At 42.7% G+C, this 72,089-nt stretch overlaps 1 pseudogene; it reads right to left on the reverse strand.

Moving 5' to 3' along the window:
- Positions 1-34,342: 34,342 nt before the first annotated feature.
- Positions 34,343-35,326, reverse strand: LOC130018386 (peptidyl-prolyl cis-trans isomerase A-like; annotated as a pseudogene).
- Positions 35,327-72,089: the final 36,763 nt, after the last annotated feature.

The raw sequence follows: 72,089 nt of genomic DNA on the forward strand, positions 1-72,089 counted from the left end.
CGACCCATCTTTTTCTTGGACATGGACTTTTAGGATTTTATAATTGCTCATCATATGCCAGTGTCTTGGAATGGCATCAAAGAATAAAACAGGTTTTATCCCTTCCTGGGGGTGCATATTGCCAGAGATATAACTCAGTGGTAGAGGACTGCTTTGCTTGTTTGAGGATCAGGGTTTCACTCCTGACACTGTAAAAACCAAGCAAGCAGGCACTAACCAACCAACCAACCAACCAACTCCCAGGTGGGATGGACAGCCCAGGAATGTGGTACACTCCCATTCTGCAAAGAAGCAATGCTTAGTGGGGTTGGGATCTGTGATTCGGGGTGAGGAGCAGGGGGAAGGTTTGTGTGCACAGGCTCTGACTTAGGGGGCACAGCCTGGCACAGCCACTTCTTGCTGTGTGACCTAAGCCAGAATTTAAAAGAAAATTTTTTTATTTTATAAAGTAGTTTACAATATTTTATTACATTTAATATTCAAACATCAATCCCACCACCATGACACCTTCCCACCACCATATTTTGGGTGTTTCCATCCCAAAGCCCAATCCCTGCCCCAAAGCAGAACCGAAATAACATATTTTGTATTGTCTGTTACGAAAAACCACTGAAAATGCTTCAAAAAAGTATCCTTAGAGGAAAGAGTGTGGAGGTTGTTGTATTTCACCCAGGGGCCATTACGCCCTTCTATAAGAGATCACTTACATGTTGTTAAAGGTTGAGCCTTGTGTGTTTTTTATATATGTATCTGTAAAAAAAGAAATCTATACTTTCCCTTTAAGATTGGTTGCATCCTACTTTGAACACCATCAAATTTGATGCCGTAATCTTGGATTATGGGTAGGGTGTGTGGTTTGAAGCATTCATGGCTGCCGTGGTCTAGGAATAGATTCACTCGTGGGTTAAGCTTGGCCTGAGCGTGTGAGGAGCGGCCGTGAGCATGGTGGCAGCTGGGTTCTGGAGGTTGTCGGCTTCTGGGGCTGGGTCTCTTGGGGTGGGGAGGGGTCCCACCCGCTCCCCTTTGGGGTGCCCCAGAGAAACAGCCTGTAAGCCAGCATTTTGTCTGCTTTGAGTTTCTATTTTTATATTTTAGAGTGTGGATTTAATTTCACAGAGTTATTGAAGACTGAAGTGAACTGACCTATGGGAATGTGGACTGGGTCTTTAGGCAACACCTTTGCGTAGATTTATGGTGCGGTTTACATAAAAATCCTCTTTTGTGGAGTTACTTTTGCTGACCACATAATTTGCTGCTTGGACATTTAGGTCAATGTGGGAAATCTTCCTTTGATTGTGGAAGATTTTAGGAAGGTGGATGGATGGGAAGAAACACTGACTATGGCATGAATAGATGCCCCAGCAGGAAACCCTACCTGCAGCCATGGTTGGTCAAACCACTGGCAACTGGCTTATGTGGGTTTTACTCTGCTAAGTACTATTCATGAATTTTTGAATACCTAAGTTGCTTCATTCGAGGCAAAATGCTGAAAGGAAAAGTGAAATCAAGAAGAACCCCGAGGCATCTAAATCTTAACTTGTGGCCATCTTCTGCCTTTCAAAACACCAGCTTGACTTTTACAAGAGCCTGTAGGATAATGTAACAGAAAATGGAAACCAACAGCACAGTCATCTCTTAAATATTTTATATTGCATTTGGATGTTCATTTTTCAAAGATCATTTCCTTGACATTTTCTGGGGGTATATTTCTCAAGAAATAAAATAAATATGTTTGGTTGGTGCTTATACCAATTTATTTAGAGCCATAAATAAGATAAAGATGCCTCCTGTCATTTGTACTAGAAAATTTAAGAATCAGAGACGTATCTAAGGAAGACAGGGCAGAGGATTAATGAGGTTGTTCAGATTATGCCAAGGCTGGCTGGTGCCTTAAGCCATTGTAGCTGATCCTCATGTGAGTCCCTGTTAGGAATGGATAAAAGAGGTTCCAGTGCCAAGCACAGGTCAGAGACACAATTCCCCACACCACCCACATCGAGAAACGGGTCTGGACTTGCTAGTGCTCAAGTCTATGTGCGGTAATTCTTTTTTTTTCTTTATGGGTCACACCCGGCCATGCACAGGGGTTATTCCTGGCTCTGCACTCAGGAATTACTCCTGGCAGTGCTCCGGGGACCAAATGGGATGCTGGGGATCGAACCTGGGTCGGTCACATGCAAGGCAAATGTCCTACCCGTTGTATTATAGCTCCAGCCCCTATGTGTGGTAATTCAATTTCTCCAACCCTCTGAAAAGATTATCTGGTAGCTAGATCATTCCAATTCCCAGAGACTGGGGATGAACCTTACCAGGTAAGAAATTCAGCCATTTTATTTGGAGTCTGTGATATGCATGCAATGCTCCAAGAAGGCCCAGGAGATGACTGATTTGCTGCAAACTCCCCATAGGGCATCTCCTCATGCCACGAATCATCCAGGCTGTGGGAAACAGATAGGACAGACCTGGGGTCCTTGGGGTGTGGTTGAGGAAGGATGTAAATGCAAGAACCATGGGACAAAGTAGGTTATGTAGGGCCAGTAGGGGCAGAAGTTGGAAGGCACTAGAAGTTTAGCGAAGAGATTCTTTATCTGTGTTGGACAGGGATGGCTGCTGGGAGGCACAGGGGCCAGACCAGAGGCCAAAAGGAAGGGAGTGGTTAGGAGGATGAGGTATCCATGGCAGCAGGAGAGCTTGCAGAGTCCTAGAAGGCTGGTTGGAAGAATGGAAGGATGGACAGTGGAAGAATGAGTGTCTCCTCGTGGGTGAAGAGCTGTTCCTGGGCAGGAAGGGTAGAGACGGCTCCAGGCTTTCCAGAATCATTCCCAGCTCCATGCAGACTCCATCCAGGCTACAGCAGCTGATCCTTCAGAGCTGAGGGTTGAAGGCACCAGGAAGCAGGAAGTGATTTGTAAAATTAATTGAATCAGATGTGACCCTCTCCGAGGAACGCAATCTTCTAATGAACTCTTGTAAGTGCTTTCAAAAACGGACAGAATCCTTTATCCTACAAAGGCTGTGTAAACAATACCTATCGGATTCAATTATCTTCCATGTTTAAGTTTTGTGCATGGCTCATTTTCCTGAATTAGGGGAAGTACAGCTTCATATCCTTTAGCTGATCACCAAAAATTACGTCATCCTAAAAGAAGGGGCGGGGGAAGTGGGCACAAGAGTTGAAATAAAGCAGCAGAAGTGCCAAATATTTTATCTTGAGTTTTGTCTCAGAATGGAAAGTGAGCCTATTATTTATTTATTAATTTTTTTAAGGACAGAATATGTGGGGTGTATCACTGTATCTCTGTATCACTGTCATCCTGTTGCTCGTCGATTTCCTCGATCAGGCACCAGTAACATCTCCATTCATCTTAGCCCTGAGATTTTAGCAAGTGCCACGCTGGAAGCTCTTTCAGGGTCAGGGGAATGAGACCCATCACTGTTACTGGGTTTTGGTATATCGAATAGGCCATGGAGAGCTTGTCAGACTCTGCTGTGCAGGCAGGTTACTCTCAGTAGCCTGCTGGGTTCTCCGAGAGCGAGACCTAGACATAAGAGGTCGTGAGGAGGTGAATGTGAGGTCCAGTCCCGATTTGAGCACAGCCATGTGCCAGCCACAGCCATGCTGAAGACCACTCTCCACATGCTTGGACGAGCCTCATGCATAAAGGAACTGGCAGAGGAACTCAGGTGTTCAGGACCCAGGGCTGAGATCTCCAAGCCTGTTCAGATCGGGACTGAGCCTCTTCCACCCAGACCCCCTCTTCCCTCCCCCCCCCCCGTCTTCCAGTAGCTGGGAGTTATACCCACCAACTGCCCTGGTGCCGTGTAATCCCATCAACTGCAAAGACCCAGAGACTATAAAACCAAGCTCCTGGAAGAGAACAACACAGAGTCTCCTGGCCCTGCACCTGGCTGTCCACACTGGGGTCCCTTGGAGGAGGGCAGGTTGAGTTTCCCTCTCCACCCCGAGCAGAGCCCCGGCAGTTGAAGACCTCTGAAATCCAGCCACAGCCATGCTTAAGACCACTCTTCACATGCTTGGATGAGCCTCATGCATGTTGAGTGTAAGTTACCATAAATGTCGAAATTTTATTTGGGGTCTGGGACTTGAGGAATGATTTTCCGGTTTCCACAGGTTTCTCGAGCCCTGCTTTCTTACTCAGTAGATTCTTCATCTTAAAATCGGAGCTCAGAATTAAGTTCAGACTCCTCCTTAACACAGTGCTCTCCAGCACTCATTCCCAATTGCATTTCCATGGTAGGAGGCACAAACTTGCCTCCTGACTTTGAGTGTGTGTGGTTCTCACTCTAGCACTTGCTCCAACAGAGAAATGGAGTCTCACTCTTTTTGATAGGATGGATATGGAACGAGACCTGCCTGGGCTTTGCTGCCCAATGGGTGCTGCCCAATGGGAAGAATGATTATCTTGGGTTCCAGAACCACTGTCAACAGATGGTAACTCACTTGAACCACCATCAACAGATGGTAATTCACCTGAACCCCTGTCAAGGGATGGTTGCTCACCTTTCCATTTTAATGGAAATTTGAGGACAAAGGGATCAACTTCTGACATTTCCTTACATTTTCCCTCACTTCTCAGTTCTGTTTGGTTCTTTCTCTGATCTCTTAATTAGAATTAGGATTAAAAAACTTTTGGCCTTCCAATAAGAAAATGTCACCCACATTTGTGGACAGTCCATGGACCATAGCACCTAAGCTAAAATATAAGTTAGTGTTTTAAAATTTAAAATGGCTTAGAGAGGTTTCAAATACAGAAAGTGTTGGCAGAACAAGTCAAAGGAAAAGCACATTCTGGAACATTATGCAAAATCTTGATTTTTACAACAGGCCATAAAAGGCTTCAATGGGCAAGTGGCTGGCTATTAACCTATGCAAGCCTGACCAGGAGAGATTGTCCTGGGGCTGTGGTAACCAAGACCCACAGACCAGGGGGGTTAACCATGAGACACTGGTGCTCTTGCGGCTCTGGAGACCACAGAGTTGAGAGCAGGTGTAGGCTGGTTCCTGAGGCTGTGAGAGGTCATCTGTGGGCCCTCCCAGAACTTTATGTATGAGTTTGTAATCCTTGATGCTCAACTCATTGGCATACCACCCTGTCCTCTGCCTTCATTTTACTTTTTAGTTTCAACTTTTCTGTACTTCCCTCAGCTTTATTGTGGTATAATTCACACATAAAATAGTGATATAGCAAGGTGTATTACATGATGATTTGTTGCACATATAAAAATAATAAAATAAAGGCCCTCTCGTTGTTCATTGATTTGCTCGAGCGGGCCCAGTAACGTCTCCATTGGAGATTTTGTTGTAACTGTGTTTGGCATATCGAATACATCATGGGTGGCTTGCCGGGCTCTGCCGTGCGGGTGAGATACTCTCGGTAGCTTGCTGGGCTCTCCGAGAGGGGCGGAGGAATCGAACTCGGGTCGGCCATGTTGGCTGCGTGCAAGGCAAACGCCCTACCGCTGTGCTATCTCTCCAGCCCTTTGCACATATATTTGATGTCTATTCTCTTCTTACATACACATTTCAATGATAGCATATAGTGTTATGAACTACAGTTGCGACGTTTGACATAGGTTCCTCAGACCTGCTGGGTCTCGGATCTCTAACCAAGCTCTCTTCTGTTTTATCTACATGTACTCCCACTGCTCCCTAGTCCTAGGAATCACTTGTACTCCCCACCCTATTAAAGCCCCATAGAGATAACAGTCAGTATTATCTCTGCCTTCATGGCCACAGGGGACTATTCCAATAGAACATCTGTGTTTAAATCCCCCCTTTCCATATGGAACCCAGTTCTAATGGATTAGGACCCTGTCCGAATGTGCCCTGCTTTGCTGCTTGTATAGAGATACCCTGTTTCCAAACAAGATCTCATTGTGAGACTCTAAAACTTCAACCTAAAATTTGGGGGACTGCCCTCCGTGTGGAATGCTGACCCTGAACTTAGCTGCGACTTGAATTGTCTGCAGCCCACCAGGCACTTTGGGGGGTTTTCAGGGGCTTCCAGAGAGCCACTCGGGGGACCCGCTGATCAACCAAGGGTGCCACAGTGGAGATCTTACTATTTGCAAAAGCGCCTCCCGGAGGGTCTGCCTTGTACTTTGGCTTCTCCTCTGAGATGATCGCATCTCAAACTGGAGGATGGATTTCTAAGCTCTGGGGAAGCATAGTTGCTCAAAATGGCAGAACCCTGTTGTAATTACTATTGTTCTATTATCCCCCATCTCCAAGGCCAAGGCTACCTCTTCCGACATGGGAGAGGTTGGTGTAGCATCTGCCAAATCAGCCTGCATGACCTCTGTCAGCAATGCCATGTGTGGAGGGGACTCTGAGGAGACTCTGAACAGCGGGCCTGCCAGCTGGTGCCATGTGCGTGTTGATCCGAGTGGCGCCAGCTTCGCTCATGTGGCGACTCTTTCCCTGTACCTGTCAAGAATATTACCTTGTTCATTAGAGTGTCACTAAAATTTAAAATGCCACCTTCCTGCTTCCTGGGTGATTATCTCTGACAGGTTTGAGACATGTTGTGAGAAGCAGGGACCTTGGTAGACAGGGATCTGCAGCATGATTCTTGAGCCTGTGCTTGGCCCAGAACTGTCTGTGTTCCTGGGTTACTCCTTGGCAGGCACAGAAATCTGCAGTGTGCAAGAAGCTAGACCATTCCTTTCTGTGGGACCTTTCCTTATTTTCTATGATTACTGAGTTTGAATTTCTAGGTACTCAAGTACATAGAAGCGTTTCCTCCATGAGCAATAATACTTGCTGGTCAGGGATGGGGCAATCATAATGCTTTGTTACTCTAGAAAGTTTTCTTTATTGCATTTATATTTCACACTTGTCCCATTTCTCTTTGTGCGTGTGTGTGTTGGGGGGGCGCAGTTAGTGGTGGTCTGCCCACTCTGAGCAACCACTAGGCCAAGAACTTCAAACCTCCACAACAGGGTCTTTGAGGTATGTGGGCTGAGATTCAGTAAGATATGGGCAGTTTCAAAAACTGGATTCTGGCTTTTGATTTTATCCCCTTTGCCAGACTGCTAGCTTCATTTGTCTTAATGGACTCTTCAGTCTCAAATGAGGATCTAGAAGAAATTGTATTATTAGACATCTACAGGGCCCTCCTTCACCCGAAAGCTGGTAAAGCATTCTATTCTAATGTACATGGAACATAGAGCACATACTGGGGCATAATATAAACATACATAAATTGACAAATATGGAAAAAGTACCTCCAGGGCAACAATATCATCAGAATGGAAATTAATCAAAAAAAAAAAAAAGAAGAGAACACGTCCAGCACTTGGAAACTGACCAAGTTACTGCTAAATAACAACTGAATCAAAGAAGAAATCAAGAAAGAAATACGATTTCTTGAAACTATTGAGCATGAAGGTACAAGTTATCAGAATCTATGGGATACAGTAGAAGCTGTGCTAAAGGGGAAATTCATAGAAACGCAGACCTGCATTAAGAAATTTAAGAAGCCCAAACCAAGGAAATACACATCTCGAAAATCTAGAGAAGAATCAACAAAAACAGAGTAGAAGAAAGTACAAGTAAAAAAACTGAAAAGAAATCAATAATATAGAAGCCAAGAAATCAAAACAAAGACTCAATGATTTTTTTGTTTTGTTTTCAGCCCACACTTGGCTGTGCTCAAGGTTTATTCCTGGCTCTGTGCTCAGTCATCACTCTAGGTGGTGCTCAGGGATTGGCCATGGGAAGTGCAAGCACCCTGTATATCTTACTACTGCTCTCACCCCACAAAAGATCAATAAAACCAGGAGCTGGTTCTTAAAAGGAATAAAAAAGACAGACAAACTTCTAGATTAATGAGGGAAAAAGAGAAAAGGTCCAAATGTCAGAGACAAAAGGGGAGAATTTACAGCATCCTTTCATAAATTCAGGACATTATGAGAGATTACTATAAATCAATTTTATGCTTAATCTGGAGAACCTAGAATAAATGGACAGATTCTTAGAATTATGTAATCTTCCAAAACTGAAAAAAGAGGAAGTAGAAAATCAGAACAGGGCAACCTCAAGTAAGGAAATCAAAACAGTAATTAAGAATCTCCCCAAAACAAAAGTCCTATTCTAGATGGGTTTACTGGTGACTTCTATCAAAACTTCAGAGCAGACTTATGGCCTTTACTCCTTAAGATCTTCCAAAATATTGAAGAAAAAGAAATCCTTCCTAGTACCTTTGACAAAGCCAACAGTATACTAATCCTCAAAGCAGATAGAAACACTTCTGGAAGGAAAGTTTCAGACCATTCTCCCCAATGAACATTGATGAAAACTCCTCAACAAAATCTTAGCGAACCAAATCAATAGCACACCAAAAAACCATACATTGAGGCCAAGTGGGATTCATTCAAGGGATACAAAGATGGTTCAGCATATACAGTCAATTACTATAATACACCAAATCAGTGAAAAGAAAGGATCATATTAATCAATGTATATAAAGCTTTTGACAAGATACAACATTTATTCATGATAAAAACCCTCAACAAAATAGAGGTAGAAGGAGTCTTCCTCAAGATAGTAAGGGCTATCTATGACAAGCCCTGTTGGCATTCTTAATGATGAAAACCAAAGCATTTCCTCTGAGATCATGTACAAGACAAGGATAACTACTCCCTACACTCAGATTCAATATTATATTAGAAGCTCTAGCAACAGTAATCAGGAAAGAGAAAGAAATCAAATTTCTTTCTTTTCAAATTGGAAAAGAAGAAGTCAATTAATTGCTATTTGGAGATGACATGAAAATATACATAGAAAACCCTAAAGAAGTTACCAAAGAAACTCCTAAGAAACAATAAACCAACACAGCAAAGTGGCTAGCTATAATACTTCCAAATCATCCACGTTCCTATATGTAAATAATGAATCATAGAAGAAAGAGGTCAAAGAGTCTATCCCACTCATAACTGTGTCCAAGAATATCAATCAATTTAACAAAACAGGTGGGAGAGCTACTCCATGAAAACTTGAAATCACTTAAGAAAGAGGTAGAAGACCTTAGGAAATGGAAAAATATTCCTTTATCATGGATTGGAGGATAAATATTGTCAAAATGCCAGCCTACCACAACTATTATATAGATTTAGTGCATTCCCACCCCAATTCACACGAAATTCTTCCAGGACTTAGAACAACCAGCAATAAAGTTTGTACATAATTGTAAAAGATCCGAATAGCCAAAGTCACACTGAAAAGTAAGAAATTGTGGGGTTTCTCATTACCTAACTTAAAACTATACTATAAAGCGATAGTGATTAAAACAGCATGCTATTGAAATAAGGATAGTCTCTATGAACAATGGGTCAGAATCAAATATTCAAGGATAAATACCCATATACATGGCTAACTATATTTTTTGGACAAAATTACTGAGAACATAAAAGGAGGTAAAGACAGCCTCTTCAACAAATGGTGCTGGGGAAACTGAATAACTATGTATAAAAAATTAAAGCTTGATCCATGTCTCACACTCAATTTTTTTCTTTTTAATTAATCAATTAATTAAAAAATTTTGACTTTTATAAAGCTATTCATGATTGGATTTCAGTCATACAGTATTCCAACACCCATCCCTCCACCAGTGTCCCCAGGTTCCCTTTCATAACCCCCCACCCTCACTCCCTGCCTGCCTCTATGGCAGGTGCTTTTCTCCTTTCTCTCTCTCTCTCTCTCTCTCTCTCTCTCTCTCTCTCTCTCTCTCTCTCTCTCTCTCCTTTCAGGCATTGTGGTTTGCAATATTGGTACTGAAAGGTTATCAAGAATGTCTCTTACCTACTTTTAACTCTCAGACCTTGTTCGGCATGATCATTCCCAGCTATTATTGTCATAGCGGTCTCCTCTCTATCTATGAATACCTTTGTAAATCATAATTTTTTAGTGTCACTGTCACTTTCCTCCCATTGTTCATCGATTTGCTCGAGCGGGCCCAGTAACATCTCCATTGTGACAATTGTTACTGTGTTTGGCATATCAAATACGTAACGGGTAGCTTGCCAGGCTTTGCTGTGTGGGTAAGATACTCTTGGTAGCTTGCCAGGCTCTCCGAGAGGGGCGGAGGAATCAAACTCAGGTTGGCCATGTTGGCTGCGTGCAAGGCAAATACCCTACCCACTGTGCTATCGCTCCAGCCCATTCTTTAATGTAATGAAAACAAATTGACTCTTCAAAAGAAATATATCTGATAAGAAGAATAAAAACACAGAAGACATTTATGGGATGACTTGGTAACTATGTATTGGCCAAACTCATTTATAAATCTTACTATATAATTTTTAAATGTTGAGGAAGGACTCTTGTTTCAGTCATGCAATCTAAAGAGTATAGAACAATTTTCCCAGAGACTCATACACAAACCCAATGTAGAATGAACTTAGACTTGACATTTTTTGGTGGGTCCACGGACAGATCCAGGATGCTCACATTCAGGTGCTCTAGTGACTGGTCACCTCACCTGTACTCACCTTGTGTGATGAAATGAATTAACTGTTTTTAGTTTTAGTCTACTATTGAACTTAGGACCTCACATAAGCAAGGCACATTTATACTGCTAGCCACGTCCCTGGTTTTGCCCTGCTGATTTCTATAAGAATTTGTAGAAATGTCCAAACGTGTGATAAAAGAGTTAAAGACAAACCAAATGAACCCCAGGCTACTTATTCTTTATTTCTACAATGAGGGAATTGGCAGAGAGAGACACAGAGGCAGGCAGAGGCGTGAATGAGCCTTAGAGTTGAAAAAGAGGCTAGGGGTGCTCTGTGGAGGGGTGTTGGTGTGGGATCTGAGGGGGACCAGGATGAAGGGACCAGCTGATGAAGTTGGTTTGGGGCTACACTTTGAATTTCTAGGATTGGCTCCAAATTTAGAGGGACCAGAATTAGGTAACAAATTAGCTATTAATCAAGTTATGGCTATTTTTGTTGATTCTTACAGAGTTGTTTGGCTCTCGGATTGTCACAGGAGAGAGAGGTTGGCTTTCTACAAGTTGGACAGAGATTCTGGAGATAAGAGGTTGGTTTCCTGGCCTGAGGGCTCAAGTTGTGAGCCTGAGAAAAAAAATCATTTCATCATCTGTTTATACATTCAGCCTCTCAAAGACAATCATTAACATCCATCATGTCAGGGACTTTGTTAAAATATAACCGAGTTCTGTTATTTTTCTTTCTTTTATTTAAAATAAATCTCTAGAGAAATTCATCTATGGTATATGAGCTTTAGCAGTGATTTTAATACTGTCCTTGGAACTGCACAGGCTAGAGGGACATATATCAACATAACTTAAAGTATAATTATTAACTCTTCAAAATAGTACTTTTTAAAGGGAAATATCTTAAATTACTAATATACAAATAATTGTGTAAAGAGTGCTCATAGATGGATTAACTGCACACTGGTTTTACTCCAAGCTAATCATTAAAATGCTATTAATGAAGCCTCAGTCTCGCTGGTCTTAAGAACAGGGACTCATCTGTATTGAAATATTTGGGTTTTTGTTATGGGACCCACAATAATAGGCAATAGGAAAGACCCCTCCCTCATTGACAGTAAATGTGCCTTTTTTTTTATGTCTTTCTTCTACTTATTTCTTCTTTGGGTGGGGGGGGGTGTCCTTCAGCTTTTGAATCTCACCTCAACAGCTTTATACTTCTCCACAGGTCCAGCAAATCTTGCCAGACATTGCATTTTATTTACTTCACCTAGGCTTACATTTCTTCTTTTTTTTTTTTAATTTTTTTTTATTAGTGAAACACCATGAGGTACAGTTGTAGATTTACAATTTTTTGTGCTTGGGTTTGATTATACAATGATTAGATCTAGGTTTACATTGCTGGCCAAAATGTACGTCCTCCCATGTTCTCATGGTTGTGATTCTGTCTCAGTCGCTTGCTGGGCAGCTGACTGATTATCCTTAGGTTAGATGGTCACATCTTTTTCTTTTTTAAATTTATTTTTATTATTTTTAAAAATTAAACCACATGAGATACATACACAGTTACAAAGTTGTTAGATGTTCACATCTTATCCAACAAGCTGTGAGGAGTTCCCATGGGAGGGGCTGCCTCTTTGGCAGAGTCGGAAAGCCCCATGAGCATCTTCCCAAGAGACCTGATCCTGGTTACTCAAGGTGCCAGGGTCTGAGAGGAAGCATTCTCATCCCCAACTTCCTCCTCTGAAGGGAGGAGATTCAGAGACTCATGCCAGCAGTTGTGATTAGTAAGGGCAGGGCATTGCCTCGGGCCAAAGAGCAAGAGCTCCAGGAAAGAGAGGAAATAAGGAAACCTTTCAAGCCAGGGAGGTAGAGATGCAGGATTCAGGCTCCCAGTCTGACCAGAGCTGTATGCTGGCAAAGGAAGAGAAGCTGGAGCTCTTCTGCAGCAGATTCCTGTTTGCTACAAGACATTCAAGGGACATAACCCAAGCAAAGAATTCTGGGTTACCATCAGGTCATCAGGCTGGCTAGAAGGGCATGCAGACTAACTGCAACTAGCAGCAAAGAACATTTACAAGGGAAATTCCCTGTCATTTCACTGTCCACTTAAGGGGCATTTGGAACTTGACGGGATGGAAATTAGGGTGGAGGGCATTTCTGCATTTTTTTTTAAGAGGCGCACAGGTCTTAGGTGTGCATTTGCTAGATTTTTGAGCAGAAGCTTTGTTTACGGAGAACGTTTTATGCATTCATAGTTGGTTTGTTTTTGAAACTATTTCTTCAGGGCAGAGCTTGTCCAGGTTCCTAGAGATCTGGCATCTTGTCATTCTGCAGTTCTAGTTCGTTTGTGGTGCCTTGTCATAGTTGCGATACGGCAAAATAGAATAGTGACACCTATTTTTTTTCCACCCCTGAAAACTCATTCATATTTAAATATTTTCCCCAAATTTTCATGGGCAGAAGCTTCTCTCTCTCTCTCTCTGGTCATTGTAACACACAATTTAAATTTAAGCACTAATGCTTTTTACCACTTCCTCTTGCTGTACTGTGAGCTCAGTAATTGGCAGGTGCTATCTTCTTACTGTTGGCAAATTAAGAGAGTCCTAAAGACTCAGCCACAGGTAAGCACAGAATTCCAGGTGGGCTTAATAAGCTGCTCTCCTCAACCGTGTTCCCCCCGCACCTTATTCCTTCCCCGTGTTTCAACTGTGCTGTTGGCGGCACCGGCATTGGCAACAGAAAGAAATATGATGTTCAGCTAATGGCTTGAGAAGGGGAGGGAAGGACTCAGGGGTCACCTGTGGCATATCCTATTTTGAGCTGAGCCAAAGGAGATTAATGCTGTCACTTGCTTGATTAGCACTGCCACTTGCCTGGCTCTCGACTTCGAAATGTATTAATTCCGGGAGAGCAGCTCACATCACAGAGTTGTCTTGTCCATTGATGGCAACTAACCTTGTAAAGTCCCACTGCAGTTGGCTGACTGGGGGGAAGATGAAGCCCGCAAAGGCCTTGCTTGTCTGTTTGCTTTTATGATGAGAGTTTTCAAAATAAGGCGAAATTGCCGGAGTCTTGCAAAGTAATTGGTGTTTTGTGTCTCGAGTTAAAGATCTTTTCAGCCAAGAGTTCTAGAGTGAGCATCCTTAAATCTATTCAGATGTGTACATGCATTTATTCATGCGAGTGTCAGGAAATTTCTTGTTAAGATAACCTTCCTAAGCACATCACTGTGCTGTGAATTGCTAATGTGCTCCTGGAGTGGAAAGTGGCCTGTGCTTGGGGTTTCAAATGCTCACTGCCCTTCTCACTCAACCAGGGACCCTCTAGTCCAGGAGTTCTGCAGGTCAGAGCAAGATTCCCCCGCTTCCAGTGGGAGCATTTTCCACCCTATTTTTCTGAAAGATCATATGCAGTTCAACATTTTCTGATTGAATGCAACATCTAACATTCATATTTCCAGCTCCTTGGAGCCCCTTCTCTTCTCCATAGACCCCTCAGAACCCAAAAGCTTCCTGATCTGCAGAGCAGATAGACCTGGCTTCTAATCCTGGTGTTTTTTAGGTTCAAGACCGCAGTGGGTGAATTGGAGTAAATTATCTACACTAGAACAAAATGCAAATTAAAAATCCTTTGTTATGTAATGCCAACTTTCCCCTTAGAAAGGTAATACCAGTTTTACACCCTATATAGTGATCTGAAATTTATCAGACATCATTTAAACAATCCTACCCAGTGTATGGGAAATTGTTTTGTGATTGTTCAGATACATGCTTCTCTGAAGACTTGCGAGGTTAAACACGTTTGTCTTATATGTTTATTGGCTTTTTACTGTTTCCGTTTCGAATTGCCAGTTAATGGACTTTGCAGACCTCTTGTTTGCACTCTCAGTGAAAATGGTACAATGAAATAAGAACACAAATAACAAACACAGCATCCTTCTTTTGAAAGTTATAATAAATATTGTCATAGTTTTTCATTTTAGTTAGTTCCAAAATATTTTGTATGAACCTGGAGTTTTTGTGAAGCAACTCTGTCCAAGTGGGCGCCTTTGCACACAGGTTTTTGTCGTTGATCCTATTTTTATCTTTCATGGTTGTGGAAAGTTTGACAGGTGAACCCCTCCCCCTTTTCCTCCTTGTTTGATCATTATATCAAACTCTTTGATATTTGAAACCATGCCTCCCTGGCCTTGAACCAATAGTGGTGGTCCACATACTGGTTATTTTGCCCTGCCAAAATCCAGATACCCTGATGCTTGGGGAGAGTAGAGGTGGTGAGCTTAGAGTGATACTATGAATCAGATCTTATTAGCCACTGGATGGTCATTGCTCCGGGTGTACGGGACATCAGTCGGGGGCAAGGATAATATGACTTCATTTGGTTAGTAGTGGAATGACTTGGGTCACTGGGCTGAGAATAGCTATTGGGAAATAGCGGAGAGGAGGTGAGGAAGGAAGACTAGGTAGTAGGCTACCACGTTTCTCCAAGCAGGGGATGAAGGAGACCAGGAGAAGGATGGAACAATGAGTCAGGGAAGCCAATCAGACTGCCAGGAGAGTGCTCAGAGGATTTGCCAGTTGTAGTTAACAAGATGTGTGCACTTGGCTGCTAGGGCTGCTGTATCAAAGTACCACAAACTTGGTTTCCTAATTCATGATTTGTCTGGCACTTCCAGAGGCTAGAAGTTCAGGACCAGAGTTGGCAGGGATGTGTGTGAGTCTGACTCACGCCATTCTCCTGGCCAGTTCCGGTTTATTGGCAATCTTCAGTTCTTGGAGGTTTCTTGGCCAAAACTTTACTTCAGTCTTGATCTTCATGTTCACATGCAATGCTCTTTGAGTGCCTCTCTATGTCTGAATCTCCTTAATTTACAAAATTAACAATTTTGTAACACTATCCTACTCTAGTGAATGTGAATTCAACTTAACACTACATTGCAGGAATCCAGTTTCTCAATAAGATCACATGATCACATTCAGAGGAACCGAAGGTTATATAGAATGAGCCATAGTTCAAGCCGGAGTTCTGGTTTATCAGAGTGAAGAATGCAGTGGTCATTTTCTGAGGTAGGAAATTTGAGGGAGGAGACTTTGGGAGAAAGATGAAGAAGTAGTTTTAAATGTTTGACTTTGAGATGTCTATGGAACAATTATTGAATGTGGGCTCTGGGGTCTGTGTGCAGCTTTGATATTTATCTCCTAAGACTTGGGCAGGCCTTACCTGACTCGGGATCAGTGTGCTGTACAAAAATAATTACTCAGGGACCAGAGCAATGGTATAGTGAGTACTATAGCTGATACTTTTGCCTTGCATGCAGTCATCCTGAGTTTGATCCCCAGTATCCTATATGGTCCCCCAAGCATCCCCAGGAGTGATCTTTAAGCACAGAGTTAGGATTAAGCCCTGAGCACCACCGGATGTGACACAAAAAATTAAAAAGAAGTTCTCTGTGTACTATGATATGGAAAGGTTGAAAAAAACATTGCCAGAAAATTAGTGCCTCTGTTGCTTTTGCTCAGAACTAAGTAGCTCTGCTGAGACTAGAAACCAAAAAATTCTGTTCACTTTCTTAATTATGCACTGACTAACTTGTTAGTCTGGTTTTAGTAATGAACCACAAGGGCATAGTTATACTTGAAATCACTTAGAAATTCATGATCTACTTCCTCCCATCCCCACTACCCTCCCTTCCTGTCTCCTCTCTCTCTCTCTCTCTCTCTCTCTCTCTCTCTCTCTCTCTCTCTCTCTCCTGTCCTTCCTCTTTCCTTCTTGGGATCAAATCTAGGATCTTAAACATATGAGACAGAGACTCTGTCACTGAGTGAAATCCCTGCCCTCTCCATTTTAATTTATTTTATTCCATACTGTCACCTCTCCTTGGATGAACATTTCCTCAAACTTCTACTATAAAATATTTGAAATATTGTCCTAACCTAAGATTGGAACACTCACTTCACCGGGGGATAAATCTATTCAAGGTAGACCAGATGTCTGAATTCATTTCTTTTCGTGTGTAAAAACCAAGAGAAATGGTTTAATAATCTTTGCATTCAGAATGATGATTCCTGAGTCTAGTTACAACGGGAGGGATCTGCTGACCACAGAGTCCCAGAAGCAAGTCTGTATTCCCACAGTGCTTTAGAATTTCCTCATTAAACTCACCCTCATCTTTTCTCAATTCCAGAATGTCTTTCAAATGAAAGAAAGAATGAATATCACATCAAATATAAAAATACCACATAGCAGTTCCTTAGCCTTCATCAATAAATTTGATTGGAGTTAGTCTATAAATTCCCTCTTTTAGCCTGGATTAGACATGTGATATCCATGTGCCCAGTTTTTGTTGTCTGGTAGCAGTGCTTGATATTTGATTTTGAGTTTATAAAAAATAAAAGAAGATCCACATTGAATGCTTTTCTGTTTCTACTCAATAAACACCCAACCCACAAGGGGGGTTTTACAATCCAGCTGTCCTGATTACTCTATCTTGCTGGACTGTGGAAAGGAATATTTTGGCTTAGAAAAAGCAGAAGGAATGAATCAGAAAACACTGTGAATTGTTTAGGAGAAAATGGTTTCCCATGCTCCCCAAAAGAAAGTAGTCTATTAAATTCAAATTGCTGCCCCCTCACCCCACATTAATTCAAAGGGTATTTTTGTCACTGAACTCTTAGTAGTCACTTACTAATAATTGTTTATTAGAATCCTAAAGAAGATTTGGTAAGACCAGCTCATTCTACCAGAAATACTTGTTTTTCCCCCCATTTTAAAAATAATTTTATTTATTGAATCGCCGTGAGAGCAGTTACAAAACTTTCGGGTTGAAGTCTCGGTCATACAATGAAACACCCGTACCTTCACCAGTGCCATTCTCTACCACCAAAACCCCCAGTATACCCCCATCCCACACCCTCCCCCTACCTGTGGGGCAGATGATTTCCAAATCATTCTCTCTATATTTTGATCACATTCAACATTTCGACACCACACCCACCCTTATTATTTGGTATTTTACACCAATACTCAGATCTGCTGAAAAGGCAGCAGTAGACAATTTGTTTTCTATTGCTGGTCATGAATAATATATGATATCGCACGGTTGCAGTAGTGGCTGCGCAATTTTGAAATTCTGAAATTTTAACAATTAAATCTGGGGAGATTTCCTGCCAAAACCTGCTAGGTTCTGAGATCTGTTCCTGAGTCTCTGGGATCATGGCCATTAAGCAGCTTGATCAGGAGTCAGAGAGGCCATCCGTGGGTGGCGACTCAGGGTCTCCTTGGCATGGGGAGGAAAGGGCCGGCTCCACCCCATTCCATGAGGCCCCATGTGTCTCATCACTATGGGTCCAAACCTGACTGTCCAATGATCTCTGGCGGATGGCGGCCACTGAGCTGCCAAGGGGGAGCAGGCCAAGGCACAAAACCTATTCCTACCTGGGGTGGCCCAGAGCCAGTAACCTACTGCGTGGCCCACACTCATTTCTGCCAAAAGCTGTTGGGTTTTGAGATTTGTTTCTGAGTCTCTGGGATCATGGCTGTTAAGTAGCTTGATCAGGAGTCAGAGAGGCCATTTGTGGGCGATGACTCAGGGTCTCGTTGGGACGGGGAGGAAAGGGCCAGCTCCACCCCAATCCCTTGAGGTCCCGCATTTCTCATCACTGGGGGCCCAAACCTCACTGTCCAATGGCCTCCGGAAGATGGCGGCCACCAAGCCACCAAGGGGGAGCAGGTGGAGGGACAGCACCCATTCCCCCCTGGGGTGGCCCGGCAACAGTAACCTACTGCGTGGCCCACATGCATTTCTGCCAAAAGCTGCTGGGTTTCGAGATTTGTTTCTCAGTCTCTGGGATCATGGCCATTAAGCAGCTTGATCAGGAGCCAGAGAGGCGATTCGTGGGCGGCATCTCGGGGTTTCGTTGGGGTGGGAAGGAAAGGGCCGGCTCCACCCCCATCTCATGAGACCCTCCGTGTCTTGTCACTGCGGGCCCAAACCTGATTGTCCAATGATCTCTGGTGGATGGCGGCCACTGAGCTGCCAAGGGGGAGCAGGCCAAGGCACAAAACCTATTCTCATCTGGGGTGGTTCAGCACCGGTAGTCTACTGCAGGGACCGGAAGCCTTTCTGCCAAAAGCCGTTGGGTTTTGAGATTTGTTTCTGAGTCTCTGGGATCATGGCCATTAAGCAGTTCAATCAGGAACCAGAGAGGCCATGCCTCCAATTTTATAGCTGAGCCGGAGGTGGTTTGTGAGTGTGTCTCCCACATACCTAACTTTTGGCCGTTTACTTTCTTGGTAAATTTGCCCCAAGGTTTTGGGGTCTGGCCAAAGGCACAGCAGCAATTTTGGGGTATCTAGAAGTCTGAAGGCACCATGAGGCTGCTTATGCACTCGCCTCGCAGGTACAGATTGACCTGCTGGCGGCACCATACCCCCTAGAAATACTTTTTTGCTGTAACTGAATTTATTGTAATCTGAACTTTGATGGTTACACAAAATATTTTTCTTATCTCTGTATTGATTCCTGGCAATTGCATAGTGGCTGTTACAATCCAAATCTTTTAATGTTTTCAGATTAGCTTTATAGCCCAATATACTGTCGATTTTTGTAAATATTTCATGCATGCTTGAGATAAATTACTATTTCCCATTTGGGGTTGCAGTATTATTTATAGGTATCTTAAAGATCTTAAATAGATTTTGATTATAGTGTCAATGTCTGTTATAGCCTTATAATACATTATACATACCCACTTGACCTATAAATTGCTTAAAGGAGTATGTGAAGCAAATTTTTCTCCTATGTTTATAGTTTTTTGGCTTTGTTTGTTGTAAGTCTTTTGACTTCATTTTTGATGAGGTGGGTTGAAGTCCTCTGAAGTAGTGTTCAGTGAGCTTGGGAGTGACTCGTGGTGACAATTGGCCAACTTTATCAGGTGGGGCTCGGCTGAGGGTGGGGGTGCTGGGGTCACCAGGGCTCTACCTGGAGGTGTTATGGTGGGGCCATGCCAGGTCCTTGCTCATGCAAGGATGTGCCCCCAACTCCTGAGTGGTCTCCCTGGCCTAGTTTGTTTTTGTTTGTTTGTGGTGCTTGGGATGGAACCCAGGACTGACACATACAAGACATGAGCTCTACCACTGAGTTACCTCCCTGGCCCCTGTTTAAAGTCTATTTTGTTGGTTGTGTATAAATCCGTTTCAAATTATATCTTGCTGTTAAGTTAAACTATTATTTTGCTTTAACACAGTGTTAAGAAATAATTTTTATTTAAGGTTTATGTCATCATAATTCATATGTATATATCTATAGCCATGTATCTCTGCATAGATATATGTGCATGTGTGTGAATTACATGCGTGTGTTTATATAATATTCTTTTAACTATCTAGGTATAATATCTTCTATAAATCTATCATTTAATTTATGAAATATCTAGCAGATTGATAATAGTTTTATTTTTCACTCTTTTTGACCCATTTCCTTCTGTCTTTTTACTTCAATCTATTCTGTGCTTTTTCATTTTATGTAGTTGTAAACAAATTTAATTTCACTCAAAAATCTAATTTAACCATCTTTGTTCTTAAACTAGAACATTTAGTCTGTTTATATCATTGATGTAACATATTTGTTAAGATATACCTAATAATTTTCATTCTTTTCTTTCATTTTTCTTCATTTTCCCCTTTCCTTTTTCCTCATATGACTTATAAAAAATCTGTTCTTTTTTTCAAATTTTTAAACTATACTTGAAATTTTAATATCTTCACTAGAGTTAATTCTTTGACTTCTTATTTTTTTGTTGCTTAGCTTTAGAGAAGTCTTTACTTTTTTCCTTTTTTAGAAAATATTTATTATTTTTTAATGGATCATGATGAGATACACAGTTACAAAGCTGTTCGTAATCGGGTTTCAGTGATAGATGCTCCAACACTCATCCTTCCACCAGTGTACATTTCCCACCACCTAATGATCCCAGTTTCCCTCCTGTTACATTCCTCCCTTATAGCCTGCCTCTATGGCAGGCACTTTCTCATGAAATGATCACTTTTAATACCTTAAGGAGAGAGAGAGAGAGACAGAGAGAGAGAGAGACAGAGAGAGAGAGAGAGACAGAGAGAGAGACAGAGAGAGAGACAGAGAGAGACAGAGACAGAGACACAGGGAGAGACAGGTACCCAGAGACACAGAGACAGAGACAGAGAGACAGACAGAGACAGAGACAGAGAGGAGAGAGAATGAGTGCTTTTTAAGGTCAAAATGATGATGTAAGGAGTAGATACTTTTTTCAAGTTAGTAGTAACCACATTTCCATGTGTCTGCATCTTAACTCTATCTATACGTAGGATATATTAGGGAGAACCCCTAATCAAGCCCTCTGATGGCCTAGTTTTTCTGATTTGTTCAAGCGAGTCAGAACTGCTCATCAAGTCTGGGTATAGAATCTCCAAGCCTCTTCCACACAGGCAGTTTTCTCTTTGTTTTCCTTGACCCGTGGAGCCGACCTACAAGATATTAATTTTCTGAATTTCTTACCTGGCCTCTCAAAGAGTCATTGAATTTGAGACCGCCTCACCTCTATGTAAGCTACACGTTAGTTGTACAGGATTAATGATTCCTAAGCATACACTTAAAAAATTTATTGAATCACCACGAATCGCAAAGTCAAAAAGTTATTCATGCTTGAGTTTGAGGAGTGCAATGATCAAGCACTAGTCTCCGTATCAGTGTGGCCCACCACCACCAATACTCACAATATACCTCCCACCCCCAAGCCTACCTCTATGGTAGGAACTTTCTCCTTTTTCATTTTTACCTTTCATCACTGTGGTTTGCAATACTGTTATGGAAAGCATATCACGAAAACCACCCTACCTCCTTTCAGCACCCCGTTCTCATGTAGAGTGCTCACTTCCCATTGTCATTGTCATAGAGGTCCTTCCCTGCTCTAACCCTGCTTCCTGATAGTGGCAAACTTCTGACAAAGTACTGGTCCTCCTGGCCTTTGTTTTTATTGTCTTTGTGCATTATTCTCTTACTGTGATTCTTTATATCCCACAAATGAATGCAATCATTCATTGTTTCTTTCCTTCTGACTCATTTCATTCAGTATGATACTCTCCATATCCATCCATGTATCAGAAAATTTCACAACTTACATCTTCTCTTATGGTTGTGTAGTATTTCATTTTACACACACACACACACACACACACACACACACACACGTACCATAGCTTCTTTATCCCATTGTCTGATCTTTGGCACTTGGGTTTTTCCAGATTTGTGCTATTGTGAATAGTGCTGCAATGAACATAGGAGCCAAGCACACATTTTTTTAAAAGAATTTTATTGAATCACTGTGAGATAGTTACAAGCTTTCATATTTGGGTTACAATCACACAATGATCAACACCCATCCCTCGACCAGTGCACATTCTCAACCACCAATATTCCCGGTATATCCCCCCTTTCCGACCCTCCCTCTGCCTCCAAGGCAGACATGATTCCCCATAATCTCTCTCTACTTTTGGGCATTATGGTTTGCAATACTGACCCTGAGAGGTCATCATGTTTGGTCCTTTACCTACTTTCTGCCCATATCTCCCATCCCAATCGATTCCTCCAGACATCTTTTTCTTAGTGATCCCTTCTCTATTCCAGTTGTCTTCTCCTCTTTGCTCATAAGGCAGGCTTCCAGCTATGGAGCAATCTATCTGTCCCGTGTATCCTTAGGTGCCAGCCTCATGTTATGTTGTTTTATACTCCACAGATAAGTTCAGTCTTTCTACGTCTGTCCCTCTCTTTCTGACTCATTTCACTTAACATGATATTCTCCATGTCTATCCATTTATAAGCAAAGTTCATGACTTCATCTCTCCTGACAGCTGCATAGTATTTCATTGTGTAGTTGTACCAAAGTTTTTTTAACCAGCCATCTGTTCTCAGGCACTTGGGTTGTTTCCAGATATTGGATATTGTGAACAGTGCTGCTATGAGTATATAGGTACAGATGTCATTTCTACTGTGCTTTTTTGCATCCTTGGGATATATTCCTAGAAGTGGTATTGCGGGGTCATATGGAAGCTCAATTTCTAGTTTTTGAAGGACTGTCCATGTTGTTTTCCAGAAAGACTGGACTAGTGGACATTCCCACCAACAGTGAAAGAGTGTTCCTTTCCCCCCCACATCCACGCCAGCACTGGTTGCTTTTGTTCTTTTGAATGTGCAAACACACATTTTTTATAAGACTCTCCCAGAGGGGTAGTGTTCCTTATAGTATGGGAGAAAATGGTAGCTAAGACCTAACTGGTGAGTTTGGTCACTAGTCATGAAGTTAGCTTGGCCAAATAATTACTCTTTGACCTGAGCAAACTACTGGTGTTATTTTGAAATTGCATGAATATCTAAACCCCATCACTCTGGTGGTATAACATCATTAAATAACTCTGCCTGGGTCCATGGCCTTAAAAGGGCTTGCAGGATGCTGGTTTTCAATTCCATTGTTTCTTCTCAGCACCATCCTGCTTTTGTAAAGGAGAGCTTTTCCATACTAATCAGAGAGTCGACTTCTCAGAAATAGCATTTTTTTACTTGAAAGAGTTGATAAGGTCTAGATCTTTTATTGTAATTATCATTTTATAGTAAGTTTCAGCAGATTTAGACATGAGTAATTTTACTTTCTTTTATTTTAGAATTATATAAGCTCATTTTTATTAATGCACTTTGATTTAATCAGTAGTCTTTCTTTGTTACTTGAAGTGCCACAATTTGGGTTATAGAGGTGTCTAACTTAGGTCAGTACTCAAAACTAGAAAGCACATTCTATATGTCATCAGAAGGCAGTCATCTTGGTATGAAGCATTATTATTCCACGTGTCACTAAAAATAGAGATCATAGTCATCTTATGTATGAACTGCTATTGATTGTAGGTTAAATTCTGATAATAGAGATTTAAATGGAAAAAGCCAATCCTAGAGTGCCTGTGGTAGTTTATTTTAAAATCATGCTTTAATAAGTCGTTGAAAACATTCCTAACATCGAAACTTTAAGAAAGTACATTCAAAGTACCATGTTACAAACTTGTGATCTTGCCTTTTCCTGGGCCTAAGTCATGGTTTGCTTTTAATTTCAAACATCCAAAATAAATTAGCAATTAAAAAAGTTAGGTATTAACCCTAAGGATGGTAGAAAGGAGGGCCAGGAGGACTGGCCCACAGTTGGAAGCATACCATAAGTGGTGGGTAGGACGGGCACTTATGATATGAGAAGAGACTACCACTGCAATAATAGTTGCAAATGATCGCTGTGAGCAAGAACTGAGCTGAAAATGGCTAAGAGGATATACATGATAACCTTGCATTGCAAACCATAATACCAAAAAGGAGAGAGAGAGACAGAGACAGAGAGAGACACAGAGACACAGAAAGAGACAGAGACAGAGAACGAGAGAGAAAAGTGCCTGCTATAAAGACAGGCTAGGGGTGGTGGGAGGAAGGAAATTGGGGACATTGGTGGTGAAAAATGTACACTGGTGAAGAGGACAGTGTTGGAACATTGTATGACTGAAACCCAATCATGAACAACTTTGTAACTGTGTATTTCCCTGTGATTCTATTAAAAAAAGTTAGGTATTATGCTTATTGGTTTAAGACCTACTCTGACAGTTTACTAACTAGTAGGGGAAGGCACATAGTCATTAAGAATTTATTTTTGAATTTCAGAATCCAGTCAAACATCAGGGCCTCACAAATGGAGGCGTGGCTTCTAAACCCACATGTCTACATCAGTTGTCATATATCCAATGGACCCTCTAGGGATTCCAAGGAGGTCACAGGTGAAAATCATGATGGGGGCCCATGACATTATAGTATGGCCCCCCTACTGTGGCAGTCACAGTAGGATGGGGGGTGCGCATGGAGGAAGCAAGGGCAGAAGAAGGCCTCAGTCATAAGGTGGAGAAACAGCTGCTCTAGGTTGAGCCTTATCTATACGCAAAGATAGATTTAAGGCAACAGGACCTGTGATATGAGCTGGAATCTAGCCCCATATAGCTCCATCCATTTTCATCTTTTTTTGAAAGGAAACTTTTATTTGAAACCATAGTTTACCAAGTTGTTCATAATACGGTTATTTTAAGCATTCAATATTCCTACACCAATCCCACAGCCAGTGTGACCTTCCCTCCATCAATGTCCCCAGTTTTACAACTTCACCCTTAAGCCTGCCCCTTGGCAGGCACAGGTAATTTATTTTATATTACTTGCTACAACAAAAAGGCAAATGGAATTTCCAAAAAATAGTAAAAGAAAATTTGTGAAATTTTTGTATCTCACAATGGTGTTATCAAAGTCAGTGAAGGTTCACTGAACTGCTTGGTGCTAGTTGAGCCTTCTGGGATTTTTTTGTTTGTTTATTGAGTTTAGTTGGCTTCTATACTACTTTCTGTCTAATTTTCTGTGCTCCTACTGGGATGTCAAATTTTGTGTAATTTGGAGGTGTCAAGGTCTCATATGCAGCTGCATGCTCCAGGAGCTCCAGGATTTGTAGAATTGGGACAATTCTTGGCCCACCCCTCCAGAGAGGGCCCAGAGTTTTCATCCTGAGGAGCAGTATACCTGTGCTTTTCAGTGACTTGGCTTACATCTCTTCCAATATTCATTGCAAAGTTGTGAAGCTGGGCATTGGTCTCAAGTCAGTGACTGTAGATTGTGGCTGTGTCTGCTGGGGCTTGTGGCAGGAAAGGAGGTTGGAGGAAGGCTGCTCACACAGAGTCTCAGAAGAGCCCAGTTTTCATCCTGAAAAACGGTGTAACTGGGAATTTTGTCTGCTTCCTGTCTGTGGAGAGATTAGTCATGAAGCAGTGAAGTTGGACTATTGGATGACCGTAGCTGTGGATTGTGTGTGGGAACTTGGCCCATGGTCCTCCTGAGGGTGACCCAGAGTTTTCAGCCTGGAGACCAGTGTGCCCATGAGTGGCATTGGCTTGGCATCTCTTTGGAGATTAGCTGTGCGGCTGTGAAGTTGACTGTTGTTTACATGGCGGTGACTTGGGGGTGTCTGCATCTTTTTCTTAAAAGCAAAGGAAAAAAGCCAGCTAGAAGTGACTCTGTGTCTTGGCACTTGTGGACTTTGTCTCTTAATTTAACAATCCAAAGTCTTTCTGGGTGATTTATTATAGTTAACATCTTTTTTTCCAGCTTTCCTTGATTGTATTTTTGGTAAGGAAACAAGACAACTAAAAGGATAGATAATATATATTATGGGGACCCTGGCTATTACTAAGATTGTTGAAATCACACTGTTAATGCCTTTAAATATTAATTCCATTTCCTGTAAGAATTATCTAAAGAATTCAAGCAATTCTAAAGCACATGGAGGAGAAACTAAGTTCTCAAGAAAAGGAAATTGCTGGAAGGTGAAATATGCAATTTGACAGCAGGCATACATTATATTGTTATAAATGCTTCAGATTGTTTAGCATCAAATGGTAGGCTGTGTTTTGACAGAGTATAGTAGTTTTGAAGACATGACAAGTGATTAATGTAGTACTTAGTGGGTTAGTTTCTAAGAAATGAGTTAGATTTCTTGGACATGGAGGTGATTTTATTCTGGATTAACTGTTTCAGTTCATGGGGTAGCATTTAGTACATTGAGGCAGTAAAGGAAAAGTACTTATTAAAGGAAGTTTAGAGAATTAAAATTCCATGATAAGGGTATGAGATCAAGTTCAAACCCCAGCACCACCACCTGGTCCTCTGAAGAACCTCTAAGTATAGCCCTCTCCTCCCCTCCCCTCCCCTCCCTTCCCCTCCCGTCCCCTCCCCTCCCCTCTCCTCTCCTCCCCTCCCCTCCCCTCTCCTCTCCTCTCCCCTCCCCTCCCCTCCCCTCTCCTCCCCTCCCCTGTCCTTTCCTCTCCTTCCCTCCCCTCCCCTCCCCTCCCCTCCCCTCCCCTCTCCTCTCCTCCCCTCCCCTCCCCTCTCCTCCCCTCCCCTCCCCTCTCTTTCTTTCTCTCTCTTTTTCTCCTTCCTTCCCTTTTCAAAACCTCCAAATAAAACCTGTTTTTTACTTCACTGCTTATCTCCTCCTGAAATTCTTTTCTGTGGGAAGGACAAGGGACCCGAAGACCTGGATAAGATCTAGGACTGGCTACTTTATCAATCCTAGCCTCCCAGCTGGTCCTGGGGTGGCAGAGGTGGATCTCGAGAAAGTGACCATCTCTCTCTCCTCCTTGCCTCACATTAATCACCCGTGGGGGCCAGCAACTCCACATGGATGTGAGTTAGGGGTTGTTTGGAGGATATCTTCATCAGGTCTGGGTCCTGTCCCCTAAATTCACTGTCTACCTGGCTCTGTCCTGATACCCAGGGCGCGATGAGCATCTGGGCGATGGAAAAAGCAGCAGGAAGGAGAAAAGAGATGTGCAGGGAGATGGGAGTGGAAGGGGGCAGGCAGGAGACTATTAGAAATAAGGGCCTGGGTGAGAAGGAGGTGGAAGGCAGGAGCTCATGTGTACAATGAAGTTGATTCAGTTTCATCTCCATGGATCACTGGAGAAAGTATGGGCTGGAATTCCAAACCAAGCTCTCTGCTTTTCACTGAGGACCCTGCTCTTGCTCTGGGGATGAGTGTCCAGCTGTCTGTGTCCCTGTTTTTGAGTAATCTTTGGGGGATAAATATGCTACTGTTCACGCCAAATGGGGTTTTCATTCTGCCAGATGTTTTTCCTGACTGTTGACTTGTATACGTCCCCCAGCCTCATGACAAATAGTTGAATGGTGATCAAGTGCGTTCATTTCCTGATTGATGCCCAGGTGAGACCTGATGTGGCTTCTCTTTCATTTCTTTCCTCATTATTGCCCGGAACTGGCAGGAATTTCTTCACAAACTCTGAGATTTGCCCTCAAATCTCTTTTCACTTTGCCCTGCACCTTTTATAATTTAATGGGAAACCCCCAAGTGTGGCAGTTTTCCTCCTGAAGCAGTAATACCTTCCGTGTTGGACTTAGCCAGGGCTCTGTCCTCTAAGCAGACTTCAATCACTGTGTCGCCGGAGTTCTTGCATGGCCAGCCATAGGCAATTTGAAGGCTGGTGGAGATTGAAGCCTTCATGGTTAAAACTGGGTGTAATCCATAACTAGCCTTAGGGAGCAGGCAAGGAGGTGTTTGAATGGGGCCTTCAAGCTCCAGTTTTCATTAACTGGTCACTGTGTCAGGGGTTTATTAAATTGCAAAGTAGAAACTCTTGGTTAACTGGGCTGCTTGTGATGGAAATAATATCGTCATTCATAATGCTGGGGTCCCAGTGGGAAAGGGCATTAACACACAAATGAGGGTTTGAATTTCATCTGGGTTATACCACCTGCATTTTCAGATTAACCTGGAGCAATATAGACTTGTTTGGCTGGTGCCCTTGGGTTCACCTTGAATAACTCCCCGGAGTAAGGCAGAATGGAATGTGTTCTTTGTGTCCTCTCAAGGAGTTCTACCCCCCACCTACCCCCTATCCCCCAACTCCCCCAGAGCGGAGAGCTTCTTGCAAGTTGACCTTATGATTAGCCAGGGGAGGTCTGAAGTGTATCATTGGCTTTGACTTTTGAGAAGTAAGATGAAGGCATTTTCTGTGTATGGTTAAGCTAAAAGTAATTATAACCAGGGCCCCGGGCTTTCAGCATCTTAAAGCAATGCCCCTCTGGTCTCCTGGGAATCAAATCAGCTCTAAGAGGAAAGGGAGGGCCAAAGCAGGAGAACCCTTCCCAGACCCCAAGCTTGCTCAGTTTCTGCAAACAAGAAAGGGGTTGCAAGGCCCAGCATTCCTTACTACCAGCTCCCTCAGATTGCAGAAAGTGTGGGGGTGACTAGGTTCACGTGCAAGCCCATACTGAAGCAAGACTTGGGGTTTCTAACCATCCCCAAACAGATCTAGGTTGTCTAGGCATTCAAGAGGAAGGACTATTTGACTGTGGGTATAGAGAACAGTGGAAGAAAATCCTTCACATGCTTGAGGCCCTAAATGCAGTTGAATTCCCACAGGACACTTCTGATCCCTATCAACATTCTCTGCCACACAGTCCCAGAACACCCTGTGAAGTTGCCCTTCATTTCTGCATCAGGCGTGGCTTTGGCTGGTGGCCTGCAGGCACCCTCAGCAGAATGGGGGTGGGGTGGGGGTGGGGGGCAGGAAGCTGAGTGGTGTCATTGTTCATCACCCCCAGGGTGTGCCCTGGATGCTGGTGTGTCTATCTTGGCTGAGCCCATGTCCCGAGTGGAACTCCTCTTCCTGGTGACCTGGGTTTGACTTCACATGCCTGCAGCATTCTTCCTTTTCCTATAGAGAACTAGAATCAGAGATCCTGGTCATTTCCTACAAATTCCTTTTCTAAAATGTTTTGAATTGATTGAGATTCTGTGATTTACAATACTTGTTAATGATGGCTTCTCGTGAACATAATTCCACCTTTGAGCAACCCCTTGGGCCATGGGGTGGGGGTGAGGATATTATTTGCCATCATCAGGAATACTGATCTCAACCACATTAGTTATTTTTTAAATTATCCTTTTAATTGAATCATTGTGATACCGTTACAAAGCTTTTGTGATCCAGTTTCAATTATACAATGCTCCTACACCCATCTCTCCACCAGTGTATGTACATTTCCCACCACCAATATCCCCCTCCTCAGCCCCCCACTCCTCCTCCTCCTCCTCCTCCTCCTCCTCCTCCTCCTCTTCCTCTTCCTCTTCCTCTTCCTCTTCCTCTTCCTCTTCCTCTTCTTCTTCTTCTTCTTCTTCTTCTTCTTCTTCTTCTTCTTCTTCTTCTTCTTCTTCTTCTTCTTCTTCTTCTCCCTCTCCCTCTCCTTCTCCTTCTTTCTCTTCCCCTTCCTTCTCCTCCTCTTCTTCTTCCTCTTCTCTCTCTCTTTCCTTTTGTGCATTATGGTTTGCAATACAGATACTGAGAGGTCACCATGTTTGGTCCTTTACCCATTTTCAGTACACATCTCCCATCCAAAGTGATCCCTTGCAACTATCATTATCATAATAGCACCCTCTCTATCCCAACAATTATTCCCCCCCAACCTTCGTTCTTAAGGAGGTATGCCATATTTGTTGGTAAAAGAAATACATGCAATGGAAATTTACCTGGATATTTAGCATGCTGTGCAGATTTACTCATCCATTTTTTTTACTTTTTGGGTCACACATGGTGATGCATAGGGGTTACTCCTGGCTCTGCACTCAGAAATTACTCCTGGCAGTAGCTCATATGGGATGCTGGGAACCGAACTCGGGTCGGCCGTGTGCAAGGCAAATGCCCTACCCGCTGTGTTATCACTCCAGCCCCACTCATCCATTTTTAAAAATTAGGATTATGTGATTAACAATACTATTAATAATGGTTTTTCATATACATAATTCCAACACCACACCTACCAGCAGTGTACCCACTTTCTTTCCACCAAAGCCCAACACCCCTTTCTTTCAGCCTCCTCACCCCAGCTCAATTGTAATGGTCAGTTTTCCAGTTGTGTTGCCTTTGCCCCTTTGTTGCTTCCTTTGCTGTGTAGCTGTGTATCTTTAAGTCTCACATGAGAGACATCACTTTGTATCTATTTTTCTTCTTTCTTTCTTTCTTTCTTTCTTTCTTTCTTTCTTTCTTTCTTTCTTTCTTTCTTCTATTTGGGTCACACCCCGCGATGCCCGCGATACACAGAGGTTATTCCTGGCTCCACACTCAGAAATTACTCCCGGCTGTGCTCGGGGTGCTGGGAATTGAACCCAGGTCGGCCGCGTGCAAGGCAAATGCCCTACTCGCTGTGCTATTGCTCCAGCCCTTATCTCTTTCTTTTGGACTGACTTCACCCAACAAGTTAGCCTAAGTTTCATCTATGTTGCTGCAAATTGTATAATTTTATTCTTTATTCTGTCTAGTATCCCATTATATCTATCTATACATATATTTCACAATGTCTTTATCCATTTTATTTGTTACTCCCATGTCTTGGTTGTTGTACTGAATGCAGTGATGACCACAGGTGTGCATATGTCCTTTTGAATGAATTTTTTTGTACTAGATTCTAAGAAGCAGTATTGCTGAATTGTATGGGAGTTCTATTTCTATTTTTTTTGAGAGATCTCCATATCGCTTCCCATAGAAGTCAAATCAGTCAACATTCCCACAATAGTGGATGAGGTTCCTTTATCACCACAACACCACCCACACTGACTTTTGATAAACTTTCTGATATGTGAGATGGTATCTCTTTGTTTTAGTTTGTATTTCTGCAATCACAAGTGATGGTGAGCACTTCTTCATATGCTGGTTGGCCATCTGAATGTCTTCTTTGGGAAAGTATCTGTTCATCTCCTCATCTCATTTGGGGTGGGGGAGGTTCCTGGAGTTTTTGTTTTGTGCAAACTGTTGCCTTCTAACTGTAGTCTTGATAGAAAGTCAGGGGGTTTAGTGCACCTCTCCACAGAGAAAACTGAAATTCTCTGATAACTCTACATCAGTCTTGCTGCCAGTGCTGTTGTCATCCTTTCCCATGATTGTCTTTTTACCTTATTCTCGGGGTAATGTCCTTTTTCCTTATTCCCAAGTGTACCCCAGTCTCATTGACTAGAGCCCTGTTTTGTAGCCCAGGCTACAGAATACTCCATTATTACTTATTTACCTTGGCTTCCCAAACCTGACCCCTGCTTTGTTCTTGGAGCCCATGCTGGGATCTTCAACTCCTTCCTATAGTTGGAATTCTGCTACTGATTGCCCCTCCTCTTTGCTGGATTTAACCCTTGGACCTTCCAATACCAAGAAGAGCAGAGGAAGGAGAGGTCGAGGGGAAGCAAGGGAGACGTGAGCCAGTCTGGGAACCTGGACAAGGGGATTTAGAGTTATAAAGGGAACCCCCAGGGTCAAGTAAAGTTGCTGAACTGACAAAGATGATTGATGGATTCTGAAATGTCTGGGTTACCATGTTTGTGTGGATTAGAAAGAGTCCTTCCACTTACCTGATGAGATAGCTGGTTTGTGTTTGTAGCGACACTGACAAGTAGTAGACAACACACCACATAGGTCAAGGCTTGACATGGCTGAGTTGGAGGCTCTGGGTTCCGGGGTTGTGTTCAAATTTCAAAATCGTTAACTGGGAAGACCAATATCCTAAATGGATCAGATTATATTTGCAAACTTGTGTCTGCTGTAATACTCCTAAGTATCACAATTATAAGATTTTTTTTTTTGAGGGTAGGCTTTGAGGGGCAACAAAATGGTAGTAAATATGTCATGACCTGTGAAAAACTACTGGACTTCACGAACGATTGGTTTGATAGTGTTGATGTTTCTCATGAAGTTCAAGGCCATGAATAGGTTAAATAGTTGTGGCTTGTTCTTCCAAGCTAATTTAGCTTTCAGGGACTCAGGTGTGCTTGTGCATTCAGCTCCCTACGAATTGTGTTTCTATAACCTGAAAAGTTCACGGCACTTCATTTTCCCCACTATGGAAGCAGCAGCAGCCCTGTTCATCCTGAAAGATAGCTCTAGATAGCAAAGGCCTCCTATAAGCCTTTTGTGTTGGCATTATAGCTGAGGTTGAGTCGCCTGGAAGTTTAGTCAGCAAACTGAGTGGATTCATTGGGAGAGGCTGCAACAAGAAACAAACACATCTTTTTTAAAAAAAATTTTTTTAACTTTGTTTTTTAAATTTTCTATTTATTTATTAATTTATTGCTTTTCCAGTCATACCTGGCAATGCACAGGGGTTACTCCTGGCTCTGTGCTCAGGAATTACTCCTAACGGTGCTTGGGGTACCATATGGGATGCTGGGAATCCAACCCAGGTTGGCTACATGCAAAGCAAACGCCCTACCAGCTGTACTATTGCTCCAGCCCCAAACCCAACATCTTAATGGCTTAAGATAGAAGTCTAAAGGCCCTCCCGTTGATCGTCGATTTGCTCGAGCGGGCCCAGTAACGTCTCCATTGGAGATTTTGTTGTTACTGTGTTTGGCATATCGAATACTCTCGGTAGCTTGCCGGGCTCTCCGAGAGGGGCGGAGGAATCGAACTCGGGTCGGCCATGTTGGCCGCGTGTAAGGCGAACGCCCTACCCGCTGTGCTATCGAAGTCTAATCTTAGTTTATATCTGACATGGTGGGTTGATGTCTGTGCCCACCGAGTTTGGGCTGTCCATCTGGAACACATGGACTTCGAGGTGGCCAAAAATCAGAAGAGAAACTAAAGCTCTTGTTACCTTTGTCAACTCATTGGACAGATCCAGTCTCAAGGTCTCTCAGCCCCCAAAGGCAAGTGTCTAAGACATACTTGTCTTTCCCTGGCCAGAGGGAGAGGAGAATGGGGTATTGGGGATGGCTAGGAATGTCCACCAAGAGCTGTTGTCAGGATCGGTTCAGCCCCTTTCAGCACCTCCCTTGTGCCTGGGGGCATGGAGCATCCTATCAGTGTCACCTTTTTGTTTTGTTTTTCCCCCAGAGAATCCTGCCTGGGGAACTACCTAATTTTGGATATATGAATAAATATTTGCCAGAACTCATACTACTAAATGAGTTCAAGCCTTTGTTTCTGTCATGATCCTCTGCTGAATTATGTCTAAGCTGGATTCCAATCATCAGGTGACCCTGGACCCTGATGGTGCAGACTGTGTCAAGGAATTATAAGCCCATGATAGAAGTTATCAATCAAGTTCTTTCTCATAACACTTACAGGTGACACAGGGGCTCTTAGGGCTTTGTTTGTAAACCTATAAGGAAGAACCAAGAATCTGATTCTCAGCACCATCAGTATGATACCTGAGTGATTCCTTCAAAAGATAAATTTTCCCTCAGTCCCACTCATTGGAAACATATACAGGTAGGAAATCCTGGTGCCTAGTCATTAAAACTTGGGTCACTATTGCTAGTTTCTTTGTTTTTCTGTTTTGGGTCACATCCAACTGTGCTCAGGGCTTATTCCTGGTCACTACTGGCACACTCGGGGGACTACACGGGGTGCTAGGTATTGAACCCACATTGGCCATGTGCAAGGCAAGTACCTTACCTGCTGTACTATCTATCTATCTCTCTGACCCTGGATAGTTTATTTTTTTTAATTAGTGAGACACCATGAGGTACAGTTGTAGACCTACAAATTTTTGTGCTTGGGTTTCAATTATACAATGATCAAATACCCATCCCTCTACCAGTGCCCATTTCCCACCACCACGGATCCCAGTATCCCTCCCACCCCCATCTCCCCCATCCCACCCTGACTCTGTGGCAGGGAATTCCCTTTTGTTCTCTCTCTCCTTTTGGGTGTTGTGGTTTGCAAAAGAGGCATTGAGTGGCAATCATGTTTGGTCTATAGTCTACTTTCAGCATGCTTCTCCCATCCTGGGAGGAGGATCCTCCCAACACCCTTTATTTGGTGCTCCTTTTTCTATCTGAGCTCTCTTTTCCCCTAGCTTGTGTGGCTGGCCTCCAAGCCATGGAGCAAAATTCCTGGTACTAATCTCGGCCATTCTTGGGTGTAAGTCTTGGTTAAAGAAACTTTGGTACATTTACACAATGGAGTACTATGTAGCTGTTAGAAAAGATGAAGTCATGAAATTTACATACAAATGGTACTACATGGAAAGTATCATGTTAATCGAAATGAGTCAGAAAGAGAGGGATAGACCCTGGCTAGTTTAATCTATTTTACTTAAACAACTCTGCAATTCAGCTAGACTGTGGGGGGGGGGGGGGTAGGAAACTGTGGAACAGAGAGAACTGCAGGGAAAGCAGGGAGCCAGAGCTGTTCTGAGCGTGTGGGAGACAGAGAACTCTCCTGAGCTGCAGAAGAAAGGAATGGTCTGGTGGTTGAGACATTCAGAGTCTTTAGACATGTCCACAGTCGGAAATCGTGATCTTGTTGCTGGCCTTGTCCTTTCTGGACTCAAAGTGCTCCATAATCCCCACAATATTCATACCCTCTTCCACCTTGCCAATACCACATGCTCGCCATCCAATCCCTCTGTCCTGGTGCTGCAGATGAAAAACTGGGAATGGTTGGTGTTGGGTCCAGCAATTCCCATGGACAAGATGCCAGGCCCCGGCTGCTTCAGGGTTAAATTCTCACCATCAAACTTCTCTCTACCGATGAACTTGTTATTGGTGGTAGGGGAAGTCCTCACCTTGGCACATAAATCCGGGAATGATTCTCTGGAAGCAGGACACCTGGTAACCAAATCCTTTTTCAAAGTCAGTGCTCAGAGCATGAAAATTCTCTGCTGGATTTGGAACATTGTCTGCAAACAACTCGAAGGACTTACAGTCCAGGGGCTCGCTCTTGACTGCAAGGTTGAAGAAGAATGCGGTGGGGTTGACCAAGGCTGGAGCACGTGGGGGGGAGGGGGTGGAAGGCTGTAAGGCTGCCAGTTTGCACTTGAAAGATCAAATAACTTCAGAATAACATGAAGTTTCACCTCTCTTCCCCGGAGACATGGAGTAGTGTTGGAGCCATGGGATGCTCTTTGTAGAGTGGATCTGGACAGAGTGGAGGGAGGGAGCCCTGTGCTGCTGGATTTGCAGGATGACAGGAAGATGCTATGGGTCTTAGTCCTTCCGCTATCACAAAATGCACTGGACTGAGTTACTTAAACAATAGCAAATGACTTCTCAGAACCAGGGAACTCTCAGGTCAGGGTGCCATCCGGATTGGGATGGGTTGAGGGTCTCCTTGGCTTACACATGGTTGCTTTCTTGCTGTGTCCTAACTGGGTGAGGAGAGAGGGAGCTCTAGACCCTTCCTCTGCTTAGGATGATACTGCTGTCAACCATTATAATCTCATCTAAAACTAATCATCTTCCAAATACCGTCATTATTGAGGCTGCTACAACCTAGAAATTTGATGGTGGTGGTAGGGATACATTATTTAGTTCACAGTACCATGCTGAAAGATTTGTCTGATTTAATTTAAAATTTAACTGATTCTTCTCAGCTAGGAGGTCCTGGGAATGTTTAGCTTTGGCCCAACCCAACTTCTTCTTTCTTAGTTACACATTGTGAGGTTGGTGACTTTAAGCATTTTCATGTTTTACCTCAGAACATTCATGTCAACGAATTGGAGGTGTGAGGTTCAAGCTTCAATCATATCATAATTTGGAAGAGCACTTGTCTGCTGAGAGGGGAGAACAGCAGAGCATGTAGGGGAGGGAAGAGGAAGGAGAGAAAGAGAAGGAATCCACTGTTCACAGTCATTTTCCAGCGAGCATTTTCTAAAAGATCTTGAATGAGTTGGCTTAGATGCATAGGAGAAAAGGATGAAGGGTGGGTAATCTTCATTCTAGCTATCAGAATTGTTACTATCATTTTACTGTATATTCATCCATAAGTGTTTCTTGACCTGTTCCTCCACAGAGTCTTCTGTAGTATCCTGGGGATAAATCACAAGCAAGACATCACCCCTGGCATAAGGGAGCCTGTCACAGTCTTGTAGGAAATGAACACAGGTAAATGAATGATAAAATTGAATTACAGTTCAGTTTGAGAGGGGTTTGATGATGGAGGCAGTCTCAGTAGACTTCCTGGAGAAGGTGACCTTTATTTATTTATTTATTTTTTTATAATTTATTTCTTTATTGAATCACTGTGGGAAAAGTTACAGAGCTTTCGGGTTTAGGTCTCAGTCATGTAAATATCAAACACATTTCCCTTTACCAATACTTATTTTTAATCGTGAACCCCAATAGAACCCCACCTCCCACCCCTCCCAATTCCTGTGAGGCAGATGAGTTCTAGTTAATACTCTATCTACTTTGACTAGATACATTGTTTCGATAGAAGATACACCATTATTGTTTAGAGTTTACGACCCCCACCCCCCAATCAGACATGCTGAAAAAGCGTTGTGAAATGATTTGCTTTCTACAGCTGGGTTTAAGAATAAAATGGGTTTAAGAATAAAATGATGTCGCCCGGCCGCGATAGCAGCCACGCGGTTCTGGATTTCTGCTATTTTACTTATTAACCCTGGAAGTATTTCTATAAAAAGTTAGATAGTTAAGAGATTGGTTTCTGTGCTCTGGAGTCATGGCCATGCTGGAGAGCTGCTCGTGGGGGGCAGCTGGTGACCTCGGTCGGGCATGAAGGACGGCCCATTACGCCCCCCCTTCCCATGAGGTCCCTGCCGCCCCCACCCCCGGCTCAAACCTGCTGTCCACAAGGCTCCCATGCGGCCGCCATCTTGAAGGTGACCTTTATGATGTGACATTGTGAAACTGTAATCCCAAAGAGACAGAGCTACCAGACATGGCCCTAGAGAGAGAAATTAACTGGGTATGATAAGTTTGGTTTAGATAAGAGATAATAGTTCTGTTTATAGAGGCAGTAAATATATTGAAACTGAATATGCAAAGAAGAATAGACAAAAATAGTCATACCCTCACTCTGTTCCTAATACCTTTTTTTTCTTTTTGGGTCACATCCGGTGATGCACAGGGGTTACTCCTGGCTCATGCACTCAGGAATTACTCTTGGCAGTGCTCAGGGGACCATATGGGATGCTGAGAATCGAACCTGGGTCGGTCGCGTGCAAGGTAAACACCCTACCCACTGTACTATTGCTCTAGCCCCCTGTTCCTAATACCTTTTATCTTTAGTGCGTAAGACCTGCTATGAATGAAAAACACATCATCATTCCGAAGGTCAGGTGTCCTGATCACCCTAAAATCCTACCCTGTTTATCCTGAGACCCAATCTCTTTCTTTCTTTCTTTCTTTCTTTCTTTCTTTCTTTCTTTCTTTCTTTCTTTCAAAATTGAATTACTGTGAGCTACACCTACAAAGCTTTCATGATTGAGTTTCAATCATACAATGATCGAACACCCATCCCTCGACCAGTGTACATTTCCCCCAGTATCCCTCTCCCCCCCGCCACAATACCACCCTTCTCCCTGGATTCATGGCAGACAATTTCCCCATACTCTCTCTCTCTACTTTGGGGCATTATGGTTTGCAATACAGACACTGAGAGACTATCACGTTTGGGGCTTTATCTACTTTCAGCACACAACTCCCATCCTGAGCGATCCCTCCAACCATCACTGACTTAGTCATCCCTTCTCTATGCCAGCTGCCTTCTTCCCCAGCTCATGAGGCAGGCTTTCAACCATGGAGCAATTTTCCTGGCTCCGTGTCTACTGTCCTTAGGTGTTAGTCTCATATTATGTTATTTTATATTTCACAAATGAATGCAATCATACTATGTCTATCTGTCTCTTTCTGACACATTTCACTTAGCATGATACTCTCCATGACCATCCACTTATAAGCAAATTTTATGACTTTATCTTTCCTAACAGCTGTATAGTATTCCATTGTGTAGATGTACCAAATTTCTTTGGTAGATATACCAAAGTTTTTTTAACCAGTCGTCTATTCATGGACACTCATGTTGTTTCCAGATTCTGGCTATTGTGAACAGTGCTGCAATGAACATACAGGTGCAGATGTCATTTCTACTGTACTTTTTTGCATCTCTGGTGTATATTCCCAGAAGTGGTGTTGCTGGGCTTTATGGAAGCTCAATTTCTAGGTTTTTTTTTAAAGAAATGTCCATATTGTTTTCCAAAAAGGCCGGACCAGTTGGCATTCCCACCAACAATGAGAGAGTCCCTTTCTCCCCATATCCACACCAGAACTGGCAGTTCTTGTTCTTTTTTTTTTATGTGTGTCAGTCTCTGTGGTGTGAAATTTCTGATTTTCAAGAAATAGACAAAAATAGAAATTTCTAGCCCCATAAAGAAACTCAAGAAGATGGTCATTCACCCATTTCCCCCCTAAAAATTTAAGGTGTTGAAATCTTTAGGGGGAGGAGGGCTAAGAAGCAGGCAGGCTGGTAGGGAAGGACCCCCTATAGCAATGGATTCTTGGGAAGTAATTAAATCCACTAGCCCGAAGGCTGCCAGAATCCACATTCTGGACACAGGAACTAAGGTCTCATCAGACCTTCCCCTGGCGCCAGCACAGACCCAGAGAAGGCTGGACTCTGCTCTGAGAGAAAGGAAGCGTGCACATGTGCTGTCCGAGCCCATGTGCTGCCCATGCCCATGAATTGCTGCCCAGCACACGTGGTGCCTGCATCTTCCCTCTTGAGATGTGGACTTTCATATTTTTGTATCCAATGCTGGGGTATATAATGGGGCCACCTCTCCACTCTGCAGAAGCCTGTGTTTTCTCTTGAATATGGTATTCCATCTCTCTCTTTCTTTCTTTCTTTCTTTCTTTCTTTCTTTCTTTCTTTCTTTCTTTCTTTCTTTTCTTTCTTTCTCTCTCTCTCCTCTCTCTCTCTCTCTCTCTCTCTCTCTCCTTCCCCTTCCTCAAAACTTACAAATAAAATCTGTTTTTACTTCACACACACATGAAAAAGAAGTTTCTAGTCCTACCTTACCTACTATAAAGGCTGAGGTAGTAGAAGCCACCTTCCTTGTACTCCAGTGGATGTGGGGCCCTCTCCCTTCTTGTAAAACCCCATGCACTGTGTTTGCTTTTCTGCTTCATCAGGCAGAGGCTCAAATTTGACTTAAGGATGATCAGGAGTGCTCCAGCAGAGGCCAGATGAGTGAGTGCTCCAAGGAAGAGGGGTATGAACCCTTGTTATCGATACAAGGGGCTCTGTACTACAGCCCCAATTGCAGACATATCCTACACTGTGGCCTGCCTTTCATGTTAATATAAGGCATCACTCAGATGCCTGCCTTGTAGACACCTTCATTGTTTTAAATATTATGAACTATTCTTAAGTAGCATTTTTATAGATGATACCTGGTTGTCTTACTGGCCTTGCTATGAATTAAAAAATTCATAGTTGATTAATAAAGTTTATTTTTAGAAATCCTGTGTTTGAGACCCAACAAAGAATATAAATAGAGTCTGTTGACTTCCCATATTAAAATTGACAGTCCACTAATCATGGGAATATTATCTTGTTCTCATCTTTTGCACTTGAGGTGTTTTAAGTTGTCACATGCTTATGGTACATTAATGAATGACGGTCAACATTTTTTTCAATAAAATATATATTCCTTCACTCCAACTCTAGTCTCTTTCTTATGATAATGCTTGAATCCAACAGAAGATTTTACCTGCCTTTGTCTCAGCTGATTCAAATGCACTGAAAGTGATCACAGCTGAATTACTGAGGTCTGCCAGCAATTCCTGTCCAAGGTTAACTATAGAATGTGATGGAAATATCCTAGAATAGGGTCAGAACTCAGTTCTCATGTGTTCTCCTTGGTCATCTCCTAGTGTTTCATTATTATATCATTTATTTTCTTGTTGGGCTGGAGCGATAGCACAGCGGGTAGGGCGTTCGCCTTACAAGCGGCCAACATGGCCGACCCGAGTTCGATTCCTCCGCCCCTCTCGGAGAGCCCGGCAAGCTACCGAGAGTATTCGATATGCCAGACACAGTAACAACAAAGTCTCCAATGGAGACGTTACTGGGCCCGCTCGAGCAAATCGACGATCAACGGGAGGGCCTTTACCTTACCTTACCTTACCTATTTTCTTGTTAATGTGAAATACCTTTTTAAAAAAATACCTTTTTTTTTAAACACAGTAACAAGTCTCACAATGTTACTGGGCCCACTCGAGCAAATCGATGAACAATGGGAGGACAGTGACAGTGACAGACATTTTTTAAAAAATAAAATTAACGCCTATTTGAGAACTATTTCTGGTGTTATGCTGGTTACCTGAAGGGTTTGAGCTCTGAAAACATCAACTGTTAATCCTAGATGGATCCCTTGAAGTGACCAGTCACACCATGGACACTGGTTTCTATGGAATGTTTCTTCTGGGGCTCGTGTGGTCTTGGGCATGTCACATGCCAACCCACACCTTTTCATTTACTCAAGCTTGAAATTTGGGTGATAGACTTGATTATCTAGGAGATTCCCAAACCTTGTACTTCAACACTCTTATTGTTTTTTTTATAGTGTTTGTATGGAGAGAATGGAGAGGAGAAATAGAAGGGTAGAGGACAGAGGAGAGAGACTGAAGTCAAGATTTCATACCCTACTTTCTAAGTGTCTAAAGAGGGGACCCTAGCCCCACAGTTGTAAGTTTGGTGGGCTCCCAACTTTCTAAAATAGTGTGAGTAAATGCTTATCTAAGGCATTATTTTCACTGCTATTCAAAAATACAAATCAATATTTGTGAGCTACAAAGGGCAGCAAGAGAAAAGTGATTTTCTAAAAGCTCCCTGGACCACCAGTAAAAGTTCTAAAAAAGGCTGCATTTAGAATACTGCTGGGTTATATTGGCATGGTGGTACCTCTTTCTCTTTTTCTCTTCTGGGGACCTTCATATTTATGATGGCCACGTTTCCCCCATTATTATTATTGTTGTTGTTGTTATTTTTTATTTTGGTCAGTTGCATAACAACACAAATTAACCCTTCGGTTCCTGGAGAAAGTGCCTCTGGGGACTGGGTTAGCGCTCAGTTCCTCTAAAATATTCGGGCTTGGGCCGGGAGCTGAGGGGGCAGAGCTGAGATGGAAGTGGGGAGATTGCTGGCTGGGCCAGAGGGTGGCAATTGGAGGGCTGGACAGGAGATGGAAGAGTGGTAGTCAGGATCAGAGCTGAGGATTTGACTTTGACTCCAGAAAATCTGCATTTCTCTGTAAGGAAGACCATTGCACAATAATTTCGATTTGTGTAGTGGAAGAAAGATGAAGTTCTACCTCATATAAGTTGATGCTTGAGATTACATACTGAATGGGTAGCCAAGATTCCAGGAACAGTGTTCCATCTAGGTTGAGGGGGGTCCCGATTTGGACCCCTTCCAGCCATTCCCTTCTTCCTAGGAGAAAAGATATCTGAGAAAGAAGAGGGGCACCTCTGTATAGCAAATTACTTCCCGGATTTTGTTTTGAGTATTTGAGACTTCACATCAGTAAATAGCTCAGTCCCAGCTCCAGACTCTGCAGGGTGTTCCCCAGGTTTGTCCTGTGGATAGTGGTCACCCCACTGGGTCATGTGTCCCCGAGGGCCCAGCTAGTCAAGAGCTTATGGGTTACAGGAGTGAAGTGTGGCTGTATCTTACATTGGAGGCCAGCCTGAAACACATAGGAATAGGAGTAACTTTGACAAATGAAAGGAATCTTATTTATTTTTATTTTATTTTTTAAACTAAGGAAGAGTGATTTAAAAAGTTCTTGATAGTTGAGTTTTAGACACAGGAATGTTCTAGCATCAGCCTCACCACCAGGGTCACTTTCTCTCCACTAGCATGACTTCTTGATGGGCACAGTTTCAAGTTTGGTGGTGGTGCTTTGGATCTCAGTTTCCAGTGTTCTTGAGTCTGTAGTTTGGGTATAAGCTCTGCGCTCCTCCACACTCCTGATGTACCCGGGGCCCTCACCCTGCTTTCCTGTTACTTCTTGTCCTCATCTTCTTATCTCCCCCCTCGATTTCTTTCCTTCTTTACTAAATTAAAGGAATTTTGAACTGTGCTTTAGCATTACAGATCTTTGGAAGGTATATTTTACAAGAAAATAATTTATTTAAAAGTGTGCTGAATTGATGAGTAACATTCATGTTTAGGCACAAAAAGCACATGGACTTCCATTGCCTTAGGCCCTGAGAAATACTGTGGTGAGCTCCATTTTCGAAGTACAGTAAGGCCTCACTTACCATTGATCGGTTCTTGGAAACTGATGATAAACAAGACAATATATAATGAAACAATTTGGCCCTAGGCTGCTTGATAAGAAGAGCTAAGTTGTTCCTACAGCATATTTCTAGTCATAAAAGCAGTACCAAGCTTCTAAACAAATACTCCACACAATTTTTATATAAAACTTCTTTGAGTTCATTTATTCATTTTCCAGCTTGATTCCCATTCAGAGTTTCAATGTCCTGACTCTCTTCAGAACTAAGGCATGTCCAACATTAAACAGGACATCCCTCAAATACCCAGTGCATTACACACACACGGATTGGAACAAGGGAGACCTCTTAATAAACCTCACCCCTCTCCATTATGGGAGGAACCCAGAGACCTTGAGAAAAATCAATAGACATGGGAATGTGCCAATTACGTAGGTAGTGGAGCTGGTGAGATTCTTTCTTTTCTCTCAGTATTAAAAAGAGTGATGTTAGACGCAAGAATATTACTTTGGTTTGGGGCCACATGCAGATGTGCTCTTGACTTTTTCTTGGCTTGGTGCTCAGGGATCACACCTGATGGGGCTTCAGAGACCATTTGTGGGGCCAATGATTGAACTCAAGTAGGATGCTTGCAAGGCAAGTGTCTTGCCCTCTGTATTATCTCTTACACCCTGCAATTATATTATTTATGAACCTGCTATACTTAGAAAATGAAGAGTCTTTAAGTAAATCCTTTCTGTCTGTTTGCAGGTAATGAATCAATGTGCTTGTCACAGGTGTTACCAGCAAGACACCAAAACTGATTCTTAAAGACGTCTCTCAGTGCTTGCTTCAGCTGCCTATAGAGTTTTATCGAAACAGCAAGTAAATGAGTCCAGATATGACTGGGCCACTGGGAAGCCTGTGTCTTCATCCTGCCAGTGTGTAGGGGGGGGTCACTAGGACTGTACATACTGATCAGCATCTCTTTCAAATCCACCTTTGCCTCTTTTCCTTAATGCACTACCTTGTCTGAGACCTGGAAATCTTCCTAAAATGCGGTGGGAGGCAGGGAAGCAGCTGGCATCACCCATGGGCCAAGCCTTATTCTAAATGCTTGATATTTAGGGACCTGCTCCAGAATGGGATCAAGATGCAAAAATTGGCTCCTTGTTTCAAATGATTAGGAATTTCCAGTGAGTTCATTTTAGAGCACTAACACCAGCCTGGGCCCCATGGGATGGCAGAGGCCACACAGACCAGCTGGGAGTGCTCCCTCATGGGGTATGAGCTCTTCAGTGTTCATAGCACCTTCTGGAAGTGTTGCTCTTCCATATTACAAACAGGGACACCTAGATCCAGAGGGGCACATGTGGTCGGTCAGAGTCTCAAGTTAAAACACTGCCCAGCTGAGAAGGGAGTGTAGGAGTTGTTGGTTCCAATGAGTATCCTCTAAGCCCTGGTGAGCTCTGGCTAAGAGAGTTGGTCCCAGAGCACAGCAAACTTTCCCGAAACCTGCTCCAGGGCTGGGCTCTACCTCCAAATTTCTTTACTGGTGTTACCAGTGGCCCTTTTCTATGCACCTCTATTGTCCAATTGTCTTCACCCTGAAAACAAACTCTTCGAGCTGAGACCAAACTGGCCCCACCCCAGTAACTTCTTGCCCATCCACTTTATTTTAACTTAGATACGTTCTCTGGGGTATCTCTTCCCCCACACAAGAAAGAGGCTTAATAACATTTTAAACCCACCGAAATCAATCTAGTCTTTCCCAGGAGGGAGTTTACTGTTCCGAAAATCAGATTTTCTCCATATTGTTAGAATTACAAAATTAGTTCCTTTAAAATATTCTACTTAAGCTGTTAGAAAAGATGGTAAGGTAAAGGTAAAGGCCCTCCCGTTGATCGTCGATTTGCTCGAGAGGGCCCAGTAATGTCTCCATTGGAGACTTTGTTGTTACTGTGTCTGGCATATCGAATACTCTCGGTAGCTTGCCGGGCTCTCCGAGAGGGGCGGAGGAATCGAACTCAGAATGGCCATGTTGGCCGCTTGTAAGGCGGACGCCCTACCCGCTGTGCTATCGCTCCAGCCCAGAAAAGATGAAGTTATGAAATTTACATACAAGTGGTACTACATGGAAAGTATCATGTTAAGCGAAATGAGTCAGAAAGAGTGGGATAGACACAGAAAGATTGAATTCATCTGGGGAACATAAAGCAACAAAACGGGAGACTAACACGCAGGAATGGCTGAGTTTAGTACCAGGAATTTTGCTCCATGACTTGAAGGCCAGCCACATGTGCTAAGTGAAAAGGAAGCTCAGATAGAGAAGAGAGCACCAAATAAGTGTGTTGTGAGGGTGGGAGAGACATGCTAAAAGTAGTCTATAGACCAAACATGATTGCCACTCAATGCCTCTCTTGCAAAACACAGTACCCAAAAGAAGAGAGAGAGAGAACAAGGGGGAATGCCCTGCCACAGAGGCAGGGTGGGACGGGGGGGATGGGGGGTGGGAGGGATGCTGGGACCCGTGGTGGGGGAGGATGGGCACTGGTGGAGGGATGGGTACTTGATCATTGTATAGCTGAAACCCAAGCACAAAAATTTATAAGTCTATAACTGTACCTCATGGTGTTTCACTAATAAAAAAATGATAAAAAAAAACGAAGCAAAACAAAATTCTACTTATTTTTGCCCATTTATTCACAAGTACTTTTCTTCCATCAGCCTAAATACGTGAATTTTTATTCTAGATAATTTAAGATTCCAGGCAATTGTCATACGAGAAAGTCTATTTTAATCTGTTTTGATTGGCTTGATACTTCAATACTCGAACACACAATGAGAGGTCATCAGCCAGAGATACTGTGGCCCATTTGTGAAATGTATTTCCTTTCCACAAAGTTTTGCCAAAAAGTTGATCTGAATGTTAAGAAACTTTGTTGTGTGAATGCAAAAGCATGAGGCTGTGTCCTTTGGAAAGAACACTTCAGTAGCACTTTTCCTCAAATATTGAAGCTAAGTCAGACTATTATTAGAACAATTGATTAACTTTGTAGCATTTATGTCAGAAAACTTGTATGTTAAATGTCTTCTCTCTAATCAGGTTGGAATCTGGGGTCAGTGTATCATCAGAATGAAGCCTTGATTAGTAAATGTTACTTTCCCGTGACTAATTATAGGAAAATAAGAGTGTGTCTTCCGTTTTCAAAATATTCTCTCGCCACACCCCCACTTCCCTATGGACAAGTATCTATAAATTGGTTTGGAAGTTTAAGGGACGGAAGTAAGAGCAAGGGTAGAAGGAAAAAGGAGACATCCTTGAGAAAGTTTAAAATAAATTAAGTAGATCTGATTAGTAAAAGAAGACAGCTACATTTCAAGAAGATGTTAAATGTTCTGTACAAATCATTTTATGTTGATTAAACAGTACACTGTAATTTCTTTTCTAAATTGAATGGGCTACAGTGAAAAATGGTATTTGGCCCACCCTGAACAATAACTTTTCTCAGAAGACCTTTACTGTGAATGGAGAATTTTAAATTAGATGAAGAAAGAACAATGCATGGTGTTGCTTAGCAACCACAGTAGGTCTGTTACTGAGAGATTCCAAATGGATAAGTTTGGGGTCACTTTCAGAGAACAAATAAACTAATTAACTGGGACAAAATTAAACATTTTTTTTTACCCCAAAGCTGAATTGATGCCAGTATCATTTTATTCTTACATTTGTGCCAAGAAGAGAGATGGTCATGATTATGAGGCTTCCTGACCTGGGTATGGCTCTTGGATCAGTTTCCCTCTGGGTGGCTGGTGGTGTGGCTTTAGTTTGAGAAAGCAGCATGGGATGGGCAATCAGGGGTAAGATGCTGCATATTGTCCCAGGGTCTTCCCAGCTGTGTGGTGCTTTTTGCAGATGCGGATTTCCTCCCAAGAGCAGAGGTGGGTGAAAGCTCCAATTCCCACCCTCCAACCCTCATTTCTAAGTTCTAATTTCTGACAGCACATGTCAGAATGAAGTCAGCCACTGCGTTTGCCCAGTGCTGGGCAAGAAAGGCAAAACCTGTCCTGGGAAGCTTGTCTCTAGACAAGTTTTGTTGAAGTTTCGACCAGGCATCAGAATCTGCTGCAATTTCATAGAACCTTCACAGAACCTTCAAGTTGAGTCTAAAGTTTTTAATTGTTGACTTTTGTAAAGTTCTTTCAGAGATGGAGAAATTGCTTCTGGAGTCTAGACTCCTGATTTGGTTATTTAAAACCAAGAGGAACCAGATTGAGGACGTGGGTTAGGCAGTTTGTAACTGCTTGTACATTTTATGAAATCTGAGATGCTGTCCTTTGGAAAATTGGCCATTGTCATGCTTATCACTCGGAAAGAAAAGCAATGCCACCAGTAAAAGGGAGATGGTACAACTTAACATCTTTTAATTTCATACTTACTGAGTCATTTTATGTTAGACTTGAAGTTTTGCCACTTGTTGAGCAATCTACATAGTGTATATTAGGAAGGAAAAATGGTCGTCATGAATAAATTATGGTTTTCTAAGATTTCTGAACTATCCAGATTTGACTCTTTTCAGTTGCTTTATTGAATAAACACACTGTTTTATTTGTTGTTGTTGTTCTAATTTTGTACCTAGGCCTGATCTTTTGCCATCAGGGGCTTTGACCCCTTTTCTTAAAATAGTTCAAGGCCAGCAAAACCAAAAGTAGGAGATCCAGACTCCAACTACCAAACTTAAAGATGTTTAAATTTGTAGGTGGGATGGACTATAGGAGGGAACCTGGGAATATTGGTGGAGGGAAGTTGACACTGTTGATGGATTGGTGTCGGAACATTGTATGTCTGAAACTCAGTTATGAATAACTTTGTAAGTCAAGGTGCCTTAGTAAAAATATCTTATTATTAATTACAAGCAATACAAAATAAATTAAATCTGTTCTGTTTTTGGAACAGGGTTTGAGATTTTTTTCTTTTTGGGTCACACCTGGCTATGCTCAGGGGTTACTCCTGGCTCTACACTCAGGAATCACTCCTGGAGGTGCTCAGGGAACCACATGGGATGCTGGGAATCGAACCCAGATCGGCCGTGTACAGATCGCCTACGCGCTGTTCTATCGCGCCAGCCCCCAGGGTTTGAGATTTGGATGGAAACATTTAAAATATGGTGGTGGGAAGGTATAATGGTGGTGGGATTGGTGTTCGAATATTGAATGTCATCAATTATTGCGAATAACTTTACAAAAATAAAATAAAATTTTGAAAAAGTGATTCCAGTGGATTCAAGGGAGTTTTTATGAGTGTTCCAGTTGGATAGACTGGAACTACCTTAAATAATCTACCTGGTTTACAACTTACTTAATTGAATTCTTAAAAATTTTTTTTACTTCATTTGCAAATATAATACATTTGATTTCCTCTCTGTAGCTCATGTAATAAATTAAACTCTAGATATGGTGAATATCAAGTTATCTTAAGCATTCCAATGCTGTTTACAATTTAACCAACTTCTCTGAAAAGTTTTTAAAAATATCAAGCCTAAAATAAATTGCTCACTTTATTGGAATCACCAATCAAATCCATCGATAAATCAAATTATTCCCCAAACACTTTCAATAACAAACACATACAGATTACTACTAAAAGCAACACATAAGCATTAATATTCTAAGCTGCTTGGGATCTGGCCTGTGGATCGTCAGAAACTTTCAGGTTGCTTTTGGGAGATGCGAATTCTCAGCCGGTTAAAGGAGAGCAAGTCTCAAATCAAATCCTGCCCGCATATCCCTTCTTTATTTCACCCCCCAAACGAACTTTTTTTTTTATCCAAGTCTGGGTACTCTGTTCCCTGACTTGTGGGTGATGGTACTGAAGGATCACCAACACAAGAGGTGAGGTGACAGCATTAGGACTTATTTCTCCCCAGTCAGTTGCTGGACATTTAAGTTAGAACACATCAAATATTAATGGTATTATTTACTTGGTATTCTATCCTACTTTGGAAGCGTGGGGATTTTCTAAGATATCTTATTCAGACTCATGGCTTGAATACCAACAATTTAATCAACAGCAGTTGTTTTCTGGCCTTCTCTATGTGAATAAGATAGCTCTTGAATGTCGATGGAAATTTGGTTGGTCGAAGAGGGTTGGTGTGCAGGTTTGCTGGCGAGAAGACTGATAGAGACTTTCCACGAGTCTGCTGCCCATGCTTGAGCTAACGTCACATAACACCACAATAGTGCACTGTCCATGTGTGAGTGTTTTAAGGTAGATTGCACCTATCTTAACGTCTTCCGAAGGCGTAATATATTCCCTGGAAAAGTAGATTTTTCATTTGCTATGGACTGAATTGTATCCCTGCCTGCTCCAAGTCCTTTGCCTTAGGAGATGGTGTGACTCCATCCACCCATCATTGGTGCATCCCTCTGAAGGCTGAATTCCCAGAAGGGAAAATTTGTTGAGGTTGGCTTGGTCACACTCAACACTGGTTGGGATGTGGCAGGCCTAAGTTTGGGGGCTCAGTTTAGGATATACAGTTCCCCCAAAGGAGAAGCAGAATTAGGCTATACAGTCATTAGTCCTACATGTACTTCAAGCCTGGAGCTGCTGTTAGGACTTAGCGGGTGGGGGGGTGGGTGGGCTCATTACTCTTGTGGCTCCTTGGTCTGTGTGGGTCTACTCTGAATTGACATTTGAGGAGGGGGGGGGCGGTTAGCAAATGCAGATCTCTGACTGCTTTGACTTCATGGTGTGCTATGGAAAAATCCAAAATGCTTGAATATCACTGAAATGTCACTTTCCACCTGTCCAATTTTTCAGCTTTGACACATACTGTCTTTAATCTTCTTGTGCTAATTTTAGCAAGGTATTACATTGGTTGCTTGAATCAAATTTTGAAATGCCCCAGGAGATATTTCTGGGGCAGGCTTGCAGGGTTTGTGGGGGAGGCGAAAGGTTAAAAAGGTGAAAGGTGAAAGGATTTGAATATGGTAATTTCTCCAGGAACAGAAAGGTAGCTGGGATCCAAGGCAGAGTTCTCAACCTCATTGGTTTGGAGGTTCCACTGTAAATATTTGAGAATGGGACCCTTTACTACCACAACTGGTTTTCTGATCATTTAAGGAGATGGAGATTCTCAGCCAGGTGAAAGGCTGAGAATTTCTCACTTCCAAAGACTGGGTTTCACCATCTGATTCATCTTTGTCCACAATCACCTGTATTTCCCTTAGCAAAAATGATACCAATGACTTTTTGAGTGATTGTGTGCCAGAGCACTTGTGTGTATGTATGTATTCTATTCTACATAATATAATATGTATGCTAAGAAAATTTCTAACAAGTCCTGAAATGCAAATAATTTTTTTTATTAAGCATTATTTTGTAAAATAAGGAAACTGAAGCACTAAGAGATTATATCTCAAGGGGCTTAGGAAGCATCTGACTACCCAGTTGTAATCTTGCCTCCATTGTGTGAAAGTCCCTTAGCCACTCATGGTTGCAGTTTTCTTGTTTTTACAGAAAAGTTTACCTAACAGGGTCATGTGGCAAAGGATCAACATTGATAAAACCCTTACGAAAGCGCCTTTGTAAGATGATTGTGTTATGCAATAAATGCTCATTATTTTTGTTGGTTCACCACGTGTAGTATGTAAAGGAGAATTTTCCTGGGAGTCGAGTCCTTCAATAGCTGGGGGATTGTGAGGCACACCCTGAGCTCTGTGAGATTCTTCTGACTATGGAATTATGAGGGAGATGAATTGTCCTGAATGGAGTTTCCACTTGGAAAACATAAGGGGACCATGGCATATTTCATTACACTGTCTCAAGTCCATGCGACCACCCCAGAAGGAGTCAGATTGGGTCTGTCGAGACCAAGCCTCATGGGGTCGGCCCAGAATGTCTTCTGCTATGGAGACTGGACATGCCTAGTTTCATGCAATCAGCTATGAGGTTCACAGATTCACTATGGATGATTCCCTGAGTTCATGCCATCCCAGATGTCTTTGATTATCTGACCAAAAGAGTAGAAATGAAATGATACATATGTAGTGAGGAAGTCTCAGGAATGGGAAAGAAGAATGACTGAACAAGGGAGCACATGAGTCCTTACCTGTTGACTAGAGGGTTTGGGGATCATGTCTCCCATCTTGGAACGGCAAAATACTCATTTCCAAGACAACTAAGGGAGTGCTCTTCATTGGTTCCTGAGACTGTGCTGGTCCACAGATGTAGACAGGTTGGTCTTTGGACTGGCATGCAGGACAGGTGATGGTCTGTAGGTGTGAGGATGTGAAAAGTTCTGCTCCATAGGCTTTGGAATCAGCATGGTACATAGAGAGTTCTCTTACCTATGAGCTAGATGCCATTGGCATGGTTTATTATTCGGGGGCTTCTTTCCAAGATTCTTTCTGCTCTGGTATGAATTTTCTAGGAGAGTGCAGTGGGGTTAAATGCAAAACTGCAGTCTTATCACCCACAATGCAATGGGCCAGAAGCCTGGTTTAATGCCGTGTTCAGTGGTACAGCAAAGATTTATGGGGATCATCATCCCAATGGTGGGAATGATAAGTTATCACGTTTGTTATTTGCATATAGAAAGGTCCTTCATGAAGTCTCTGGATTCTCACAATTCAAACATATGCTTGAGAAGGTGAACGGTTTTTAGATTTAATTAGAGAGATCTATAATGGCAAATTTAGAGGCTGTAAAACATCAAATGTAGACTACCTATGAAGACTAAAAATGATGGAGGATCATTGTTTTTTGATAGAGGTAAGTCTCGTGCAGACCAGATTATTTCTGAAGTCTTGATACAAGCAGCAACTATGTTCTGGGAAGTTTGCAGGGAAGTTTGCACAGGGATAGTCATTTCTGGGTAATTGCATGACTCTAACAACACAGGATCAGAAGAAGTCAGTTTGTGGAACCAAGACTACCGAGGGGAAGTAGAATTAATGCAGATCTGTGTGTGTCTTTTGTGTAGAGCCTTCATTTTTCTCATCATGTGGACATTCTCACAAAAATATTTTTGCATTCAAAAAAGGATCTTTGAAAAAGTTTGGAACCATTACTCTAGGGGATAGGCAATTATTTCCATGGAAATATGATTTCAAATTTATTCTCAGCAAATTTCAAGAGCCACCAGCACATTCAGCTACTTACATGATATTTTGAGCCACGGCTTTTATGAAACAGTGGCCTCGTCTTCATGTACAAAACTTTATCTCTTTATCTCTTTGTTTACTTACTAATAATTCCTTAGTATAAAACACGAGAGTCTCAGCTTTTAAGTTCTAGTCCAATATTATTAAAAAATGTAATGTTCAGAGAACAGCTTGAGTTGGTAGTTGGGCACTTGAAGTAAGAATATCATGGGGTTGAGCATGTGGCTTCCATCTTCCAAATCTATTTGAGCAGTAGATTTGGGAAATATGATGAAATTCTAGAACTTTACCATGAGGCACATGAAAGTTATTGTATTGGCTTATTTAATAAACTTTTCATTTTTATTTTATTTTTTTAAACTTTTCCTTTTTAAAGGAATTTTCATTAGTTTATAGTATTAGAGAATATCAGAAGTAAGGCTTAATATACTATATATGTACTAGACTCATTGCACCAACCACAAAAATTCTAGCATCATCTTGCTACTACAAATACCCCCCTGCCCCCGCTGTCCACACACACACACACACACACACACACACACACACAAGTACCTTTCTTTGTTCCAGTAATTATTCTTATTTTGACTGAATTTAGGAGTTACTAGCTGTTTTTTATACCAGGGAGAAGCCTCTTGTGATCACATTAGAGAAAAAAATATTGAATGGTCAGCTAAAGAGCCGATATCCAGAGGCTTTGAAAACATTCAAGTTCTTTCCAAGTTTAGCAGATGACATGGGAGTCTCAAGGTAAGAATTCAGAATGTTCAAAAGGAGGGATTTTCTTCAAGTTGGTATCAATTTCATATCCAGTGTTAAAGATCAGTTAGTGAATTGACCTCAGTCAAGAGTGTTAGTCTAGTCAGGAAAGGCAAAAAGACAGTTGATAGTGAATTTCAAGGTACTAATTCCACCCAGATTTGCCATCAATGTGGAATCTCAGGTATTTCAAATTTGAGAATTATACCACTGAGTCACAGTGGTAGTTATACATGCTTCTGAATTCTACCAACAACACAAGACATAAGAATTTCATGAGAGGATTATTGTTTTGGGACTGGACTTTTAGAAGAGGCTATGTGAAATCCCATAGAGAAGATGCAACTCTCTTGCTGACAGAGGACCTGTGTATCAGTGCTATGGGTAAGTTCCTGTAGGATAAGAAATGGATTTTCATAGAAAGATTGCATTCATCTGGGGAACGTAAAGTAACAAAATAGGAGACTAACACCCAAGAATGGCCGAGATTAGTACCAGGAATTTTACTCCATGGCTTGGAGGCCAACCACACATGCGAGGGGAAAAGGGAGCTCAGATAAAGAAGGGAACACCAAATAAAGGTGTTGGGAGGATCCTCCCAGGATGGGAGAAGCATGCTGAAAGTAGACTATAGATCAAACATGATTGTCACCTATTGCCTCTTTTGCAAACCACAACACCCAATGAGAGAGAGAGAACAAAAGGGAATGCCCTGCCACAGAGGCAGGGTGGGATGGGGTGGGGATGGGGGGTGGGAGGGATACTGGGATCCGTGGTGGTGGGAAATGGGCACTGATGGAGGGATGGGTATTTGGTCATTGCATAATTGAAACCCAAGCACATAAATTTTTTTAAAATTTATTTGTTGAATCACCGTGAGAACAGTTACAAAACTTTCAAGTTTAAGTCTCAGTCATACAATGATCAAACACCCGTCCCTTCACCAGTATATATTTTCCACCACCAAGAAGCCCAATATATGCCCCCCACCCCACCCCTCCCCATGCCTGTGAGGCAGATGATTTCCACTTAACTTTCTCTCTATTTTGATCACATTCATTATTTTTTTTTTAGATTTACAATTTTTTGTGCTTGGGTTTCGATTATACAATGATCAAATACCCATCCCTCCATCAGTGCCCATTTTCCACAACCATGGATAATATCCCTCCCTCCCCCATCCCACCCTGCCTCTGTGGAAGGGCAATCCCTTGTGTTCTCTCTCTCCTTTTGGGTGTTGTGGTCTGCAAAAGAGGCTTTGAGTGGCAAACATGTTCAGTCCATAGTCTACTTTCAACATGCATCTCCCCTCCTGGGGGGATCCTCCAAACACACTTTATTTGGTGCTCCCTTCTCTATCTGAGCTGGCCTTTCCCCTAGAATGCCCGGCTGGTCTCTAAGCTATGGAGTAATCTTCCTGGTGCTGATCTCAGCTATTCTTGGGTATTAATCTCATATTTTGTTACTTTATATCCCCCATATGAATGCAATCTTTCTATGGCTGTCCCTCTCTTTCTGACTCATTTCGCTTAGCATGATACTTTCCATGTTGTACCACTTGTATGTAAATTTCATGACTGCATCTTTTCTAACAGCTACATAGTACTCCATTGTGTAGATGTACCAAAGTTTCTTTAACCAGTCATCTGTTCTTGGGCATTCAGGTTTCTTCCAGTTTCTGGCTATTGTAAAGAGTGCTGCAATGAACAAACAAGTGCAGATGTCACTTCGACTATACATTTTTGCCTCTCTGGGATATATTCCCAGGAGTGGTATTGCTGGGTCAAATGGGAGCTCAATTTCTAATTTTTTGAGAATCGTCCATACTGTTTTCCAAAAGGGTTGAACCAGTCGGCATTCCCACCAACAGTGAAGGAGTGTCCCTTTCTCACTACATCGGCGCCAGCATCGGTTGCTTTTGTTCTTTTGAATGTGGGCCAGTCTCTGAGGTGTGAGATGGTATCTCATTGTGGTTTTGATCTGCATCTCCCTGATGATTAATGATGCAGAGCATTTTCTCATGTGTTTTTTTGCCATTCGGATTTCTTCTTTGAGAAAATTTCTGTTCTTTTCATTGCCCCATTTTTGGATGGGGTTGGATGTTTTCTTCTTGTGGAGTTCAACCAGTACTTTGTTGCCACGCCGTCAACGGTGTCGCCCGCGTAGCAACCTGCTAAGGTGACCTGGGCCTGGCCCAGGTCCCGCGGGAAAGGGAGGTTCGCGACCTTTGGGTCTATGCCTCCGGCGCCCCCTTTTTCTTATCCTGCTTTGTGTGCTTCTGCGGCACTTTGGTATGTGGCTCTTCTGCATCCCGGATGGAGTTTATAATGGTTGCCTGCCAATTTTACTTATAAGTTAGGTATTTAGAATTAATAGGTAGAAGCTTTGTAGTTATAGTTTGCTTTTAATCATTGTGAAATCTGTAGGAAACTAAGGAGATGTTAGGTTTGACAAAGGTCAGGAGTCATAAGTGAAACCAAACAATAACAGGAGCCAGAAAAACCGCCAAATATTGTGGCTGAAACAATTAGATTATTAGCATACAGTACAGCCCTTAATTTCAAGCAAGGGCGCCTGACATAAAAGGAAACAATAAGCTACCGTATGAGAGAATGAGGGACATTGTGAAACCTTTATCCCCCCATACAAAAACTGGTCTAAGCACATACATCCTGGAGTTTATTAACAAAAAAACAAAGTGTTGCAAACCAATATATGGGAAGGTCCGAGACCCTTCCTGGATTGTGATGTGTGGTTAAGACCCTGTCAGATGAAAACAAAAGTTGCTGAAGAAAAACAATGATAGAGAACTCTGTAAACAGGGGAACCATGGTTAGACATTAAATCCTGTGTAATCACTGTAAAGAATTCATAGGTAAATGTTTTGTCCTAATTTAAAGCAGGAAGTGTATTAAGAAAGTGTTTTTGTCCCTCGATATTTTTTGGAATATGTCACCACGATATGATGTAATGTCCGATTGTATTCTGGCCCTTTGTTCTATGATTTTGCCTTGACTGTATAAAAGAGGAACTCTGTGCTCAGTAAAATCGCAGCAGCACTCAACCTCACTTGTGTTGGTGTCTGTCTGTCATCGCCGAATCTCCTGCTTTCCTGTAAACCTTCTCCCACGTTCCCTCAGCCTGGTGGTTCCCGACCGAGCCAGTCTGCGGCACTTTGTATATCCTTGATATCAACCCCTTGTCAGATGTGTATTGGGCGAATATCCTTTCCCATTCTGTAGACTGTCTTTGTATTTCAAGCACATAAATTTTAAGTCTGCAATTGTACCTCATGATGTCTCACTAATAAAAATTTAAAAAAAGGAAATGGATTTTCAGGATCATCAAGCTAACTCAAGGAAGAAATACATGCCTTGCATTTTCAGACCCTGGGTTCAATTCCTGCCACTACATGAATTTCCCCCACCCCACCTCCCACTGAAGCACAGCCTGGCAGAGCAATGGTGGCCACTCACACTGATGGTTTGACCTTAGAGTTCCCCAGAACATGGATCCTAGGCAGCAATGCACTGCCAGGTGATCCAAGTATGACTGGAAGGTTCCTTTTGATCCCCTGAGTACTGCTTTGAAGGATGCCTCCATATATATATATATATATATATATATATATATATAATTTTTTTTTGAGGCACCATCCAGTGAAGTAGCTGCTGCCTGATCTCTGCAACTTCTGAAACAGAACAGGAAGGTCCCGAAGCCATTGGTCATTGCTTAACTAAGTGTAGTTGTGAGGACCAGCTGGAGGTACTGAATTGTTGATCCAGGTTGATTCTAACACTGAGGCAGTCAATAGATCTGGATATCACTCTACAATCTTAAGAAGCTGACATTATAGCTTTAAGAAGTATCAAAACAACGGAAACAACATTGACTAGTCCTTCTCATGTAAACTTTTCTATCTTTCAGGATCAGCCTCTGAATCACTTCATGCCTCTGAATCACTGTGTCCTCAAAAGTTGCTCCCCAGCTCCAAGGGTTTCCAGACACAGATCTGGTTTTCTTGCGATTTGCATCCTTGAGTGTAGGAGCCAAGGGGCCACTGCTCATTGCTTAGCCATTCAGGAATCAGCATAAAGGGCTCATTAGGCATAATCTTAGTGGAGCAGTTTCAACGAGGAACAAGCACAGTTTCATTAAAATCAGATCTTCCCCAACAAAGGGCATTATTTAGAAATTGTAATCACTGATTTTGTGGAAAGAGTGAATAGAGAAACAAAGACCTTAATTCTGGTGGCAGCCTGACATTATACCACTCTATGCTCCTTGAAACTAGTGTACAAAGAAGATTTAAGGTCCTCCCAAAGTGAATTCATCCTCGAAGCACACCAATGATTCTCTGAGCCACACAGTGGTGTGAATACTTAGGGGAATCTCATACTCATTCTACTCACACCAACTCCTGAATTTGAGCATCTGTGTGTTTTCTCATGGAAAAATTGTTTTCTTTGTGGAAAAATTGATCAGTTTGGTCCTTCCTATTTTATTGTATTTGCAGCTGACACTCAAATATTTTCTGAAGAAGGAAGGAAGGAAGGAAGGAAGGAAGGAGGTAGAACAACTTGGTTCAGTTAAGGCTAGGCTAAAACCACTCTAGTTCTATCTAGAACTAAACCAGAGGAGGTGTCTGATTTCTATTCCCTTTATGACATGTCATAAAGGGTATACTTTAAGAAAAGGGGTTGATGGTTACCATTGATCTCACTGACCGTAGTTCTGTGTGCTTGCTATTCCATATTACTTCCTTACCCTTATTTTTAAAATGCTCTGACTTACAGATATATAAAGATAATAAATGTATGCTAACATAGAATAGCATGAAATAATAATTTAGAGCCTTCAGACGAGGAGGTTAGGATGAACTGTATTCATGAGAAAGTGCATGCAGAGGCAGATCTGGAAGAAGTATTTCTTGGCAGAAAACATTCCTGCAAATCCCTCTGGGAGAAGGGAAGTGATCCATGGCTATATTATGCAGATCGGACTGTAAGAGACGAGAGAGCAAGGGAAACCATTGCAGGGGTGAAGGCCAGAGAAGGTGCAGCTGTGGCCTTCGGAGAGTGGACAGATTTGGATTAAACATTGATGTACCAAACATCAGTATGTTTGGTACTTTTCTATTTCTGCTCAGAAATATATATCAATATATCAATTGGAATATCACCTTTGTCTCTAGAGCTGCTCCTCTCCTAGATCCTCCCTCTTAGCAGTGCTCCTTCTCCTAACTCAGTATTTTTATTTTTGTTAGTTTGGGGGCCACACCTAGTAGTGCTCAGGGCTTACTCCTGGCTCTGAACTCAGGAATTACTCCTGGCGGTGTTCTTGGGGGATCAAATGGGATTTGAACCTGGGATGGCCGCAAGGCAAACACCCTACCTGCTGTATTATCACTCTGACCCCTCAGGATCTTCCCCCTCCCCCCCCACATATGGAAGAGCTCAGGGATTATTCATGACTCTGCACTCAGGGATTACTCCTAGAGGGATTCAGCAGACCATCTGGGGTTCTGGGAAATGAACCCAGGTCTACCATATGGAAAGCAAATGCCCTTCCCACTAAACTATCTCTCCAGCCCAGTTACCCAGTACTTAGGTCAAATTCCTTATACTAAGAAAGAGAAAAACTCATTGGTAAGATTGAGCTGGTGACTGGTAACAGGAAAAAACTTAGATGTTTCTTCTGATATGCAAATACATACAGCAAATAATTAAATATAGAAATCAAGAGTTCAGTGAAGTGGGCCAAGGTGGTCACACAAAGGAGTGGAGTGCACATGGAGACCTAAGGCTTGCCTACTGTCACAAGCACTGGCACTGCATGGTCCCTCGAGCACCCCTAGTCACCTTGAGCATTGCTCTGGGCCTTGTGTGTTAATATTTTCTTTTTTGAGGTTGGTTGCCTTCTACTTTACATCCCATCCAATGTGGTGTGCTACTCCTAGTATAATCAGTGGTGCAGAATATGGTATGTCTTATGCTCCAGGAATTCTAAAATTTTGAATGGGGTGATATAGATGCAGTTAAATTTTAAACTGAATGGTACCTTTGGGGTCTAAAAGCATCTCTGCAGCTCGTTGGTCTCTTTAGAGATTTGTTTATGAGTCTCTGGATCATGGCTGGCTAATGAGCTTATATGGGGCCAGAGGCAATTCATGAGCATGACTGCCAGGCTCCCAGAAGAACAGGGACATGGTAGAGGTAGGGGTGGTGTGTGGGGGAGGTAACCCACCTCTGACTCCATGAGAGCTGGAAATTTCTGTCATAAAACCTATATACCTGAGTTTTTTTTAACAATTTGTTCCTAGATGAGGCTCGTCATCCCGTCTGTGGAGTCTGGACATGAACATGGCAGCGATTAGAGTGTGGAGGTTTTCAGTTGCTGGGCATGTGATGGCATTACCCATCTCCCTCCTGGGTTCCCCAGATGTGAAACTCAGCCTGGTGCCCGGTCTGGAGGCATCTCTTCCCAAAACAATTTTAGAAAGCCACATGAGTACTAGATTCTCTTTACTTAGAAAACAAACACAAGAAGATAACTACTCTTTCCTTCCTGATATCCAGAAATAAAATTTTTGTTTTCCATGGTTGGAAGTTAAATGAATGTTTTCCTCACTTCTGTTTTCTTTATAGTATTTGTTTAGCAACTACTTAGCAACTGTATGAAATAACAGCCTCTCTGCCAGCTAATACTCATCACTGTTTTTGTCAAGAGTATTGACAGGGTCCTTCCTTCTGAGAACCTCTGACCGGGAACATGAGAAAAAGCAGAGGAGAGACAGTATCCCCTTAAGAAAGAAAAAAGTGCCTTTAAAAGTCTTCTAGTCAAAACACTTCCCTACTGCTCCATCACAAAACATTCTGCTAGTTGGTGGGAAATTGTTCATTTCACAAACACCATTTTAATAGAGGCCAAAAACTATGTTTTTAAAATTACTTTCTCCTTTACAATATCTAGAGAATTTAAAATAACTTCATTAAAATATTTTTTTCTGAATAAAAAGCATGTTTAAAAACAAAGATATGGGGACAGAACAGTAGTTCAATGGATAGGGCACTTGCCTGCAATGCTGCTGACCTGGGTTTGATCCACAGCACCACATACATTCCTGTAAGCTCCACAAGGAATAATCCTTGAACACAGAGTCAAAAGCAAGCCCTGAGCACAGCCAGGGTTCAAACCCCAAACCAAAAAATCCCAACCCAACCAACCAAACAACAACCCACAAAGAAACGGATTTGACTTACACATGTCCTAGAATAAGTATGCAATGAAACAAATACAAGTAGTGAAAATGAGACTCTTTGGATCAAATTCAGGGAGACAGACACATACAGAGACAGAAGGACACACAAACACACACACACACACAAACACATACGAAGGAGTTAAAACATCATTTGCTAGAAAATCAAATAATTGATTCCCTTAAAGAAAGTTTAAAAAAATCCTCAAAATGGAATCTTCATGGTTTTAAAATAAATCAAGGCTCTGGGCAGAATTCTAATTTACATAAACATGAAATTTCCACCCCTTACATCTTAACCCCAAGAAGAAATTTGGTTTTGTTAATGGGCCAAGCAGACCTATTATCTATTTCATATGTCCTATGTTGTTTTCCTGAAAATATTGACTTCAAAACAATCTGTTTAATACTGTCTCACTCTAGGAAAGACAAAATTATGTGGAAGGCCCAGGAGACCCAGAGCTGCTCCAGTTACCTGCGACTGCTGCAGCCCTTGGTTATCCTCTGCCCACAGCTCAGAAACCAGGTGTGATGCATAATGCATGCTTATTGATAAAGTTCTGTATGCAGAGGCTCCAAGACAGACATTAATAAAAGTGACACACTTGAACTTGCTTCTTAGAGGAATCCTGAAAATAAAGATCATTTTTTCAACTGAGTGCAAATTCAGAGCGGAGCCTGTTGTCTCTGGTATGATGGCCAGGTCCTCTGGTGACCCCTGCCAGTTCAAACATGCCTAGGACAAAAGGCCAAGATAAGGGGACCCCCATCTCAGAAGAGACGCTCATGTTTTCCAGACCAGAAATCAACAAACCCCATCATGGATTAGCTGTTTGATCTCCGGCAAGTCATTTTAATTCTTTAGGTCTCACTGTCTTAGACCAAACAGAAATTTGGGCTAACTGTTATCTAGATTGTTCTAAATTGCTTTCTTTAGAACTCTTTCTTGTTCCTCACTCCATGAGAAAGAGTCTAACAGAAGTTGTAGCTTGGTCCAAGCGAAGAAGGTGGGGATTTAGAAATCTGAGGGCTTTGCATTGCCCTTCTATAAGGTGGGAGGGCCTCCTTGGAACAGTTGCTCCGCATAGAGATATTCTTTTCTTTTTTTTTCCTTTATGGGTCACACCTGGAGGTACTCAGGGGTTAAGTCCTGGCTCTGAACTCAGGAATTACTCCTGGTGGTGCTCAGGGGACCATATGGGATGCCAGGGATCAAATCCACGTAGGCCGCATGCAAGGCAAATGCCCTCCTTGCTATACTATCACTCCAACCCACATGGAGCTATTCTTGGTAGCTGATGTGCCATGTTTTGGAGACTTAATTCTTTTCTCACTTCCTAGTTTTTTTTTCTTTTCGGGTCACACCTGGCGATGCACAGGGGTTACTCCTGGCTCTGCACTCACTTAATCACTTATCACTTAACTTCCCGTTAGTTGTTGATTTGCTCGAGCGGGCGCCAGTAACATCTCCATTTGTCCCTGTCGCATGCTAGTGTAGCCCAATGGCATCTGTTCGCTCTGGGAACATGAAGAGCCTCAAACCGATCGTTCATGATCTTGATGAAGAAGTCTGACCATCTGGTAGGTGGGCGGCCACGCGGTCTCTTGACATCCCGTGGAATCCAGTCGGTAACAGCTCTAGTCCAGCGGTCGTCTTTAAATCTCATTACGTGACCAGCCCATTTGATTTTTGACACCTTGGCAAACGAGACAGCGTCCCTGATTCTTGATCGTCGACGGATGTCGGAACTCCGGATTCTTTCTCTCATTTGAGTGAAATGTGATATTCCAAGCATAGCTCTTTCAATTCCTCTTTGGGAGACCCGAATAGCATTCTCATCCTGTTTGCGTAGGGCCCAGGTCTCTGAGGCATATGTTAATGCAGGAAGAACAGTGGAATCAAAGAGATGTGCCTGGAGCTGGAGGTTCTTCATCCTCTTAGCTATTTCTTCGACGTTCTTGAAGGCGTTCCAAGCTGCTCTCTTCCTCCTGCGCAGCTCGGGTGCCAGGTCATTTGTCATGTTGACCTCTCGACCTATGTACACATAACAGTTGCATTCGGAGATGGTCATTCCGTTGAGAGCGAATGGGGCGTCAGGAACGAGGCTGTTTCTCATAAACATTGTCTTCGTAAGATTCAGTTGTAGTCCTACCTTTCCACACTCACGGTCAAAGTCGGCCAGCATTTTTGCCTTTTGGGTGATGTTTGGTGTTATTAAAACAATGTCGTTCTCATCTTGTTTGCTAGGACCCAGGTCTCTGAGGCATATGTTAATGCAGGAAGAACAGTGGAATCAAAGAGATGTGCCTGGAGCCGGAGGTTCTTCATCCTCTTAGCTATTTCTTCGATGTTCTTGAAGGCGTTCCAAGCCGCTCTCTTCCTCCTGCACAGCTCGGATGCCAGGTCATTTGTCATGTTGACCTCTCGACCTATGTACACATAGCTGTTGCATTTGGAGATGGTCGTTCCATTGAGAGCGAATGGGGCGTCAGGAACAAGGCTGTTTCTCATAAACATTGTCTTCGTAAGATTCAGCTGTAGTCCCACCTTTCCACACTCACGGTCAAAGTCGGCCAGCATTTGTGCCGCTTGGCTGATGTTTGGTGTTATTAAAACAATGTCATCAGCAAAGCGGAGGTGGTGTAGTTGCCGACCATCTATCTTCACTCCCATTCCTTCCCATTCCAGTTGTCGCATGATGTTCTCGAGGGTGGCACTGAAGAGTTTCGGTGAAATGGTATCACCCTGCCGCACCCCTCTCTTGACATCAACGATCACTTCTTTGTAGAATGGTGAGATCCTGGTAGTGAATCCGCAATACAGCTCACGGAGGATCCTGATGTATTGGGCTTGAATGCCCTGATTGGCTAGGGTTTCAATGACCGTTTCCATCTCAACAGAATCAAAGGCCTTCTTTAAATCAATGAACGTTAAACAGAGCGACATCTTGAACTCCCGAGAACCTCAATGAGCTTGGTTATTGTGTTGATATGGTCGATGGTGCTGAATCCTTTGCGGAACCCTGCTTGCTCGCATGGTTGTCCTTCATCTAGTGTTCTGCCAATCCTATTGAGGATGACTCGAGTGAACAACTTGTAGATGACAGACAATAGGCAGATCGGGCGATAGTTGCCAATGTCATGGATGTCTCCCTTCTTGAACAGTAGTACGGTCCTGCTGGTTTTCCACTGGGACGGAACCTTGCATTCAGACAGGTAGCGAGTGAAGAGCCGAGCCAGTGTATTGATGAGTACTGATGGCAGGTTCTTCAGGTGTTCAGGTCTGACCTTGTCTGGGCCGGGTGCTGTTTGTTTCTTTACCGACGAAATGGCGTGTCGGATTTCGGAAGGGAGAACGTTGGGAACGACATATCCATCCTGTGGAATTTGGTATGTCAGCAAGTGGACATGGCTATTGAAGAGATTTGAGTAGAAGTCATGGATAATCTTCTCCATTGCCGTTCTGGAGGATGTGATGGATCCATCAGGACGTCGGAGGGCAGTCATCTTGGTCTTATAGTTGGCGAAGGACAGGTGGGCGTTACGCTATTCAGGTCTCCCAAAGAAGAATAGAAAGAGCTATGCTTGGAATATCACGTTTCACTCAAATGAGAGAACGAATCCGGAGTTCTGACATCCGTCGACGATCAAGGATCAGGGACGCTGTCTCATTTGCCAAGGTGTTGAAAATCAGATGGGCTGGTCACGTAATGAGATTTAAAGACGACCGTTGGACTAGAGCTGTTACTGATTGAATTCCACGGGATGTCAAAAGACCGCGTGGCCGCCCACCTACCAGATGGTCAGACTTCTTCGTCAAGATCATGAACAATCGGCTTGAGGCCCTTCATGTTCCCGGAGCGAACAGACGCCATTGGGCTACACTAGCACGCGACAGGGACAAATGGAGACGTTACTGGCGCCCGCTGGAGCAAATCGACGACTAACGGGAAGTTAAGTGATTAAGTGAAAACAATGTCATCAGCAAAGCGGAGGTGGTGTAGTTGCCGACCATCTATCTTCACTCCCATTCCTTCCCATTCCAGTAATTACAACTGGTCTCATTCACCTGACCCTGAAGGCTCTGCACTCAGGAATTACTATTGGAAATTCTCAGGAGACCATATGGAATGCTGGGAATTGAGCCTGGGTCGGTTGCGGGCAAGGCAAAAGCCCTACCCACTGTGCTATTGCTCCAGCCCCTCACTTCCTAGTTTAAGATAAAAAGCAAGACTTCCAATTCTTAGCATCACTGGATTCTTCTTAATGTCACTTGTATTTCTAGAAATTCTTGTAATTATTTCATGGTACAATATATTTAAAACTACAGCAGATAAGACATATTTTATCTGAGCCAAGTTACAGTTTTAGAGAATTAAATTCTATGATTTCTTGTGCCATATTTAATAATCTATATATCCCTCTCTAGTGTTTCTGGATTAGTAATCACACCAACTTTATAGACATTGGGTTGGAAATTTGAAAATTGCTATTTATTTAGCAGATCTGCTAATGAAGTCTATTTTTAAGAAATGAAAGAGAACAAAATTCTCTTCCATGAGAACTGAATATTCTCTAAGGATCTCAGTCACCATTATGTGAGATTGAGTGCTATAAAAACTTCTGAATTTTGGATATGCTGTAGTTAAACCAATAGACTAAAACCTACTCTGAATTATATATAGCTGTGAAAAGGCATTATTCTAGAAATAATTATAGTACAAATGCCATAAAAATGAAGATTTTTCAAAATATAGACATCCCCCAATTTTCTATCAGATGGTCTTATGATATCTATGGCAGTTCAAAGCTGAACTGTAATGAGGAAGAGGCATTAGTCAAACAATTATTCATATTTCAACATTGTTATTGACTGGAAGCTGTACCCTCAGCTTAGGCCCTCCCTTGGGGTTAAGCACATCTCTTATCAGTTACAGTGTATGCATCTACTTGATTCAGTGCACTGAAGATCACACAGGGCTGAGGTGCTGAGGTCTCAAATGGCAATGCTGCTTGGTTTGTACCCAGTGGTGAGTTGGTGATGGGTGGTCTCATGCCTGACATAGGTCCCTCACCAACTGAAATGGCCCTGTGTCCCCCAACTTATGTATTTCTAAGGTGGGAGGATGGTGTCATGGAAGCCATTACTCCCCGGAGTTAGAGTACAGAACTCTCTTCCCCCCAGGTGCACCTCAGTTCACGTGTCCCACAGCACAAACTTTGAAAGAGCTGATCTAAATGCATATCAAGAATCTGCTTGAAGACAGGCCTTTAGGAAAAATCCCATCTCCCCCTATTAGATATCAATTTACCTTATTTTTGCTTTTCTCTGCCTTTCTCAGGGCATTTATCTTATCTCTCTTGCCTAATCGCTCCACCACATCCAACTATCCTGCCAACTCAGGACTCCCACTGTGACCTACTTTTATGTATTCTTTTATCCCTTCTCCTTGCCACACATCATGTTTTTCTTGAAGGAGGCAGTGAATTCACATTGTCAAATCAACACATCCCTCTACATTTGATGCCGCTCTGTTCATTTTTCTCCTGTCCTTAAAAAGAAATCAAAAAGCAACTTTCTTAAAACAAAATGGAAAGAGTTGATCTCTTTCTTCTGAGATTTCACGGGGACTTTCCAGCCATTAATTATTCAGGCCCAACAGGAAAATGTAGCAATTATCTTATTAATAACCACATGGTGAGAAATTAGCCATCAGATGCCCAATGACACAGTGTCACAAGTCAGGAGCTGTCCTTTTACCATAGGAGTTGATCAGACTCAGAGTCTGCACCAACCCAGCTCCGGAGAAGTCCCAGGTTCCAGCCCTCAGCAATCAGCATCGCGTGGTGAAGCAGGAAATGTACAGGTCCTTGGTGATCATCGCCAGGAGCCTTGCTGTTTAAATGTGTGTTTAAGAACTTCACTGAAACAGCTTATGCCCAGTCTCTGCTAGTCTCAGTGTATTTTAATATCCCTAAAACATCAAATAAAGCAAAAGGCAAAAACAACTGTTGCATGTATTACATGCCTTAAAATGTAGCCCACAACCTAAGTGCAGGATTAAAAAAAATAGAGAAATGGGTGTTGGGACATTGTGAGACTGAAATCTGATCATGAACAGCTTTGTAACTGCATCTCACGGTGACTCAATAAAAATATAATAAAAAAAAACTTGCCTCTGTGAGATGATAAGAAATACCCATTTGGTCTTCATCCCTGATTCCTAGCCTAGAGCTTCTAAAACCCTGGGAATTTCTCCTTCGGGGCTGAGAGGAGGATCTTCTGTTCCTCATTAGGAAGCTCTTCTAACCACTCCTGAATTTATGCCAAGGAGGAGATTCTCAGGGGGAGGATCATGCTTGCCAGGGGGAACCGACCCTGTGATGAAGGGGTTAAGAACTTTCTTTCTTTTTAAAATTCATTAAAAAATATTTAGGCACCATGATTTGCAAAACTGCTGATAGCAGAACTTAACTCCGCCTCCAACTGTACCCAACTCCAAATTCTCCACCAGTGTTAGCATCTTTCCACTGATGACCCAAGGTTTTCTTCCTCTCTTTATGCCATCTCCTTAGCAAACTCCTTATTTTTTAATTTTTTTCACTATTGTAAAACGTTAGAACTTTCAGCTCCTCACCTCCTTCAAGGGAGGGGAAGAGGTGCTGAAGAAGACTGAGGTCATTTTCAAAGGCTAATGATTTCATCAATATGCTGAAAGGAGCTGCCACAGGATTCTAAGCCATAAGGTTGAAAGAACCTCTGGGCTGTGAGAGCAGGGAGGTGCTGGGGGATGGCAGGTATGAGGGGAGAAAAGTTTCCTTGTCCTTCCTTGTCCTTGATCTTTCAGATGGGAACTGTTCTAGAACATTCTAGAATGTGAGGAAGGAATCATGGAAGCACCCCTTCGGGAAAGCCCAGTTGAGGTCCAGACTTGTTGTCTCAAGTGGAGGCAGTCTGGTGGGGCTGAGTCTTACCCAACTGGCCATGTGGGCCACATGAGTCTTATTCTGCCGGGCGAGCACAGGAAGTATCAGAGTTGCTGAGTGTGACTCCTCTTTTGGGTGGCAGCTCATCTTGTGGTGCTCAGGGTTTACTTCTGGCTCGGTGCTTGGGCGTTTCTCTGGGAAGTATCTGGGGTGCCACTCAGGATTGGATCGGGACTTCCCTCATGAAAGGTACATGGTTCTCTCTGGCTCCCATATTTTGGTGTGTACATGAAGCAAGAATTTCTCTAAGCTTACACATAGGCTCTTACACATTTGGTCTTTCCTCAGTGACATTAGGATATTTTCCACCACAAAGGATGAGATCCAAGTTAATTTAGCATTTGTTTCTGGGATCATGGGCCCCAGGGGTGCCACGCAGTGGGGGTGGGCTGTGGGGTGAGGATGCAGCCACCCTCTCTTCTGACTCGGCCTTCCTTGGGGCTGCTCTTCCCTGGGGAGGCACCAGGAGGGGGTGGAGCTGGCCTTCAGAACCCCCAGTGGCTTTATATCTTCCTGGCGATAAAGCCATGAAGGGTCTCCTTCTGAGTGATTCCAAAAAAGCCCCTCTCTGTGGCCTGGGGGAGTGGTGAGTGCCTTTGACTCAAGTGCCTTTGACTCAAGAGGGTGTCTGTCTCCAAAGGGACTGCTCCAGCCAGGGTTTGTATTTCTCAGAAGGATATAACCTGAGCCACTAACATAAGAAGAGACTGTCCTTAAACACAACCACCAGAAGATCAGAAGGTATTTTGTGGTTGGAAGGAACATGGGGGGCAGGATATGAGCAGGTAGAAACCAGAATAATGCCATTCTCATCAGTTTCACAGGAGAAGAAGCAGCAGACAGCCTCGGCTCTTCGAATCGCTGATTATAAGAGCCAGAGCTGTGACACGGCTTGTTTCATTTTATTTTTTATTTTAATGAACCACCATGAGATACGGGCTGGAGCGATAGCACAGCGGGTAGGGCGTTCGCCTTACACGCGGCCAACATGGCCGACCCGAGTTCGATTCCTCCGCCCCTCTCGGAGAGCCCCGCAAGCTACCGAGAGTATTCGATATGCCAGACACAGTAACAACAAAGTCTCCAATGGAGACGTTACTGGGTCCGCTCGAGCAAATCAACCATCAACAGGAGTGCCTTTACCTTTACCTTTACCTTACCATGAGATACAGTTACAGACTTACAAACTTTTGTGATTACGTTTCAATCAAACACTAATCGAGTACCCATACCTCCACAAGTGCCCATTCTCCATCACCAATGTTCCTAGTATCCCTCCCGCCACCCCCACCCCTTCTTCTGTGGCAGGCACATTCCCTCGAACTCCCTCTCCTTTTGGGTGTTATGGAATGGCTTGTTTTAAAACTTATTTTATTTTTTCTAATGACCAATGAGATTCAGAGGGTACTCCTTTGTTGGGGGGGTCTCCCACCCCAGCACCTCCTCCCTAACACTGGAGGCTCCTACCACCTCTCTGGATTGTCCAGCTCTTGCCTGGAATGGTTAATGAGGCTTTTCTTTTTATCATTTGTTAGGTGGGTCAAAAAGAAAGCTCACTCTAGGGGTATTTTTTCTCTGCTAAGAGGCTCTTTGGGACTAATCCTCAATGTCTTGCACAGGATATTCTGGAAACCCCTTATCCGTATTTGAATAACTCTTTTCTGCATTTGTACCGAGAAGATATTTTTTGCAATGTGCCTGAGTTCCCATGTTCATATAAGTTACATTGAGAGCTGATAATATCTCCTTGGGAGTTCCAAAGAGTTCCAATGCAAGCCCTCACAGAGGCTCAGGAGGAGGCTAATGGCAAGAGGTTGATCTGTCACCACCAAGAGGATGGAAGGGTTTGCAGTATCTTCACACCTGGTAATTGAATGCCATTTTGTGTCTGGACCATTTTGTTACAAAGAAACACACTCTTCACCTGAATTGCATGAAGAAGCAAAAATTGATTGTCAACATATTTGTAGTTTGGCCATTCGTTATTACCCAGAATAAATTGCAAAAGGAAAATGGCCTTTATGAGGGTGTTGATATATTTTTAATAGAAACTCTCCATCCCTGATACAGTTGATTATAAATGTTTCTAAAGGAAAATGGTACAGTAGGTTTCTCACATAAGTGCTTTCTGCTGGTTTTTGTAAATTGAGTTTCTTCAGTGCCAAGAAGCTCTGATAGCATTTGCTAAACAAGAGGCACAAACACTCTCTCTATCACTGTGACTGTAGGCCATTTACACACTGTGCCATCATTTTTAATTAGTTGGAAAAGTTATGTGCATGAAAAACAGCCAATACAACTCAGCTGTTGAGAGGGAAAGGGAAGCATCCTTTTGGCGGGGGGCGGGGGGAGGAATTTCTATATTTTAAGTCGTTGAACTAGACAGAAGTAACTTGTATTTGTAGAGTGGTCTTTATGTTGGTCTCACTCCCTTCAATTGCAGATTAATTGAAACCAATTGCTACAGTGGTGGTGCTTACCAAGTTTGGTATGTGGGCTGAGGGACTAGCAGATATATCAGTCTATTTGCCTGACTGTTCACTGAAGATTCCCTTTGTCCTGTTTGTTCATGCTTTGGAGGAAAGATTCTGGAAGGCTATAAGTCTTACCAGGGCAGTGCGTGGGGGGATTCCCTCTCTCAATTTTCTCCCAGTGCTTCGCCAAACTGAAGCAAAAGAGGGAAATCGGGCTTCATTCAGTGTGGGACAAATTCTACTGGAAAGCAGTGAGAGTGGATGGAAGGTGGCTGGATACCCACCAAAGGAGACAGAGGTGCTGCTAACCCAGAAAGGGCCAGTGAAGCCATGAGCACAGCCTATCTCTTCTACACACCTCCCAGCCTGCAGGAAGCATCATCATCCCGGCAAGTGCCAGACAAGCTCAGCAGCTGGCTACTCCAGGAAGCAGGACGAAGAGAGGTGTGATGCAGCGGGGTTTGCTCTCAAGGGTCTGCTAGGTAGGTCTAGATGGCTAGCTGTGGACTCAAATCTGCAAGAACAGTTATTTTAAAATTTCAAGGTCTGATTATTTTGATGATCAAATGTTTAATGATTATAGACTGTTGTACACTTAAAACATTATATAACATAAAAGGTAAAAAAGTAAAGGCCCTCCCGTTGATCATCGATTTGCTCGAGCGGGCCCAGTAACGTCTCCATTGGAGACTTTGTTGTTACTGTGTTTGGCATATCGAATACGTCACGGGGAGCTTGCCAGGCTCTGCCGTGCGGGCGAGATACTCTCGGTAGCTTGCCGGGCTCTCCGAGAGGGGCGGAGGAATCGAACTCGAATCGGCCATGCTGGCTGCATGCAAGGCAAATGCCCTACCGCTGTGCTACAGTAAATATGAAAATATTTAATATTTATCTAATCATGCATTATATAATTTATGAGAGCAAAACATAATTCCAGTGGGACATGTAATCCATGTAGTCTGTATAATATATTAAGAAGTATGTAATGCTGGGATATGTGCACTGTCACTGTCACTGTCCTCCTGTTGTTCATCCAATTTGCTTTAGTGGGCCCAGTAGCATTGTGAGACTTGTTACTGTGTTTGGCATATCGAATACATCACAGGTAGCTTGCCAGGCTTTGCCGTGCAAGCAAGATACTCTCGGTAGCTTGCCGGGCTCTCTGAGAGGGGCGGAGGAATTGAACTTGGGTCAGCTGTGTCGGTCACATGCAAGGCAAATGCCCTACCCGTTGTGCTATTGCTCTAGCCCGGGATGTGTGCAATAATATTTATATTGCATATATTAAATAGCATGGAATCTGTTGATAATGTTATGAATCATACTGATGCACAATGTTTAATGAAATATCAATAAGACATCTTTGTCTTCTATAGTACGGTGCATAGAATATATATATGTATATATATATGATTTATTTATTTTATTGAGCTGTGCAGTGGGAAATGCTGGACAGTTTCATCCCCTATCAGTCAATGAGCTCAGGGCCCTATGGATGGGCAGGATGTCCTCTCCAGATTGGGGGGCTTTTCTCAGAGTTTGCTGACCACTTTCTGTGTTCCATGCCAAGTGGGCTGTTATTTAATGGTCTATTTTAAGGTCCTACTAACTGCAGAATATTTCAGCTTGTTTTCAGTGACTTGTATTTAAAAATAGTGTGTTTTTGTTTATTAATCATATTTAATTGAGATATAGTTGGCATACAGCATATTATTAGTTTCAGGTGCACAACAAAGTGGTTTGATATTTGAATATATTGATAAATTATCCCCACAATTAGTCTCATTAACATCCATCACCAAGCATAATAAAATTTTTTCTTGTGATGAAATCCCGTTAGATTTATTCCCAGTGACTTTTACATAGTCAAGACAGTGTTATCACTTAGAGTTTAAAATGAGCAAAGAGTGGCTGGAGAGATAGTACAGTTGGTAAGGTGCTTGCCTTGCATGCAGCCAATTGGGGTTCTTTCCATGACAATCCATATGACATCCTTGAGCACTGCCAGAAATGATTCCTGAGTTCAGAGTGAGGAGTAACCCGAGTATTGCTGGGTGTGTTCCAAGAGCAAAAGAAAGAAAGAAAGAAAGAAAGAAAGAAAGAAAGAAAGAGAAAGAGAGAGACAAAGAAAAATGAAGAAGTTGAAAAGTTATAAACCAAGTTATAAAATAGACCAGAGATTTATCATGTCCTTATTAATAGACTTTTTCAGAAACTCTGATTTCCTTCTCAATATGTCTCCTGAGAGCTAAGAAAGGATAGGACCAGCTCCTAGGATACTGAGTGTCAAAGGCCAGTCAGATTGGCACTTTCTACCTCTGTCCAGTGGGGTCAGTCTCAAAAAGTGAGACAATAAACACATAGGAGACAAATACATTTGGACTGTTTGAGCTTTAGGGTCACCTGGGTAACCCGTATTGAGCTCACAAGCCATTTATTCAGTACAATATTACTGCCAAATTCTTGGTCCCAACACATGAGCCATTGTTTCAGTTGACAGAGAAATTCAGGACAGATCACATCAGAACTCAGTGGGTATGTGACGAGCAGAGATTGGGACATTCCATAGCCAATCAGCAGGCGCTCCGATTGAGTCAGGTTGTGACAGTTTCTTAGTCGATTTTTGCCTAGGTTGCCTAGGTTGTCTAAAACCCTAAACTGTTTTATTCTGTCCTTCGCTGGGTGCATTTTTGCTTGCTGGGTTATATTCTAAAAGGGTTATATTTAAACCGTTATATTTAAACTGTTGTGCCCAGGAGACTATCCCAAACTTGGGGGTATGGTCAGGAGGACAATTTCCCACAACTGAGCTGCTTGGGAGGGGATGGTCTCGTCCCCTTGCTGGGCTGGATAATTTCAGTCTATCAGTGTGCTCTTAGGCTTGGCATAGGCCCTGGAGACAAGTTCACAGTGCTTGAATGAGTCCTTTGATGAGAACAGAATGGTGTGTTCTGCTTGTCTTAGTCTTTCATGGACCTCGAGATCACTGTGTCCTGTCTCAAAAGCATGGGACATGCTCAAGGATTTGGTAAGGACTCCCTCCAGGGAGAGTCCTCGTGGCCACGCACTCATGATGCAGGTGAAGCTTCTGTTTCTCCTGCCCCTTCCTTGGGCCAGTTCCATTCCTGAGCCCTGCACTGGGGGCTGGCAGGGTCAACTCCCATACTCCTTGGGCCACCACCTGATGACAGAGGCTGCTGTTACCCTCTGTCACTTGTCTGGTTTGTTGAGAAAATGTTAAGTGCATAAGTCATTTGAAAGATCGAATCGCGCTCAGCAGAACATATTTTAATGAATTATTTTAAAAAGGCATCCCACACACGAAGACTGTCATAGGCTCTTATCT

Source organism: Sorex fumeus, unplaced genomic scaffold (assembly GCF_029834395.1).
Source record: "Sorex fumeus unplaced genomic scaffold, SorFum_2.1 ptg000264l, whole genome shotgun sequence".
In the NCBI taxonomy this organism is placed as follows: domain Eukaryota; kingdom Metazoa; phylum Chordata; class Mammalia; order Eulipotyphla; family Soricidae; genus Sorex; species Sorex fumeus.